The 60,948-nt window shown below is 37.0% G+C and overlaps 2 long non-coding RNA genes across 2 annotated transcripts; one reads left to right on the plus strand and one right to left on the minus strand.

Moving 5' to 3' along the window:
- The first annotated feature begins 35,637 nt into the window (after positions 1–35,637).
- Positions 35,638–41,468, plus strand: LOC123867797. Its single transcript, XR_006796506.1, has 3 exons — positions 35,638–35,649; positions 39,605–39,606; positions 41,397–41,468. It is a non-coding gene; the product is annotated as an uncharacterized LOC123867797 (long non-coding RNA).
- On the minus strand, positions 38,603–49,209 carry LOC123867791. Its single transcript, XR_006796500.1, has 2 exons — positions 49,157–49,209; positions 38,603–38,660 (listed from the first exon to the last, which is right to left on the minus strand). It is a non-coding gene; the product is annotated as an uncharacterized LOC123867791 (long non-coding RNA).
- Between the last annotated feature and the right edge of the window lie 11,739 nt (positions 49,210–60,948).

The raw sequence follows: 60,948 nt of genomic DNA on the forward strand, positions 1-60,948 counted from the left end.
GGTAGTTATAAATTGAAATAAGGTGTTGTGTTTAATCTAGAATTCTTGATACATTTTCTCTATCTATCTAGTTAGACACAAATATATGAATTAGATGTATTTTACAGGTAACTCTACATGTAGAGTCCATGGGTCGGGAAAACACAGCTAACCTTATCACATTCCACAATAATAAATACTTTGTTTTGTAAATGGGCTACCGAATGTGAAATAGTAGACAAAATGGTAGAAAATCAATTTTTTCCGCTTCAATTAATCTTAATATTGACTATAATATCGTATTTGTGGCGATTGATATTGTAGAATGACGATCAATGAAAATCAAAGTTTTCTGTAGTCCTTATTATTATCGCTGTAAGGGCGATAATAACATGAAGTTCTGTCTCCATGTGGCTGTAGTATTGAGTGCCGGCAACAAGGCTGTCCATGATTTGAAAATATGAAATCAGGATAAATAACTACCTGCAGTTACTTCACTTAGTTCTAAAAATTTATTGACCAGGGTGGTCATTGGATGAGATGACGATGACATGAATAGTTGATACCAACTGAGGAGCTAGAGCACAAAATGGTATAATTGTATGAAAAAAAAATAAAGGAGGAGCAAAAACTTATTGAAAACTGTTGAATTGTACCGTTTTGATCAAAATCACGAACTTTTCACTCAATTTAACAAAGAAATGAGTTCAAGTTTGTATTCAGTATTCGAAATTTTATGAACTATGGACTAAATTTTAGTAAAGTTTTCCTTGAAAATGAGTTCAGGTTGATTGTATTCAGTGGGACAGAAACGTCCAAAATAAGATTTTTTTTTTTTATCAAAAGCGTAATGACACCGTTTTGTTCATGAGCCCCTCAATTTAAAAATTAGCCAAATCAATTTAATTCATTTTATGGCGAACTTGGATTGGTTGACAAATTATTTATGACCGTAGTAAATATTGTTAGGGTTCTGCCGACCAACTTCCGAAACCGGGAATATCCGAGTCACTCCGGACGTTTGGTGCGCCAAAGTCTAACACATTCTATCCTCATTTGCATGGAAATGAGATCTGTGAACATTCTCGGAGGCGCAGCCCTCCGTCTTCCGGCGCCTCTTTCGCTTAATTACAATGACGACATATCCGTTCAATACCACGATCAGGTCCTGCACCAAATTTCAAGAGCTTTTTAAGACCCTGAAGAAAGAGGGAGGTGGAGATTTTTATGATTGCCTTGACTTTCATCTACATCTTGCGACATCATGCATCCAGGCATAATAACTTTTTTAACGTCATCTTGTAGATATGACCAGTGTTCTCGTTTAGTAATATTTCTCTATACTTATCATCATCATCATCACCATGTAGGTACCTGCAGCTGGGTATAGTTAGCCGGAAAAAACTTGAGCAATTTTCTTCAATTCCGAGTAGGTAATTTTGTCGGGTCCTATATATCCTACATCATCGAACCACTTCCTTCTTTGACGACCAAGTGTCTTATCTTGCCTTCGAGGATCAAGCGTGGAAACTCGTAGATTGATCCTCGTTTTAGGTGACAAAAAAATGCAACCCTCCTCCGTATTACGGCTGTCATGAGCGTCCGTTAGGCTTAGGAATAATTTTAAAGCAGGTATAGCCTAAGTTTATCAAGAGGCCATTATATAATAATATAATTAATTTAAAAAGATAAACAGACTGATTTATATATGAACGTAGAGTATAGCTTACCGCTGAATCTACAAACCTGCTTTTCTTTGTAACGAAAACTATAAAGAAAGGTTTTTCAGAAATTCCGCCTCATAGAAACTGGGGCGAGCGGGACAGCTAGTTTGCTATATTGTGGTAATATTGTAGTATATAAGATATATAGTCGCTAGGTGTATGTTGTGTGTAACACAATTTGCCTATTACACTAATCGACAAGAATAATTAGGTCAAGATCTCATCAAATAACCTGAATTAATCAAGTTATGGTCAGGGTATTACTGCTGAAATTCGGTCCATCAATATGTGCTATCAAAATGACTACAGTTATTACGGATACGGCGATTTTATTGTTTAAAAGCTTCCAGTTAATTAATTAATCCGGTAACATGTATACAAGTTATATAGGCTGATCGCATACTGAAAGCGAGCAGTAAGAGATGCAAGCCTCGAACGCATTTTGCTATACCAGATACCTACTTATTATGCAGATGTTGCCATTAGGAGTCCCTCACACGTTGAACAAATTTGGCTGCAGCCATGGCGTCATCCGTATTTCTATGGCGGGTCAGATGCGGTCGACGCGTGCTGACGTCAACCGCACTGTCGTTATAAAACACTGAAATTAAACAGTTATACAACGCTGTACATAAAAAAAGGCAGTCAGTGGAAATTGCCGAGGGAGACTTAAAAACCATCTTGACGCCAGTCAGTCATCTGCGATTCGGATAACATTGTCATAGACATCCACTGTTAGACAGAGATCCCTTCCAAGAATCTTCAACATTCATGGTCTGGTCCTGCCTGTTACCAACGGCCCCCAGCGACTTTATTGAGCCTCTCGGCAACTTAGCTCTCTAGACCTACTAGGTCTGTCAACACTGCGCTTTCTGTTTGAAGTCGTCATAAAGACCTCTATGGGAGTCTATGGGTTCTTCGGGCAACGTGTTCCATCCATTGCACTTTGGCTTCGCGAATCTGTCGAGCTGTCAGTTACTCTGGATCTACTTATTGCAGTTGTACTTTGAGCGTGGCTTTTTCTATTGCCTGCTAGTTGTTCGTAGATTTAGTCATATTCAACGTCAGTCGCACAGGTGTAAACTGACCTTTGCCCGCCGGTCACCACGTATTCGCATCAATGTTCCAGGGCACGCAAGCCACCCTACGCCTGCCCCCGCCCAAGCGCCGTGCTAACACCATTACAGTAATTAGAATATGCTTAGGCATAATTGATGCAGTCATAAACTAGTTCCGGCACAGAACAGCGTCACATGAATATTCGATTTTCTTTAATTTTAAAGCACATGTACTAAACCTACAGAGTGCAGCGCTGAGTATATTGATTTTATCCGTCATTGTTCGTCGTCAACGGATAGACGTCAATTGCTGGACACAGATCTCTTGCAGGGACTTTTATATTTACAGGCTGCGGTTTTGTGCCATTTTCTGGTCTAAGGTCGCAATTGGGTTCCCAACTTTTATGGGTTCTTGGAACTATATAATGTGCATCGTCTATTGCCACTTCAGCTTCGCAAGCTGTTTAGTGATGTCGGTTACTGTAGTTTATGAATATCCTCATTTTTGCGGGACTACCCACACTCGGATTATTTTAGAATTCGGGTTGGTATGTAAATAATATACGCATAATTTCAAACTAATTCGTTCGAATTCGGGTATAGCCCATTACTACATTAAAAACGTGTCGGGTGCCCGTATCCGAGTAGATACCCAAATACGAGTTAACGACCAATTTAGTGTGATTCCAATGTTTATGTAAAGAAACTAGCTAACCCATCACGGCTTCTTCTGGGTTGAATCTTTCAAAATTCTTTCAGTGAAAGTTTCTAAATTATAAAAAGTCTACAAAATATAGAATCTCAAGTTTCCATACTCAGCTATGTTAGTTGTAAATAAGTACTCGTACGTTGATTTACGTTAGTTAGTCAGTCTATTCTTTAATTTAATGGACTAGCATAATTTTCGAGCTTTCTTCCCTCTGCATGAGCTTAGATTTTTAGAAAATCTAATCGATTTTTTTTATAAATCCATTTTATTATTCAGCTCTACGCTATTGTATATGATACTATGTTAGTCAGCTAGCTTTGTTTTTTTTTATAATAATAATTAAGTATACTCAACATAAAAGGTAAGGTCATTTTAAAGTCAATGTTAGGTATATTCAGTTGTTAATCTTAGTTAATCTCATATTTCTCAATTAAGCCTAATTGACTTGACATTGTAGTTTATGGTATCTCGAGAGAGCATGTTACTATTGCTAATTACACTAAGTTAAAGGTGTTTCAGTAACAAGCGCTAAATATTATATGAACATTGTAATTAAAGTTTTGTCTTTGTTATTATTTATGTAGGAGAATAATTACATAGTTAGAGTTAGCGCGTCAGTAACTAATAGACGTCCTCTGCTGGACGTCATACATAGAATAGGTCTTTTGTAGCGACTTTCACACGTTACAGTCTGGCGCCGCCGCCTGAATCCAGCGTCTCCCTGCGATTCGCTCAGGGATAATTTTCAATAATTACAAATACATAAAGAAGTTTAAGAAATATCTCCTAACTAGCCGATGCCCGCGACTTCTTTCGCGTGGATACAGGTTTTTTTAAAATCCCGCAAGAACTCTTTAATTTACCGTGATAAAAAGTAGCCTATGTGTTAGTCCAGAGTATAATCTAAGTATCTCCATTCTAAATTACAGCCGAAGCAGTCGTGTAGTTTTTGCGTGAAAGAGTAACAAACATATACACATACACACAAAGTTTCACCTTTTTATAATATAAATGTGATAGTGTGATTCTATGCAGCCAAACTAGTACTAATTGATAAAGTATAGATTAAATCCATATTGTAAGTATACAAGTTACACCGCATTTTCAATTATATCTGTCCGTCCGAGCTGATGCTCAAAACAGCAAAATAGATTTAACAAGTGTAAATTAAAAATTTATAACACCCCCGACGATCCAGGGTATCTGAGTTTTCCAAAACATCATTTTCAAATAAATAATTATGTATTTAGGCAACGTCCATATTGACAGCTTGATAATATTATGAACCTAACGGTTATCTAACCTTCTTTCTACAAGAAAACTAGAAAAGAGCTGATAACTCTTAAACGGCTGAACTAATTTTTTTGGATTATAGCTAAGAACACTCTCGATCAAGCCACCTTTCAAACAAAAAAAAGTAAATTAAAATCGGTTCATTCGTTTAGGCGCTACGATGCCACAGACAGATACACAGATACACAGATACACAGATACACAGATACACAGACACACAGATACACAGATACACACGTCAAACTTATAACACCCCTCTTTTTGGGTCGGGGGTTAAAAACAGGTCCACAGGAGATTTGAAAGGAGTGACCTAGGCTACTTTTTTAACCCCCGACCCAAAAAGGGGTGTTATAAGTTTGACGTGTGTATCTGTGTATCTGTCTCTAGCATCGTAGCTCCTAAATTAATGAACCGATTTTAATTTTGTTTTTTTATTGTTTTAAAGGTGACTTGCTCGAGAATGTATCTATAATCCAAGAAAATTGGTTTAGCCGTTTGAAAGTTATCAGCTCTTTTCTAGTTACTGTAACCTTCACTTGTCGGGCGCGGGTGTTATAAATTTTTAATTTACACTTGTAATACGGAGACATAACTTTAAACGTACGGTAAAACAGAAACACTTTGCGAATAAGCTCGCGAGCAGCAGCTAGTTTAGATAACTTAGGTTATTGATAGTTGCATGAAAACGCGGCGAGGCCGATTTTACTTAGTAAGGGCTTGGGCAGACCCAACGCGATGACAGCGACGTGTGGTTATGATGTGTTCCGCACAGCTATCGAACACCGCAGACTGAGCCATCGATGGTTTCTGCCCGCTACCCACCCCATTCGGTATTTTCTGCGTCTTAGTATAATAATTAATCACACTAATATTATAAAGGGGAAAGTTTGTGTGGATGTGTGTATGTGTGTATGTATATGTGTGTATGTTTGTTACTCCTTCACGCAAAAATAACTGAACGAATTGGGCTGAAATTAAGAATGGAGATAGATTATACCCTGGATTAGCACATAGGCTACTTTTCATCTCGGAAAATTAAAGTGTTTCCACGGGATTTTTTAAAACCTACATCCACGCGAACGAAGTCCAAGGCATCAGCTAGTTTTGTATAAACCATCGCTCACTACAGGTGGACTGAATTGTGCATTGTGCTTCAGCGGAATTTTGCAATGGGACGCTGTAGCAGCCTGGCGCGGCGCGTAGATGTTGATCTACGCGACTGCGACACGGAAACACGAAAACACACGAATTTTACGCATTGCTTTGATTTTTTGTCAGCTAGACATCCCGCTTTGTGTGTGTCTAGGCCTTTAGATATATTGGTAGGGAGAGGTGCAAATAGTGCAGTGCAAGGAACCGGTCGCGGACGATGTCCTGGTATTCCCGGTTTCACGAATGCGCGATTCACTGGCTTCCTATGTTTTGGAATGTATATTGTCGTATACTTGTGTTTACTTTACTTATATCTGTATATTGGATAGTGTTGTTGGATTCTGAAATTAGTACGTGGTAGCTTTAGCACAACTTTAGTTTACTATATCTACAATATTAATTACCTATTGCTATCATGTAATATCATGCATTATCACGAGCTGTAATTCTTGTGGCGTAACGAAGGACTATTGACCTCTATCTTGTCAGTGTTAATTATCTTATCAATTTCTGTAACGTTAAAAGAAAATATCGTGCGGATATTGAGGATATACCATAATGTCCTCAAAGGTACCTATGTGAAGGTGCCAATCCGCACTTGGCTAGTACTGTTGGCCTACGGACTAAATCCTTCTCTTTGTGAGCAGAGACCAGTTCTTAGCGCTGAGCTGGCAATGAGACCACTTATTGGGACCACCTTTACAAAACTTTGTAATTTTGTTAATATAGGTTAGGTAGGTATAACAACAGTCGATTTTCCTTCAAATGATATGAAATAGTACGATGTACAAGGTATAAACTGTAATATGTATAAAACCTAGTATGAAAAGATTCATTTTACCAAGCGCCTACCTGACTTTAAATCAATATCGTCGTGATATAATTTCGACAAGCTAAAACGACCGTACTACAAAGTCTGTAAACCATTTAAAGTGTAAACCACTTCCAGTATCTAGAAAGTAACTAAAGAAAATATTAAATCATGCCGAGAAGTTGCCATACAAATGGAAGAATTATTAAGTTTGCACATTTTCATAAGGTATAGGGTAATAGCTTTACTTGGTCCAGATGACTTTAGATATGCCGGCACAACGGCCACACAAACGGGATAGAGGATTTTAAATGCAACTGGTTCGAAAAAGACAACTTTTTCACTAATTAACTTCAGATGGGCGTACAACACTGCAAAGTTATACTTAATTTTCAACTCTACTACCAAATCCGTAAGGTATATTTTGTCGTTCTTAATGATAAAGTTATTTTCTTTCAGCTGAAACTCTGACCATTTTTATCCATAGAAAGAGTGAGTAGGAAATAACAGGAGCAAAGAGTGTAAAAGGGACATCGATACGTAGCATTTATATTCTGTACGTGTAAGTTTCAGGGAACGGTCGCCGTGAAACTCGTAAATGGGAAAAAAGCAACAACGGAAAACTCAACCACCTCTAGAGAAGGGCAAATCGTAGCGGTATTTTTACGGCTACGAAAATTTCGTTATTACTTTTTTTGAACATACATAAAAGGAAAAGCTGTCTGACTAACTGACTGACTGTCTGATCTATCAATGCACAACTAAAACTAGTGGACAGATCAGGCTAGTGCATCATAATCAAAGGTATCCTTTAAATTGAAAGCTAAGACCCGGAAGACCATTAAAAATCGGAAGACGACCTTTCGAAACTTGCGATTTAGACCTGGAGTAGGTACGCTTGCCAGAATTAGGTGTAAATGGATAATAATGGAGGAAGCTTTTACCGCCACTGGCGGGCCTTATTCACGATTGAATAAGGCCGATTCTCGCCAATTGCGTACACGTGACACGTGCGTAGTGACGCGCGTAAACCCCTAACACACCGGGTTACGCGTGCGTCCACGCTACGCAAGCGGTGTGCCATGTTTCACACAGTTCCATACATTACAACGCAATGGTACGCGCTACGCTTACGCAACGCTTACGCAGCCTGTATAAACGAGCTATAAACAGCAATAAATCAAAATACAATTTACTACAGTAAAAACTAAATAATAGTAGATTGAATTAATTAAGTAAATAGTTTTAATGACGTAGGTACATTAGTAAGTAAGAAATATCAATAAATTTTTATTTAATTTTTTTTTAACATTAGCATCGACTTCGAGTATCTACGACGTTTTAAATACTCAGGTAGATATTGTGAGAATAGCGAAGTAATTAATTAATATCGCATTCCACGTCTGAGCAATGACTGACATTTGCCAACAATGATGTAAATATTATATTTACAAAATGACGACTGCAGCTGGGCCTCTTAGGCCAATGCAATGCATATCATACAAACTCAATTCTAACCATGTATGGCATAAATCTACCTTGCATCCTACTCGGAAATATGTAGTAGGACAAAATATAAAGTGATGATTAATCTACTACTTATATTCCATTATCGCATAAAGATGTGAAGAAAATATGTTAACGAAATATAAAAAAAATGGCAATCCATGGGGACTACTGATATAAGATGATTTCATAGTGTTAGGTATTAACAGTATTTTTATAGCTATTTCAAATTAATTTTAGTATCAAAAATTTTTTTTTTTAATTTTAATTTTATTATTTAACAAGTTGTTACTGTCCAATAGTAGGTATTCGTTCAATGTGGTATTACTATGCATGTCACGAATAAGGTGTATCACAGTATTATGATGTGAAACCATCAAAATCACACTTCACACTATTATTATAAAGACGAAAGTTTGTATGTGTGTGTGTATGTTTGTTACTCCTTCACGCAAAAACTACTAGACGGATTTGGCTGAATTTTGGAATGGAGATAGATAATATCCTGGATTAGCACATAGGCTACTTTTTATCCCGGAAAATCCAAGAGATCCCACGGGGTTTCGAAAACCCTAAATCCACGCGGGCGAAGTCGCGGGCATCGGCTAGTATAATGATATAGTTGTTATTTCACTAGTAAGTAGTTAGTAGGCGTATCAAAGGTGTATAATATGTAGGTATGAAATATGTAGGTGTTTCAAAGATGTAGGTGTACATTATGTAGGTGTGACAACTGACAAGTATGTTGGTACCTACTTTGCAGGATCCTTATTTTACAGTTGAAAATGAAAAGCAAAATGATGTTGTTTATTCAATATTTATAAAACGTTACAAAATAAAAGTAGGAAAAAGGTATGTATTTGATTTACGCATCACGACTTTTCCCACAAAATACTAAATACAATAATTTCACTTCACCGCGGTTAAGTCTCCTCTGATGACATAAGGGCTGGCTCATGTTTTCCGCAAAGGATCAGCCTGGCTGCCCAGCGCGGTAATGCAGCCAGCATTCTTGACTGGTTCCACGCAAGCATGATTTATACAATAATTAGATAAGGCTAACTTTAAGTTTTATTATAACACTAGCCAATGCCCGCGACTTCGCCGGCGTGGATTTAGGTTTTTCGAAATCCCGTGGGGACTCTTTGATTTTCCGGGATAAAAAGTAGCCTATGTGCTAATCCAGGATATTATCTATCTCCATTCCACAGCCAAATCCGTCCAGTAGTTTTTGCGTGAAGGAGTAACTAACATACACACACACACACACATACAAACTTTCGCCTTTATAGTAGTGTGATTTTCAATAAATTTTTTTAATGAAAATATCGATAAGCAATCAAAAGAAAACCCGGCTCGCATCCCTAGCTACTCGTCATCAGAGTACGAGCCACGTTGATATTTCCACGTAGATTTCACTCCGTAAAACCTTTGCCGTTTATTTTTATATACATTTTTGGTTGGCACATCTCTTTTTATTCACGATCACTTCAATATTGCGCGTGAACTTTCTCAGACTGGTGTTATTTTAAGCATTTTATTTGATTCAGAGCGAGTATTTTGTGAAAATAACAAAATATCGAAAGATTTTCAAATGCGATATGACTGTAAAATCTATTTACCTATTTAGATTTTAGTAATTTACATCAAAACTTTAACCCAATCGAAACATTTAACTATGTTCGAATCCTTACTGTTTATACCTTACTATACCCATAAGTACTTATAGGCTACTATTATTATGTGTAAGCAAGTGGGTAGCTATCTGTCTGTTAGATTTGCAACCACTGAACCAATCTTGATTCTTATTTGGCAAGGAACCTTACACTGAACTTTTAAAGCCCGAAATCCCTGCAGTCGAAGATACTTTTTGTTAGGAAAAATTCTAATACAATCTTATTATTTAAATTATTTTATTATTTTCATTAGAGCTGGCAGCTACCTTGCAAAGAATTTGTTTGGCCATCCAAAGGAGTACCTAATGCAGCCAGCACCCTGGGTACAATTCCTCGCTGCCGTGGTCTCGATGAGGTTTAAGATTTAATTTAGTTTTAATTATTATTTAAATTATATAAATCATAAGAATGTTTGGGAGTGTTAAATAGTGTTAATACTTATAAGTGATATTGTGAGATGGTGATAGCTGCTGATAGAAGAAAGCTGATAGTAAGTAAAAAAAAACACCCGACTGGACACAACTATCACGGACAGAATTATCACGGAAGGTAAATCCAATATTGAATCAAAATGTGTACACTGTACAATGTTATCTATTTTGAGTAAAATATTTTGACTATCATCATCATCATCATCAAACAAACAATTTCAGTTACTTTGAAATCAGTTAGGTCACTATTTACCTACAAACGCGTAAGTAAGCAGGCACTTGTTCAAGATTGTCTTAACGCGATGTACCTACTGATTTCGTCAACCAAGAAAATCGTAAATAACTGTTACGCAAAGAGAAAGCGCTTTAAATAGCCGAGCTGCACTATTAACGATTATGTAACTGTACCTGCTTAGCTTTTTTTTACTTCTTTCATAGGTATTTTAGTTGGGTATGGACCCTTTGATTACTATTTTCGATACTTATAATACCCCCTTAGTCTTTAGTCCCCGATCTTTCGGGAGGCTTTTTTTTTAATTTACAAACTAGCGCTTGACTGCAATCAGACCTGCATACCAAGTGATGCAGCCTAAGATGGAGCGCGCTTGCCTAGAACTTGCCTATTCATTCTTGAATTGAAGGTGTATTAAAAGTGGAAAGGAAAAATGATGCCAAAAGTTTGTTCCATATCCTAGCGGTTCGGATTAGAAACGAGGAAGCAAATCGCTTCGTACGTATCCGAGAAATTTCAACTACGTACGGATGCAGATCTTGCCGATGTTCTGTAAGGCATCGTCAAGGGGTCAATGGTGGTGGTGGTCATCCAAAGTGTTACAGTCCCGAGGAGGTCAGCTCGTGAGGTATCATCTCCGATGCAGAGAGAGAGAGAGAGTGCGATCATGGCATGATTCAATGTAGTGAGGCTAAGTATATAAATTATTCGTATAAGTAGTCAATATAACCTGTAACCGTGTAAAGACGTACGCATATTGAGGCAAGGGCGGTCGAAGGAGTGGAGAGTCAACGTTTATCGACGCGGTCGCGGCGTGCCTTGGTATGTTCACCGATTAACTCGTATTGATAAAGAGCTGTTTATACCACCGAACTCGAGTTTGTTATTAAACGAGTCGAACTCACCCCTGCATCACTATCCATTATTATAAATACAAAAGTGTGTTTATTTCAATAACTTCTTTTACAAATCACTGATTCGTTTGTTAATTTGTCTTCGATTACGTCGAAACAAAGTAACGCATCGACGTGATTTTTACACAGATAAAGTTAATGACATAGAGAGTAACACAGGGTATACTTCTTATTCCAATAATCAAAGATTTCCTACGGGATGAAAACCTAAATCCACATAAAATTTTTGACGGCAAAAATAGGATGATGAATTTTAGTTCGAAGACAAAACAGTTTCACCACTCATAACACTAAATCCATTATTTCCATATCTACTACAAAATATTAGATACAAATGCAAAAGTGTGTTTGTGCATCTACCTGTCTGTATGTTATCCTTTTTATGCTCAATTGCTGAACTTATGTATCATGAATAATTTGGTACAGAGATAGCTTGTAACCTGACATATCCTATTTTTATCCCTGAAAATCAATTTAAGAATATCTAAATAAACGCAGATGAAGTCGCAATCATCGGCTATTCTGTGAAAAATGCAGTTGACAAAGGAAAGTGAGTAATGGCTATTAATTAGGGTAACGTGAATGAAAATCTTGTGAAATACGCTAGGACTCTTTTATATTGTTGTCACGCTGATTTTGTATGAAACACACTTGATACCACTCTTAAGAAGTAAAATGAATGTGTGGACAGATCTCAGACCGATAGCCGAAGGCGAGATGTCGAATGCACAGTCGCAGCCTTTCTAACCCCCGCCTGGGTGTCATTGAACGTCTTGAGGACGAGCTTATTTATGATAAAGAGGACAAATGAAAAGCACATTATTGTGCTTATTATCCTTACGAAGAGTAATTTTTTTTATTTATATCGTTATAGTCGTTGACCTCGATGTTATCTGCTCAGAATCTTACCTCTGTCCTATTTACATAGAACATATTTACTTGTTCCGATTTCATTCCCTAAATCAGTAATGCTTATAATAATTCTATGGCAGGCGTAAATCTTCGTCAGGACGTCCTTCAAAGTAGTCCCAAGAACATCCGTTAACGATACCTTTTTCCCGTAAGGAAAATCCATTATGGATACCACCGGCCACGGGGGTGCACGATAGTTATGTCGGACCACCAACTAAGAATCTACCTATTTCTTTGGTACAACTTACATTTATATGTATGTAGATACCCCCTTTATTTGGCAAAAAGATGCTGGCTATTCGGTCGGTGGTAGTCCTAATCAAAATGACCCGTAAATAAATATTTTGTATTTACTCGTAAATATCTGCCTTTAGTTACAGAGCCATATACATGATTCTTGCCAAAGAAATTTTATAAATACAGCTGATGCGACCACACTGCATGATTAGTTTATCACACTAATATTATAAAGAGGACAGTTTGTATGTGTGTGTGTGTGTGTGTGTGTGTGTGTGTGTGTGTGTGTGTGTGTGTGTGTGTGTGTGTATGTTTGTTACTCCTTCACGCAAAAACTACTGGACGGATTTGGCTGAAATTCAGAATGGAGATAGATAATATCCTGGATTAGCACATAGGCTACTTTTTATCCCGGAAAACCAAAGAGTTCCCACGGGATTTCGAAAAACCTAAATCCACGCGGACGAAGTCGCGGGCGTCAGCTAGTTTCCAAATAAACTGTAATCATAATTTCCGTACCTGTGGTAGGATTCGAGCTCATCTCGTTAGAATGGTATCCATTGTGAGTCAGAATGTCGCGTAAGGCAAGATAATTTCACCTGACCTCTGCCAGTTCATTGACTGCCAGTGTGGCCTGCATGGTGGCTGTGGTATACGCATGTCTAGTTCGTGATAGGTCCAAGTAAAAAGCATACAGCGTATTTACTAGTTAATAGATGATGCCCGTAAGTTCGTCCGCGTGGATATAAATTTTTTAAGTCGGTGGGAACTTTTTGATTTTCCGGTATAAAATAGCCCATCTCCAGGATGAAAGCTATCTCTGTACCAAATAGATGATATCTGATTTAATCTACTTTCATTTCGATTTAGTAAAATCCCGTGGAGAGTCCCCACGGGATTTTACTAAACTTAACTTTATACCATTAAAATCGGTTAAACGAATAGGAAAGCTAGCAGACGGACAGCCACTCTTTCGCATTTATTATTAGAATGGATAAGTTAATTTATTTTCTTTGTTTACCGGACTTGATGATTTGAAAATAAAAATTTCAATGAAGTTTTTCATGAGTGTGCATAGCGTCAGTTGAACATTAGGAAATAAAAATTCGTAGATATAATGCAAAATGCAAAAGATGTTTATAACTGAATGTTGACAAACTTTAGTACTGTGCACTTAACTGAAACTTAATAAAAGGTAACATGCCTAATTCTTTTTAATGTAAAGATAATCAAATATTTTGAAACATGTGCAATGGAAATTATAGCTAATACCTACAATAATGAGAAAAACACACAGAGGTCTAAAAATAAAAAAACAGGTATAAAATTTTTATATAAGTGGTGTAAATATTATATTCCATTTTAACAAAACACTTATTCAAAACGTCAGGTTGTACCGTTATTACCACGGCTTGGAATATAGAACTCAACTGAGAATTAAAAGAACGAAGTATTTACCCTACCGACGTTTACATTGGTAAGTTAATTTTGTAAAGGTTTTAGCTTAATACTTGCACCACGCCCTATCTAACCGAGAGCCTACTGTATATAAAGTGTTTCGATGTCTAAAGGAGATGTAGAAACAACGAGGAAATTTATCTCAAGCGTGGGTGTAGCTGTAGATGCTTTACTTGTATGGGTATACGAGTATAACATTATTATTGTTTCCTATATTATCCTAAACTTAATTGCTTGTCAGTTCGAAGAAATACGAAGAACTTCTTTGAATTTCATTAATTATGAATTCTTTTCTTTTTAACCCCCGACCCAAAAAGAGGGGTGTTATAAGTTTGACGTGTGTATCTGTGTATCTGTGTGTCTGTGTATCTGTGTATCTGTGTATCTGTCTGTGGCATCGTAGCGCCTAAACGAATGAACCGATTTTAATTTACTTTTTTTTTTGTTTGAAAGGTGGCTTGATCGAGAGTGTTCTTAGCTATAATCCAAAAAAATTGGTTGAGCCGTTTAAAAGTTATCAGCTATTTTCTAGTTTTCTTGTAGAAAAGAAGGTTAGATAACCCTTAGGTTCATAATATTCAAGTGTCAATTGACAAATGTCAAGCTGTCAAGATGGACGTTGCCTAGATATACATAATTATTTAATTGAAAATGATTTGTCGGGGGTGTTGAAAATTTTTAATTTACACTTGTTAGAATTTAAGCTCTTGGTAGAGTTTACAGGATGTTAAAAGCGCTTGGTAAGTATATGGATGTTTGCATTATCCTCTTTAGGAATCTCTCTGCGTTCTCTTTTCATTAATTACATATAGTAGGGGGTTTTTAGGGTTAATAATGGGTGATTTCCCAAACCCTTTCGTATGATAGATACCACTCAGGTATAAAATACCTATGACACTTTTATGATACTTTTGACGACCTTCCTGCTTCCTGGCGCACTAGTGGTGAGCGCTATGATTTTATATGTGCGAGGTCTCGCGTTCGATTTCTGGTAAGGGTAATTTTGTTACTAATTCTAAATTGGTTCTGGTCATGTCTGGTGGGAGACTTCGGAGTTAGGACTTGACTAGTTGCCGTTGTTACAGCGTATCCGTATACAGTAACATGTAAGGATGCTAATAATTTTATTATGATAGTAGCATCACCACAATATTATTGTAAGAAAGTGGTAAATGTTATCAAACTTTTTATGGATGATAGTAAAAAAATATTTAAATAACAATTTAAGATAAAGCTCGCTAAACGAAGAATGTGTTTTACGTATGGCTTTGTATTCATTTTATTAGCCTATGCACATCGTGCATGCAAACCGGACTGTGCCCACTTACGAGTAACTAAGGTATATGGATTCCCATAGACGAAATAATATAGGTAAGCGACATGGCGTGGTAAATAAAATTGATTTTTTATTATTTGTTTGCCTTGTTGTCTATTAAAATCCATAAATAATCTGTATATATAAAAGGAAAAGCAGACTGGCTGACTGAATGATTGACAGACGACTGACTGACTGAATAACGCACAGCTTTAACCTAAGCTTTAAGCAAACCTCAGAGTAGCCGTGTTTTAGACTATAAAACACCTAAACATATGAAAATAATTACCTGCTTTGTGAATAAAATGATGCGACCACTCTACGAGATTCTAAGGGAAAAATAATTTGTGTCTGTGTCTCTGCACAGTTTACGAGCGATGTTCTATCGGGCACTCCGCGCCTTGCGAAGATTCTAGACTCTAAATATTTCCACCAAGCCAGTGAGCAATCCGCTTTATATTATTCAGGTATATATCCAAGAGAGGAATAGGTACCTATATTTTTAACGCATAAAAAGAATAAATAGTCAAAATAGACCTAGTCTAGGTACCTGCACTTTTTGATTGTCAATTGTTGAATTTCTGAATTAATTAATATACCTGTAATGTTGATAATATTAATAATTGAATGAACTTAAAACTAAAGCTACAAAGATTTCAAACACGCATTTCCCTACATGATCAAAATCATAAATGAGTAGATCCGTAGGAGAACCAGAGTAAGTAGCTAACTGACATAGCACGACGGGTTGTGAAGCTGAAGTGGCAATGGGTAGGGAACATAGTTTGAAAAACGGTTGGCCTTGGGGATTCCTAAGGAGCTAAAATAGTGACCTTGGGAAGTGGTGGCTGACCTCTGACCAGGTGAACGGATGACATCAAACGAGTCACAGGAAGCCGCTGGATTCAGGCGGCGCAAGATGTGGCGTGTGGAAACCCCTACAAGAGACATATGTCCAGCAGTGGACGTCTATCAGTTGTTGATAAAGACGATGATGATTTATAAATAAAACCGGCCAAGTGCGAATCAGTCTCGCGCACTGAGGGTTCCGTACTCGGGTATTTTTCTCAACATTTTGCACGATAAATCAAAAACTATTATGCACAAAAATAAATAAAAATCTGCTTTAGAATGTACAGCTAAAGCACTTTCATTTGATACCCCACTTGGTATAGTTATCTTACTTTGAAAATTGAAACACACTTTAATTTTTTTTAAATGATGTAACCACAAATTCGCGGTTTTCAGATTTATTCCTGTACTTGTACTATAAGACCTACCTACCTGTCTTTCATGATTCTAGGTCAACGGGAAGTACCCTATAGGTTTCTTGACAGACACGACGGACGAACGGACGGACAGACAGACAGACAACAAAGTGATCCCATAAGGGTTCCGTTTTTCCTTTTGAGGTACAAAACCCTATAAACATACAAATCTAAGTCAAAGATGTAAATCCTTTAAAGATTTATTTCTAAACACAATATTCGCACCAACAATAAACTAAACAGTGCAATACTCACAATGATTTGAATAATTTATTTATTGGTTTGATAAAGACATTTATTATAGTTAAACTAATTTATGGTGACTGTTTATTAGCGCAGATTGAATATAATAGGAACATGGATTAGATGAGTCAATTACATCGCGGGTGGTCTCTATAAATTGTCTATAAAGTTGGGGTTTTGAGTAAAAAGGTACAAATTTAGCATATAATGAATACAAATAGCGTTGAAGTGGATTTACAGCATTTTAACTGCTCGCTCTTCTTTGTATTGATCTTTACACGAACTAGACTCACTTTAAGCTTTAAATTAATAAATTATTATCTTTTTCATACCTACTTTTATGTAACAAAAATAAAGTTTTATTTATAAATGTTATTTATTTACGAAATATTATGAATATGAACATTATTTACCTATTGTTTAAATAATAACATATTGTATAGAAATATATAAATATATATAGGTTCTGAAATGAAGACAATGAAAGGCTCTACATAAATGTAACCTCGCGTCTAAAGTTTTCCTCGAAGCAACAAGAGTGCGATTGTGTGGACGGCGCCCTTACATCGCATCAACTTGCCATCATCGTGTCCATGGCAACAAATATTTCTATTTACATTTCTATTTCCATTGTAGTAGGTACTATGAAAATAGAAATAAGTACTTAGTTTTTTTAAATTAAAATAAACTTTTAAAAATGCTGTTTAATAGTCAATGAATTTACCACTGGTTCGGAATGATCCACCTACCGAGAAGAACCAGCAGAAACTCAGCGGTTGATCTTGTATGCTCGTGCAAGCGAGAATGTAGGTACCTACCTAGAACCTGGATAAAATTTAAAATTGACATTACCGGCTCTAACCCTTTGAATTGACCTTTAGCGTTTATTTTATATCAGTCTCTAATATCTTTATGAAATGATCACAGACCAAGTCAGTTAATAAGTTAATTACGAAGGCTATGTTGCAGGAACCTGCTCGGTACCTAGTCGTTAAAATTAACAACGACAGTTTCGATATAAATTCCGACAGCAATTAGTGACCAATTAGTTTCATTACCTTATTGACTTGTTAACCAAAGTACAAGTTGCCAACAACTGAATAACAATAAATCATATGTTGACAACGTAAATAATTCGCGACTCGGCCTATTATCACCGCACTTGCGCATTGTGAACGCCCCGCGCGCGCGTGCCTCTTCACTCGCACCTACCTCGAACAAACATGTCCTGCCACCACCGGTTATTCACACTCATTCCGACTACATCGCTGCTCATATTCCGCACATCCACTCACTCCTCTAACAACCCTGAAAAAAATCACTATAAAGTAAGCATCACGACTCAAGAGCGACGCTCAAAAAGTCGATCAAGATACAGCGTAATTAACTACCACAATTAGGGTTGACGGTAATTTAAACTCCGGTAAAAAGAGAACTGTAAATTTCGTCGCTCCCAAAAAGCGGTAACAATTTAAGATAAAAAAGATAAGAGTCAATGTAAGTTGAACAAGATTCCGCCACGTTGCAGTGTTAGACGCCGGCCGCGACTAATTGCCCGATAAGTCGTCGATTCGCGTCTCGTTTTAATAAGGTGCGCTGTGTGCATGTACGTGTAGAAACGATGGAATGCCACGGTCAGGTGCTTCTGTGCGAGTGAGGCGCGTCTGTGTGCGAATGACGTCTGCCGCACGTTCAACCGACCAAATTAACTCGAACCGTTACTCTTCCTCGAACCCTGCAACGCTTCGCAGATCGCAGCATAGAAAGATGGGCATTCGAAGCTCAGTTTAAAACGGTTTTGTTACTGTAACTACATGATCGTTGTTGCCACGTGAGGCCGTGCGCTTGTGTGTAACCTCGATTCCGACACACCAAGACGGCTACAAGGCATTGTGGATATAAACACGTAGTAATTCGCGAATATCATTATCCTAATGAGCATATATAGGTACCTACCTACAGCAAGTCTTCGTGACATGATTTGAGAATAGTAGAAACTCTCATTTCGTTTCTCAATACAGTTAGGATGATATGAGTAGTTTTATTTCAATCTTAATATTATGCCTTCTAGGTACTTACATAGAAAACGTAAAATAGACTATTAAGTTACTAAGTTGATACTTGACAGACGACATCAAAAGAGTCAGAAAGCCGCTGCGATGGACAGACCTTGGCATAAGAACTACTGAGTGTAGAAATGTCTACAAGAGACATTACATAAAGCAGTTAACGTCCATATAGATTGAAATGACAATATTAAAATGTTACGGCACATACGCTCTATCAAAGAAAAAAAAATCAAATGCTAAAAAGCGTTTTCCATTTACGCGACTATTCAGCGTTCGAACACTTTCCCACGGTTGCATGTGTGCCTCCCTTCCCACATCCCGGCTACCGCGGTGGCGTGTTGTACTTCACTACGGGTTTAGCATTCAAAGCGGTGCGATCCTCTTGCGACATTATACTTTGATATTTATTGCCCAGACACCTCATCCAAACCCACATCCAATGTACGAGTGATTGTCAATGATTGTCTTTGGATTTTAGTTCCATCATTGACTATAAAACGTTTAAATATATATGTTTCATTCTTTTTGGAAAAGATATACTGAACTCATAACTTATTACAAGTTACAAGACGACAATGTAACAAAAAAAGCACGAGTCATGGTTTAAAATTTTGACAAACATAATGCAATAGAAACCCAAAATTGCAAATACAGGTATATAGGTAAGTAGATGTTGGGAATTACTGTTAATAGCTTAATTCTACCATAACAATAACAATATGGACTTTATGGCATCCAAATCATAATAAACGGCGCGAGAAATTAGTCACAAATCGACGTCAAAAACACCTTCATACCAGAACTGTCGAGAAGGTGGCATCACAAATCGACGAAACGAGTAAATTATGGTTACCTATGTCACAGTGACAAAATGCTATAACGGACCGGACGATCTGAAACTACCAATACCGTCAACTGTCGTCGACTTGTACCTACTTAGGATACATTTTGTTTGGCATATTCAGTTCGAGTAAGTAACTATTGATTAATACAATAATACCTAATCTGAATCTTCTTCTTTGTCCTGAGAGTCTTTTCCGCGCTTTGACGTGGTTGTCCGTTGTACGTGAGTCTGCTGGTCCGTCTCCCAGCTGGATCGCTGCAGAATCCAAGCACACCATCCAGGACGTTCACGAAGTAGATCAATGTACTAAGAATCTATGTAAACCTTAAATCTCCGATGGCAAACCATGATAGAGATTTCGTAAAAGAGACGCATTTTCAAAAAATACTACAGTATTACCAGTAGGTACAGTAGGTAAATACAGTTAAGTTTAGTTAAACTAAAACATTGTGATCGTATATCGTAAGAGACTACAGTGGCAGACTAAAGAGTTTAAATCGATGATCGTAGCAAGTTTCTTGGCATTCGGAGTGCACGCTAGCAGAAATATCTGAGGCGAAATTATATGCAATCGTATTAAGTAGCTGCTAGCGAGCTTGCCGTTGTTTGTGATTCCGTTTATCTAACTTACTTACCTTTGCTAACAATATTGTATTTTAGCTGGTATAACTTTTTTACACATTTTTTCAGGAAAAGAATAATATTACAAAATCACACTAATATTATAAAGGCGAAAGTTTGTATGTGTGCGTGTGTGTGTGTGTGTGTGTGTGTGTATGTTTGTTAATCTTTCACGCAATAAGTACTGAATGGATTTGGCTGAAATTTAGAATGGAGATAGATTATATTCTGGATTAGCACATAGGCTACTTTTTATCCCGGAAAATCAAAGAGTTCCTACGGGATTTTAAAAAACCGAAATCCACGCGGGCGAAGCCGCGGGCATCTTCTAGTTAATCTATATGTATGAAAGGAAAAGCTGACTGACTGACTGACTGACTGACTGATCTATCAACGCTCAGCTATAACTACTGGACGTATCGGGCTGTTTGGCATGCAGGCAGCTATTATGAAGTCGCGGGAATAAGCTAGAGTAAGTACAAAAAAAAAGATTCCGACGAATTCAGAACCTCCTCCTTTTTTTGAAACCGGTTAAGAAGATAAACTGACTTACACATTATTATTAAAAGTAGAGCTTAAGTCGCCTAGGCACACTTGAAATTTTCTTCCGTAATTCTTTCATATAACTGGGACCCGAGCGAAACAAGACAGGTTAGCTAAGCTAAGGTTAGTACTATAAGAATATGTAGAAGCGAGAAGATGTTGCTAACCTGATGAATATACAGCACGATAAGCCTAGCAGTACCTATATAAGAATGTATCATCATGTCATGAGGTTGATAAAAAAATTAAGTGCGTTTTCAAACAAGAAAAGACACGAGATTCTAGTTTTCAATAAAAACATCGAATATATGTAATAGGTATGAACCTAATTGGGCAGCGTTCCTGAGAGAAAATTGACAGTCGGCCAGGACTGCCGACAGCAGTGAAAACTTAAAACTATGAAGCAAAAGTAATAGTGTTTTTTTTAATTAATAAAAATTAAAAAAAAATATTGTACTTATCAAAAAATAAAATTTCATAATTTGTAAATTAAAACCACTAAGTACATTAGTTTAGTTTTTACATCTATTGGCATTCCAAGCACACAAGCTTGGTGACGCGTCAAATTTTTTCAACGCTCTCGGCGCGTTTTCACGTCAAAAAGAATCATAGCCGAAAAAAATATTTGAAGATCTGAATAATACACATCCACTGTGTGATGATTTCCAAAAATATAAAACCCATCAATATGAAACAAAATTAATTTGTAGGAGGGGAAACGCTATTTCGGTCGCCATCTTACGCGTCGACAATTATTCGGGAATTTCAAAGATCACCCTGGAGCAGCGGTCGTTGGCTCCTCTGACTCACTCTTTTGTTTGTTGTGTGATCTCTTTTAAGGATAACATGAGTTTAAACAGCGTGGCGAGATTAATCTTAAATATCTATATGATAATCTAAATATAGAAAAGGAAAAGCCGAGTTACTGACAGACTGATTGATCCATCAACGCACAACTCAAACTACTGGCGGGATCGGACTGAAATTAGCTGCAGGTAGCTATTATGACGTAGACATCCAGTAAGCAAGAATTTTTGAAAATTCAATTCCCAAAGGTAAAATAAAAATTAAATTGAAATTTGTGTAATCCACGCTGACGAATTCGCGGGCAGTGGCTAGTCATATTATAATACTAGAATGATGATGATCGGTTAAATGGATGGGCCGTGAAAATGTAGCAGAAAGACAGATACACCTTAGTAATTATAAAATTTAGTACTTATAAAATTACAGTGAGTAAAGATTATGAGAAGACTATGAGCTTAGCAATCACGTTTATCATTGTGACTTGTGTATGACTGTGTGACTTTTTTAATTTTATCAATCTCTTCTCCTTCTTTTTTTTAATCTCTTTCTGCCCAAAACTAGCCCAAAAAATTTATTTAGTGCAAACCCTTTTAAAAAAATCAGTTGGTATTTTAACAGTAATTAAGAGGGCTCTCTCCGTCACTCGTTTCATACAATCGTAGTTCCAATTTCATTTGAATATTAAGCAACCAAAGTCCATGAAATTTTGCAGACGTATTCTAGAAACTAATATCTATGTCTGTGGTTTTCCAGATTTCTGTTAAAATATTCGGTTTCATAGTTACGCGGTCTTAAAAATTTTCATACAAATCTTTGAGCCCCTGTAATTTTAAAACTACATATTTTTAGAAAAATCTAAAACACCACAGACACAGATATTATTTTCTAGAATATGTCTGCAAAATTTCATGGACTTTGGTTGCTTAATATTCAAATGAAATTGGAATTACGATTGTATGAAACGAGTGACGGAGAGAGCCCTGTTAAATATTATTGGTAATGCAAAATTTTATTCAATCAGTCATTATTTTCGTATGCACTTTGATTTATTTATTACTCAATAAATGACGACCATTTCTTTATTAATATACAAGTCAAAAATTACCTGAAAACTAACACAAAAACACGATAGGTATTACATTTGAAATACTTATAGCGATTATCTAAACGTCGATGAACGACGAAATGCTCACAAGTATTGTCACTGGTTAGTACCGAGCTGCAAAAGAATAATTAAATTACCGGCTGTGAATTGATACTGATATCATTCTATCGATCCAAAAATGACGTAATATTTACATCCAGAAGCGTAAAGTGTACACAGTAGATACAATAAACGTACCTAATTAACATAACGAGATCGTCGTGTGTGTAATTAGGTATCGCATTATAACGTGTAGTGTAATCTATACTTATAATCATAAATTATTTATTATAACAATATAGATAGCTTTATTGACTAGTGCTTGCCTGCAAAACTGCCCGCCCAATAGCCTCATCATCATCCTTAGCCCATTCCATACCATCGCCGCGGCCCACTAAGTACGTAGGTCTCCTCTCAGAATGAGAAGGGTGTACACCAATAGTCTTATCAAAGTTATTTGTTATCAGAATTCGTTGTCATTCGTCATAAAGATTTTTTCTTACGTCGAATAGGAATCATTCAATGTACCTAGGACTAAATACAACTATTTATCCTAAAAAAGACATAATACCTCTGTAAACCTTTAAGATTATCCTGCTCGATCGATGTTTACCTATATAAAATTAGCAATAAAATGATTGGCAAATCTCACGAATTAGTTCATGCGAAATCGATTTAAAATGGATTTGATTCGAGTAGCACACGTAACATCGATCTGGCGCAACGTACCTACGCCGCGAGTAATTTGGATGCTGCTAATTATAGGTGCTATTGCGGTTATAATAAGATTCTCCCAACTTCCCAGAAACGAGGCCGCCCGCTTTATTAATATTTATCCAATACACGAACGCGGTCCCAAGCTAACTGACGCAGTCAAAGAAAACACGCTCGCCAGAAATAAAGTCGTAAAGTACCGGAACGATTTGAATCGATGTTCGCGGTGTATATAGGATTATAAACGCGCAGAAAGTGCCGACAAAATGCCACTTGAAACGCTCAAACCTTATCGCCTAGGCACGTGTACGGTTAAATAATTGCATGAGCATTACTTACGTACAATACTTACCTACTAACTTATCTATTGTCCTTGTTGCTTTGTGTGGTATCTGGTATCGATAACGATCACTAATATATAGGCTTCGTAATGGTTTGATAAACTAAATTCCTTATTACTTTAGGTCGTAACTTCTTTTCAGTGGTTGGTCTTTTTGGGACAACAATACGGTGGGCTCCTTGATGTGGGCTGTCGTAACACAGCTAGGCCTGACGTCCCTTAAACCGGGAAATAGAATATTTTAAGGCGAAAAGACCCTTAAAGTATTTTGACCTCTTCTCCTTTAGGATTTTCTTTCCACAGCCAGCTACAAATCAAAGTAGAACCATAATCCGATCTCTCCCCAAAGAGTCCAGATATTTTAAGAAGATCCCTAAAGTCAACAAAAAAAGGGTATACAAATAAGCGATTGCCATCAGAACTACTTGAGACCACGTACAAATTACAGTGCGTAAACGCATAGTAGGACGTCCTTCAGAAAACTGACAAAAATGATATTATATCTGTTGCGGGAAGCGCCTGGATGAGATAAGCTGTGGGTTGGGTGTGTGTATCGTCAATCGATTTAGAATTCTGGGACAATGCCGTATAGTAATCCAATATTTAGATAATTACATAGTTATTTAATTAGATTAATTATACTGCCTTGCCCTCCCAGGTTAGCCAGCTTCCATCTTAGACTGCATCGTCACTTACCACCAGGTGGGGTAGCAGTTAAAAGACGGGTATTAAAAAAATTCAAAGCTATATACGCATACAACTCTGCAAAATTAAAAATCTGTACTCCCCGCACGATATAATATGAATCCAGCTTATTAAATTGTGGACAACGAATGTTGGAAATAATACCTAGGTAGTTAGGTACCCAACAGTCGATGGAAAATGTAATTTTATAAAAGCGACGTTTATTCGAACATTGCCTGTCTGCGTTGAAAATAACAACCCTTTGTCTATTGGCGTGGTATTAAGTAAATGAACCTTCAGTTGGAAAACTCTTTTTTTGAATTAATCTCTACGTACCTAAAATAAAACCTCTATAAGAACAGTAAATTACCTACTCATGAGAGAAAGATGACACTCGCGGATTGGTCCACGTGGGTTTGGGCTTAAAAATCTATTTAATGGAATATTATTATACTTAGATATAACTTTATTGGACGTTATACTTGGTAAATGTTGAATTATTAATTTACATTCCTAACACATTAAAAAAAGGAAGAGTTTTATTTTTGTGTATTTACAAAGCTAAATTAAAGATTATTTAAAAATTTTAAATCAGTGGACATACCTTTGGAATTTAAAAACCCTAACCGAAACCCTAATTTCTTATAAGTGGCGATTTACATTATAAGTACCGACATAAAAAAATCTACATTGGTAATCTCAAATTTTTATAGACACAGTTTTGAACTGTGGTTTTATATGTTAGTCAGTTTCTTCTTTTATACAAATACTAGCTGATGCCCGCAGCTTCGCCCGCGTGGATTGATCAGATCCCCTGCAGCATCAGGATTGAGGAGTTGGAATGTAAATTTTTTATGAAACAATGTCGCAAAGTTTCTCTATCGATTAAAAAAGAAATGACGCAAATCGGTTCAGAAATCTCGGAGATTTCGGTGTACATAGGTAGAAAAACACAACTCCCTCCTTGAAAGTCGGTTAAAAAAGTAGCCTATGTTACATCCTGGTCAATCCTCTACTTGTATGTGAAAATCCCGTTAAAATTGGTTCAGCCGTTCCGAAGATTAGCCTTTTCAAACAGACAGACAGACAGACAGACAGACAGACAGACAAAAAATTTTAAAAACGTGTGATTCAGTTATGGTATCGTTCAAATAACCATATGACCTTAATATGTGGTAGTTATTTCGAAATTACAGACAGACACTCCAATTTTATTTATTAGTATAGATTAATTCTTTTAACTGTTTATTTTTATTACAAACATGTACAGATAGATACAAGGTATTATTATTTCCATAAAGTATAGTAAGTATGATCCTAAATAATAAAGCCCAAGGCAAAAAGCACAGCAATAAATCTCTTTATTTACACATGATTTAAATAATTCAGCAATATATTTTAGCTCCAAAGCCCCATACACTCATAATTAAGTAACAACTAACCAAAGCCACAACAACTTGGTGATTTGTCAAATATTGACGGTTATTGCTGCCATGTTTAAATCTTGTGTGATTTTTTTTTTGTGACTTCTTATTTCAGTTTAGACTGGTCCAATCATAAGACAAATAGTTATTGTTAAATTATGCGATAAAAAACCGGCCAAGTGCGAGTCAGACTCGCGCACTGAAGGTTTTTTCCACTCGGGTATTTTTTCCAACATTTTGCTCGATAAATCAAATACTATTATGCATAAAAATAAATAAATATCTGTTTTAGAATGTACAGGTAAAGCCCTTTCATATGATACCCCACTTGGTATAGTTATCTTACTTTGAAAATTGAAACATATTTTTTTAAATGGTGTGACCACAAATTCGCGGTTTTCAGATTTATTCCTGTACTTGTGCTATAAGACCTACCTACCTACCAAATTTCATGATTCTAGGTCAACGGGAAGTACCCTATAGGTTTCTTGACAGACACGACGGACGGACGGACAGACAGACAGACAATAAAGTGATCCTATAAGGGTTCCGTTTTTCCTTTTTAGGTACGGAACTCTAAAAACTGGTGACTGCGACTTCATCCGTGGGGATAGATGCTGGGGTCCCAAGGTGCTAGAATGGCCACCTCGCACCAGAAAGCGCAGCGTTGAAATATTTCCACTAGGTGGACAGACGACACCAAACGAGTCGCAGGGAGCCGCTGGATTCAGGCGGCGCAGGAACGAGATGTGTGAAAGTCCCTAAAAGAGACCTATGTCCTGCAGTGGAAATCTGTTGGCTGATAATGATGATGAAGATGATGATGATTAAGAATCCCATGGGAACACTTTTATATTTTTCTGGGATAAAACTATCCTATGTCTGTCTCTAGGATGAGATAAGCCAAATTTTGTCAAGATCGGTTAAGCGACTGAGGCGTGAAAATGACTGAAAAGGTAACACACAGAAAGAACTGACACCATAGATAGCCATATAATTAATGCGAAAGTCTGCTTATTTGTTTGTTGGTTTGTCCTTCAATCACGTCGCAACGCAGCCACGGATCGACGTGATTTTTTTGCATGGATATAGTCAAAGACCAAGAGAGTGACATAGGCTACCTTTTATCCCGGAAAATCAAACAGTTCCCACGGGATCTTGAAAGCCCTTACTTACTCCACACGAACAAAGTCTCAAGCATCAGCTAGTTAAAACCATAATGGTTAAAGATATTTTACAATACGTGAGTAATTTTTAAATAAACAATTATGTAAATTCTCGATATTTTGATAGATGCATAAAATTTGCATTGAACGATTGGCAATTTTTAGAATGTTTTCGATCGTTCGCCCACGGCTTCCTCAGAAGTTGTGAGCACGCACGCCCGACGCCGATGCGCGAGCGCACGCAAGCATTGTTGTTCGAGAACGGGCCATTGGAATCGGTTTCATTTTCCCAAATTGCTGAAGTTTGGTAGGAATTCGAAATATTTTGAATATTTTATACAACGTATTTACGAAGTAGCGTAAAATAACCTTAATTTGATAAATTTCGATATTTACGCTGAACCGTTTAACGCAATACAATACTAACATACATATAGACTCTAAAATATACACAATACACATATTAAGTATATGGAGCAATTCTTAATCTACTCCACTAGCTAGATATCCATATCTACTCGTGTGGCTCAACACTACAGCAGGGTCTAAAAACTTAATTTTGATTTCGAACATGATAAGTTACTATGGTTGCATTTGTTGTCTTAATATTGCATGCGCATTGCTAGAAGTGAATTTCCTTTGAGCATTAGTTTTCCCGCCGTCTATATAAAGTTTTTGCTAACTTGCCAACAGTTTTAATGGAATTACCTACTTGCACCAGCACGATCAGTACGACAAAGCTTTCTCGCCGCTTTTTTATCAAGAAAAAGAGAACGACATGTGTCACACTGATTCTGCTTGGGGTGCAGTTTGAACACTATCACCAACTATCACCCTCTATCCACCCATATTATAAATGTGAAAGTGTTTTTCTTTGTTGTTTTGTCCTTGAATCACGTCACAATGGAACAACGGATCGACGTGATTTTCTGCGTGGGTGAGATAGGTCACTTTTATCCCGGAAATCAAAGAGTTCCCAAGGTATTTTCTAAAACCTAAATTCACGTAAGTGAAGCCGCGGGCATCATAAAATAATACTTTTGTGGCTTTGAAAACCAATTCAAAAACAGATGCCCTAGGTTAAGTACGAGTGCACCTACCTATTATGTAAGTATGTATATTAATATTAATATCAACTTAATTGAAAGTTTCATACCTACAGAGACCGCTCGTTTGAGTACTATATACCTAATATAGATTATTGCGTGATTGATTTTCGAGTGTTTATTGTATTATAATATGCAGTGGTGGCTGGACGTTGGCCACTCGCCAACACACTGGCCTCAAATTGATTTTGCCGCTGTACCAAAACTCTTTACTTCGCTGCATGCATTAGTACTGTAATTTAATGTGTAACAAACACAATACAAACCTTTGGTTCCGGTGAAGCACTGATCTTAAGAAAAAAATTTTTTACAAACCCTAAAGCTAATCCTAGCGCAGCGTGATCTATGAAAATGATGGACAATGGTTTCCATTGAATGGAGGCCTCTATGGAATTGCGACTTGAGGAAAATGTACTATTACGATTAATGAGAAGGGGTGGCTACCTTCAGCAATGAGAAAGAGAGTTAGGAGGTTTATCAGCCAGTGAAACATAAGAGATAATGAGAATAAATACTTAAACGTATTTTGACGTGACAACGTCTTATAATTCGATAGAGCCGGCTGCATGCACGCAAAAACATGACTCATGCGGCGTTACCTCGCTCTGAGGCGTTCCATGTAAGGCTTGAAGTGCAAGCGAGAGCGCGGAACGAGCGACAAAGAAGCACAATCGGCCTTTGTTGTCACGTTCAACTATCGTCAGTAAACCGACTTTACAGACAACCAATTTTTTTTTTATAAATGCTATTTTCAATGAAAGAAACCGAAAGCAATGTCTATGACGTCAATAACGCCGCAAATAGTACGCGACAGGTTGTGATGGCGATAGGGGTATGAGGCGAGGGGACGACCCGCACACCCGCACGTCATTCGCGCAGCGGGTTAAGTGCGATTGCTGTGCGGGCGTGCGGGCGTCCCAATCCCGGTTGCCATCTCAAACTGTCGCACACTATAGGCACCCATGTGTTCTTACTTACATTACATCTATAAAAACGTATAAAAATTCGTTAACCATTTGCTAAAATAAAAATAAACATCACTTTTCCGCAGACAATGGGGTAGTAAAGTGAAAATAACAAAGAGTAAACCATTGGAGTAAACACTCGAAACTTATGTGATGATACACTCTAAGCTTTTATCTGCGTAGCCTAACATCGTCATAACCTCCCTATTTGACAACTGGATTAGTGCCAACTCGCTTTAGTTTTAAGTTGTACCTACGAATTCACCAAGTATAAAAATCGGTCAAGTGTGAGTCGGCCTCGCACACGATGGGTTCTGTTATTCCGTACCATCATACAAGAAAAGCATTTTTTAATTTTTTAATTTGATTTTTCATTATTTGTTATTTACAATGGCAATAGAAATACCTACACAGCCTGTGAAAATTTCAGCTGTCTGGCAGTTACGGTTTACCAGATAGAGCCGGACGGATGGATGGATGGACGGACTGCGGAGGTTTAGTAATAGTAGCAGTAATAGAAGCTCTTGGCACTCTTTTCGGGTACGGAACCCTAACATTGCAAGAAAGATTTCCACAAGTGGATGAAACATTTCACGTTTGGCAAATCAACATTAAAACTAGACAAGACAGAATAATTTACTAATGGATACCTACTTTGAATGAAGATGCGACGAAAACGGTTCATATTTTAATCATTCAGTTATTCGAAAACTGAGAGATGCCATAATACTCGAGGTGGAGATATCACGTAAGATGGCGCCAACCTGGATTGTATAAAGAGACCAATGGTTTTTTTTTGTCTTTCAGTATATCGGCGCTGGATACTTTTACTCTGTCTATTAATATTATCGCTCTCCTTCTCCTTATCATATGAGCCAACTCTTTTCGCATTAAAAATAAATTAATAAATATGTACTTTACTTACTGTGTTTCCTTAAAAAGTTATCATTTCAGTTACGGCCGTGTACAATTAGGTGGGAACGCTTTTATAAAGCCTGGTGTATGAGGTCTGAACCTCTATTGTCTAAAACTCAATGCTCGGAGAGTTATTCTTGTTCCAAATATAGAAGATTTCATAAATTAAGTGAATAGAGCGAGCAGGCTGCATGTATTGGAGGCTGGAGCTCCCCGTGTGCGGTAGCAAGCTTATTTCTACTGGCTCTATGCCAAGAGTCTCCGCTTGAAATTGCTTTTACTTTACATTGTAGCAATGATATCGTAGCTCTGCGCTGGATACCCGAGCCTGATATGTGTACAGGCTACCACATACACTAAACTTTACCATCAATAAAGGGGCATGCATGTACTCAGATATTGCGATTTTATCTGCAACTTAGATATTGAACTGAAGATGCTTAGGGTTTCTAGAATAGCGTCTTAAAAGAAACATAACTGCTAGAGAAAGAGCCTTTTTGACGGTGTCAAAAACGTAGGGTCCATTTTCGCCATCAGCTTTTGACACTTTATAGTGCTACTAGCCGATGCCCGCGACTTCGCTCGCGTGGATTAAGGTTTTTCGAAATCCCGTGGGAACTCTTTTATTTTCCGGGACAAAAAGTAGCCTATGTGCTAATCCAGGATATTATCTATCTCCATTCCAAATTTCAGCCAAATCCGTCCAGTAGTTTTTGCGTGAAGGAGTAACAAACACACACACACACACACACACACACACACACATACAAACTTTCGCCTTTATAATATTAGTGTGATGTCACTATTCAACAGCATCCTATAAAACTGAGCTATCCTATGAAAACTTGTATCCCATGAAAAACTTGATTGTATATTTTTTCAGGTATTTATGGCTTGGGTTCCACTTGATCATCATTAAGTTTTGCCGGGTCAAATTGATTTGGTTAAGAATTTCAATGTTCAGTCAGTACTATGGCAATTTAGGCTATACATTATGTTAGCATTTTATCGTAATTTACGCTAACTTTAACATGAAGCACCGTGAAGACCATTTCTATAGGCTTGCGCTTGACGACGATCATGGCTTATGGAAAGTAAGCCTCAATAGCTCAACGGTTATAGGAGCGGACTGAAATCCGAAAGGTCGCCGGTTCAAACACTATTGTCGTACCCACTCCTAGCACAAGCTTAACGCTTAGTTGGAGGGGAAAGGGGAATGTTAGTCATGATTAAAAATGGCTAATATTCTTTTATAAAAAATAAAAAAATGACAAGGTCTAGGTTGGAGCGCGCTTGCCTAAAAGATGCCTTTTCACTCTTGCCTTGAGGGTTCTCAATTTATATTATGTGACAGGAAACACGGACACCAGATGGAAATTTCCATTCGTAAAGTAAAACGGGAAGTTGAGATAATAATGGCTTTAATTACGCATTGTGAGATAAATCATATGGAATCAGTGTAAGCCCCAATGTTAATTAAGGTGTAGAAATGTAAAATCCACTTGAACACTAAAGATTATTTGCCATAATAACATGCCAAGTTATCGCCTTAAAATTTTTCCGTAGTGCTCTCATCCGCTGCGGAGTATAATCCGGTGCCAAGAAGAAGTTATTTTTCTCGTTTTTAACGAAACGGAGACGCGTACTGCGGCAGATACTCGTATATCACGACGCAAACATGTTAATAGTCGTACCTGAACACTTCGAAGGACCTAATATAACAAACAAAAGTTGTGGATGCTCGGCCGATCATTACCGACCCCAATTCTAATGATCCTTTTGATCCACTCCTTTTCTTTTTCGCCTCGAATTTAATCAAATTATAGGTTGAAGCATATAATAATATTTCAATACAGCTAAAGCGATACCGTTTGTGGAATTTTAGCTTTTTATTATTCAACTTGATTCTGGCTTAATTTGGATGGTCTAGACGGGAGAAAAAAGACAGTTAAACGAATCTTCTGGATCCGTTGTAACAATGATTTTAGGGCTTTGTAATGAAATGGTCTGAATGAAATATCACTCCTGAGTAAGTATGTAGTATTTTTTAAATATAAAAGAAAACAATTGTAAATTAAAAATTTATAACACCCCCGACAAGTAAAGGTTACAGTAACTAGAAAAAGATTCCGACGAATCAAGAACCTCCTCCTTTTTTGGAAGTCGGTGAAAAAGAAACGGCTGAACCGATTTTTTTGGATTATAGCTAACAACACTCTACCTTGCAAACAAAAAAAAAAACTAAATTAAAATAGGTTCATTAGTGTAGGACCTGCGATGCCACAGACAGATACACAGATAGACACACGTCAAACTTATAACACCCCTTTTTTTGGTTGGGGGTTAAAGATGACTGACGGATCTATTAACGCACGAAATTAGGCATATATTAGGCATAGGCAATATAGATATGTAGTTATTATGACGTAGACATCCGTAAAGAAAGATTTTTGAAAATTCAATCTCTAAGAGGGTAAAATAAGGGTTTCCAGTTTGTATAGTTCACGCGGACGAAGCCGCGAGTATAAGCTACTAAATAATAATGTTATTATTTTTATCTAAAATTGATTTACTATCAAAGTACCTCCTTTAACATTAAACAGCAATCTTATAATAAGTGGGCACTTAAACGAAAATGTAACAGAGCGGAAACTGTAAATATGTTCATTTTGCTTTTAACTCTTTAACATTTCCCCGTCTAACTTCTTAGCTCGGAAAGTTGTATGAGCTCGCAAAAAAAGCGTAAAAGTGAAACCTTCGGCCGTGACTTAATGTAATGACAAACCTTCTCTGTTCAATATTATGAGCGAAACAAGGACAAACTTTTCATGGCGTTTTCATCTCTCGGTATAGACGTGATGGAACAAATACATGAATATCATACTGAAAATCCAGAAAAAAATATCCGCAAATTACAACTCAGTAGACAATACAATAAAGCTCAGATTTTATAAGCGCCGAGAAACTTTTGAAAATTCCTGAGGTAAAAAAATACCTTATAGTTAAAAATGGTTCTAATACCTCTATTCATTCAGTCAATTTTAAGTCCTGAATTTTTTTCACTTACAACGTTTTTCTTTCGAGCTTAGAACTCTGTCCTTTACAGTTTCAGTGGTACTAGAAAGAGACAATAAACGGGGTGAACCTCAACCCCCGAGCGATACGGGAGGTAAAAGATTAACCCAGTTTTGTTATTTGTCCACTGTCAGTTGAGTACCTATTCACAATGTGGCTGGAGTCTACCCCGCTGGAACCTTCGACCGTTTAACGTAATTGTAAATGATTAATGCGTTTGTACCTCGGCGTAACAGCGACAAGAGAGGGAACTGATGCTCTTGTTTTGATTTGCGACGTATCGAGACTCGATGTTTGAAACAATGCTGTTATAATATTATGTCATAGGCTCATGGACCTTTGGTAACTTAATTATTTTACTAATTTTACAAGGCATTTATCGTGCATTTTTCACGATAAATCAATAACTATTATGCATAAAAATGAATAAAAATCTGTTTTAGAATATACAGGTAGCCCTTTCCTCACTTGGCATAGTTATCTTACTTTGAAAATTTAAATACATTTTTTTTTAATGATGTAACCACAAATTCACGGTTTTCGGATTTATTCCTTTACTTGTGCTGTAAGACCGTACCTGCCTTTCATGATTCCAGGTCAACGTGAAGTACCCTATAGGTTTACTTGACAGACACGACGGATGAACGGACAGATAGACAGACCGACAACAAAGTGATCCTATAAGTGTTCCGTTTTTCCTTTTGAGGTACGAAACCCTAAAAAACCTAATTATTTAAAGGTAGCATTTTTGTCATTTGTCCGCTACAAGTTTTTTCGTTTTTATTTCTCGTGGGTAGTTATTTTTCAGCCTAAAAGTATTTTTCCATCATAATAAGAACATAATGAAAGCATAAATTTAGCATCTGCTTTAGTATTAATTTAAAAAAGTCACTAAAATTAATTTAACGACGTTATTCAGAACATGCAAAGGGGCTTTTACTAGGCATTTAGTTTTCAGTCGACAGATGAAAGTCTCGCGAGATGTCTAGTTATAATTTCACAGGGATGAGTAAGAGGCTTCCCCTTTTGCGAAATATCTATACCTACATAAATATTGGTACAAATGTAAATTAAACGAGCAAAGCGAAGGGCTGTGATAGCAGTAAGTATTTGTCTCTCCAGAATCCAGGGGGTGACAGTGTGGTGTAGAGAGTTGTCATTTTTTAGAGTAGCAATCAAAATAAATTAAATCTGACCGGATGCCACAGAATATATGATAAATACACCAGTAAACCCAAACCGTACCAACCGTACGACCCAAAAAGAGGGGTGTTATAAGTTTGACGTGTGTAGCTGTGTATCTGCGTATCTGTGTATCTGTCTGTGGCATCGTAGCTCCTAAACAAATGAACCGATTTTAATTTAGTTTTTTGTTTGAAAGGTGGCTTGATCGAGAGTGTTCTTACCTATAATCGAAGAAAATCGGTTCAGCCGTTTGAAAGTTATCAGCTCTTTTCTAGTTTTCTTATAGAGGTTTTGTGTCGGGGGTTTTTTAAATTTTGAGTTATACTGTTATTAAACGATAATGTAGAGTTATAAAATTAGAAATAATATTCCGTTTACTCCAAAACAGTATTAGCTACGTCTTTGTGATCATTAGGGACGCATTTTAGGCTTCCGTATTTAAAGTTAGAGTTTGGTCCTCCAGTAGGTATGCCATCTCTCTCGTAACATGTATTTGTCTCTAAAATCCAGGGGTGACAGTGTGGTGATATTATTTGAGTAATTTAATTCGAGCTCGAGATTAAAGGATGATGCTATAATATTACTCGGATATCATGTCATAAATAATTGTTTACACAATTAATTTAATTTTGTAATTATTGATCGTTATACTTACCTGCTTTATGTGTGCGGCTACACACGTTTAAGGTTTCGCTTTAATTAAAAAGCTACTTTTATAAAGATATCGTCATTCCTCATGGAGGCATTTTTATCACTTAATTAAGATTAGTTTTAAGGCACTTTTAAGAGGTTTAAAAAGTGCAAATTTCAGCTTTCCAAAGGACGCTTTGATGTCAGAAGTTCAAAGTTGGTAAAATATTAGTAGCGCTATGGTAAATCACTTTTTATATTATGATGAGTTATCGCGTCCAGACATCCTTATTTCTTTTTCCAACATTTGAGTGATTGCTACTGGTTAATTCGCAAGTTCCTACAAGAATACACTTAAATAAAAAGAGATAGCATTATCGTTTAATTCAGGGAGAAAATCTTTCTACTCCGCCAGCAACTTAACCGTCTGCGATTTTAAAAATCAGAAGGTGAGGGCGGACCACGCAGAAGGGTTGCGACCGAGGGGATGAAGAAAACCGTTATTAAAACGCTAGAAATTACAGCCGAGCCTTTTTGTTTTTACGATACCCATTTTACCTAGTACTTAAAATTTAAATGTCTGAAGCTGAGAATTACCTACTTTTTTTGTCTTAAGTTGTATTACCTAAACGTGTTTTGTTTTCAGAACTTCTGACAAAATAACCTGTTAAGTACAAGTCGGACTTGCATACGAAGGGTTCCATACATTCATGTAAGATATTATAACACTTTTACGTGCAACACTGCAAGTTAATTTAGGACAGCGCGGATTGCGATCGTCACACTGTAGCCACAGTTCACGACAGCTAGGAAACTTGTAACAAAACGTCGGGGCTTTGGCGTCACTGGCAGGCGTCAAATGTCATTTGACGCTAGGTAGCCTATGAATAGCCTATTTCCTAGCCTAATATTTGACATATCGTTGAGTCAGAGTTCCGAAACCGAGAGTTTCCTCACTCTAGTTCACTCTGCTGTAAGTAGCTGTCAAACTACCGCGGTAGATACCTAGTTCCTTAAGAGGGCTCTCTCCGTCACTCGTTTCATACAATCGTAGTTCCAATTTCATTTGAATATTAAGCAACCAAAGTCCATGAAATTTTGCAGACATATTCTACAAACTAATATCTATGTCTGTGGTTTTCCAGATTTCTGTTAAAATATTCGGTTTCAAAGTTACGCGGTCTTAAAAGTTTACATACAAATCTTTGAGCCCCTGTAATTTTAAAACTACATATTTTTCGAAAAATCTAAAACACCACAGACACAGATATTAGTTTCTATCTAGAATATGTCTGCAAAATTTCATGAACTTTGGTTGCTTAATATTCAAATGAAATTGGAACTACGATTGTATGAAACGAGTGACGGAGAGAGCCCTGTTAATCTATGTGCGGTAGGGCCCCAGGGTTGCAATCGTGCTCGTAAGCTGGAACACACCAAACGCGTATGCAGCACGTAAGCGTAGACGTAGCGCGTACCATGAAGTTGTAATGTATGGAATTGTATGAGATACATGCATACCGCTTGTGTGACGTGAACGTTCGCGTAGACGTAATGCGTGCTGTCATGTCTATGGATTCACGCGCATCACTACGCGCGTGGTTACGTGTACGTGCATGGTGTGAATCGGCTCTTAGTTGCGTTCGACGCGCGACGAGTAATGTGTAAAGGTTTTTAGTTTCTCTCGGATAACTTAAATCTGGTTAGATTCCGTTGCAGGTAGGTACTTAATTACGCGTATTAAGGACAGGCCGAAATAACTTGGAGTAATTATCGACGTCGATAAGGTTTCTTAACATTTTAATGAGTTCTAAAGAAATCTGAATTGCAAGTGAAGTGAAGTGGCGAAACAAATGGTAGCGCTAATATTCCACCCGGCCAATACGCCGGGCGTAATTTAATCCCGGCACGGCGGGGCATCGGGGAAAATCTATAAATCTGCCGCCATTACAGCCGAGGACTCCCCGGGACTCTTATTTACTTCGGGCACAAATTCAGATGACAATGTTTTAGGGGAAGGAGCTGTGTAACTGCCCTACAATGTGAGGTTAGGGCTGACACAAAAATAATAGCTGTTAATGTTGTTAGTGGATGAAAGGTTTGCACTTGACTGTAGACTAAGATAAACTTAACTACGTAATGAGAGCCTAAGCTGACTGACTGAGAGCATAATCCACTGGGACTAGAAATTTGAGATTTTGCATGTATAGGTTTTTTCTATAACGCAAACGATTTTCAGAAATTCAATTAATGCAAAGCTGGGGCGGGCCAGCTAAATCCTCGATTGACCTAAGGAACCTTTTAGAACACCTTGCAAGAATCTGAGCCAGCATAGGTAGTATTTTCGGCGGTGCCAGATTGCATTTTGGCTCCAGACTACAAATATTTATTGTTAAACGTCGCTTATTATAGTATTACCTATATACAATTCTCTGCTTGATAAATATTCTTAAAAAAATAGATATTTATAGAATGTACTTTCATTAGACCAAAATACAGAAATTTTATCAGCCTAACCAAATAAGTGCGAGCGAACTGAGCGCGATTTTTTAATATGTACATAAAAATTCTCAGCAAATAATGTTAGGGTTATACTCACAGATAAGGGAATTCCCTGATCTGCGATTATACCAGTATACAATAGAATAGGAATCTAACACGATTTGGCTGTGTCTATATTGATTAGGTGAATAAATGATTTTCGTTTCTTTGTTCATTAGTTTTTTCACATTAAATACGACTAACTAAACATATTAATATCTCCATTCTTAAGTTTAAGGGCCAACCCTACTGCATGTATCCGCACCCCTGTCAATTACCAACCCTGACCGATCCGAGGCGAGACTTATTGACGGTGCTCGTCGCGTTCATCGCCGTCTCTGTCTACGCTTTTTCAGCCATCACCGAGTAATAACTCTACCAGTTCCAGCCAAATTCAAAAGTATATCTGACGCAATTTAATAACATTAATCGCCTGACCGAAAATCAGTCTCAACAGCCAATTTCAGCGGAGAGCCAAGTAAGCAGGTGTTATTATTATTCATCAAAAAGACGGGTGTATATAAGTTTGACGTGTGTATCTGTGTATCTATCTGTGGCATCGTAGCTCCTAAACTAATGAACCGATTTTAATTTAGTTTTTTTTTGTTTGAAAGGTGGCTTGATCGAGAGTGTTCTTAGCTATAATCCAAGAAAATCGGTTCAGCCGTTTGAAAGTTATCAGCTCTTTTTTTGTTACTGTAACCTTCACTTGTCGGGGGTGTTATGAATTTTTAATTTACACTTGTTTGATATAAGCTTGGCGGTCATCATACGAAAAGCTTCTCTATCTAAAGCATCTTTTAACTTCGGGTAACTAAGCCCTGTCCAGTGTCCCTCCAGTTTTATTGTCTTTGGTTTGTTTGTTTTGAGATTTGCGTCTTTGGTGACCTGGAACCCTTTTGTCCATATCCGTCCGACTGTCCGTCTGTCGTATCGGTCACGAAAACCTAGAGGGTACTTCCGGTTAACCTAGTATCATGTATTTTGGCAGATAAGTAGTTATAAGTAAAAGAAAAATCCGAAAACCATGAATTTGTAGTTTCATCACAAAAAAAAATTAAAATGTGTTCATGAACAAATAAATAATTAGTATTTTGAATCATCTCATGTGAAAGGGCTTTATCTATATTCTCTAAAACATATTTTTTTATTATCATCCATAATAATTTTGATTTTTGTGTAAAATGTCGGAATAAAATACCCGAGTACGGAACCCTCGGAACGCGAGTCTGACTCGCACTTGGCCGGTCTATTTTTATGTCTGATAGATTTATGAAAATTGTATAAAATGTATTCAAAAAAACAAAACATTCTAAAAATATTGAGAAAATATTCACGTAAATATTGTAGAGACAGAAAAAAATGTTTTTTACGTTATCAAAATAGTTACAATTCCATAAATACCATGCTGTTAACATTGTTATAGAGCGTATATCGGGGAGCATCAATATTTCATACGCGGGGTAATATCGGTTTAAACTGGCCGAGTCGTTATTGCACTGAACTTTATGGGGAGTCACCCCTGATACATAAATTGGGAGAAGTGCAGTGCTTTTATGGAAAGGTAAAATGTGTTCCGCAACAAGGTATTGATTTTGCAGATTGGATGAGGATTAACGGGTGCAACCGCTTCACATTTTATGCAGTGATCTTTAAGTATTTTCGCCGCTGAGAGGAATTTTATCTCTTTTTTATGCACGTTTCAAGCTGAAATAAAGCTCAGGGCACATTGGCGCAGAGTTGAAACTGAGCGTCGACTCTTCTATTTTTAAATGTTTAAAAGTGCACTTTATTTTCACTGCGTAATAAATAAGCAACAAGAAACGCGAGCGCGCCCAAGGATTCGCGCATACAAGGGGAAAATTTTTCGACACACATTTCGCAAACAGGTAGGTAAGTATTACATACCGTAGTGGTATTAGAATTTAGTTTAATTTGAAACACATTAATTTTATTATTGTCTAATTGGTTCACTTTTCAGAAAAGTCACCTTACGCGTCGTTGCGCTTCGACTTCGCCAGTATGCCTTGAGCCTTAATCTCTTGGTGTTTTCGCTCAGCCAAATAAAAATGCGGTGAATTTGGAGTGGGTGCGTTTTTGTGTTTTTTATTTTAAGCATTTTCTTGGGTTCACATTGCATTCCCGTCATTAAAAGTAAAATGCACAAGTAACCAAAATGCTAAGTGCAACCTAGAAAATGGCTTATGCTTAGGCCAAATTAAAGCGAAATACACGCGGGATGTGAAAAGCGATACAGATTGCATATATTCAAATTTTCACGGGTATTAGCATACCTACATATAAAAAAATGTTCACGATTTGCGCAAATCGTGTCCCAGCTCAACCTTTAGATTTATTAAGATATTTTTTGCCTTCTAAGTCCATAAATTAAGTTATTTTGAGCTTTCTTGTAGTAGACATAGTTATATTTAAACCTAAGAAAGGTATGCAAAAGACATTTCCTATTGGCTAGATACCCGCAACAAATATATTTCAGCCATACACCATCTTGATGTGTAGAGTTTACAATCATCTCTCGGTCCAGAGTCCCCTTTCAATCTTCGCTGTAATAAATAAAAGGGGCAATAAATGGGGACCATTGACGGGTTGCGCCCTTCGCGCCGCATCTAGTGTCTAGGATGCTTTGCTGTGTGTTTTTGTTTTTTAGGGTTCTGTAGCAAACAAGGACTCCGTAGAGTTTCACCCACGTCTGTCAATCTGTCCGTCCGTCTATTTCTAGGTGCCGTTGGTCAAAGGTTTTACGCGTTGGCAAAAACCATTTTTCGATTCAGAGATCCATTTGCAAAACTATCACAACAGTTAACGAGTAGCTAATAGTGGACTGACTTATAAAATGTACTTGAAGTCGTATAAAGATTGAAAGTTACTTAGATGAAGTTGTTAGTGGAGTGAAATAGCTGGTATATTGTGACGGACCACTACGGAACCCTACGTTGCATGTGTCCCGACATGCACTTGACCAGTTTTTCCAATGATCTTATTGAAGTAAAATTTCTTTACCAGCACCAGGATGTAACTACTAACTATGAAAAGTATAGACAAACAAATGCAGCAAGAGAGTGAATACGAAAATGGTTATTAGAAGAAACGCATTACGAAACAGAAATCAGGTAATTGAAACGGATGTCTAAATATATAAAAGGAAAAGCTGACTGACTGACTGACTGATCTATCAGATAGCTATAAAGATCCGCCAAGAAACGATTTTTGAAAATTCAACCTCTAATCACCTCTGCATCGTAAATAAAATAAACTCTAAGTATAAGTATAAATCTTTAAAAATAATATAATAAAAATAAAATAAATATTTCACAACACGCAAAAGTTACCAAAAATAAGAAGAATACTAAATGACTTAATTTTGTTAAAAGGTTGTAATAAAACTGAATAATAAAGATTAGAGATTAGAGTTTAGACCCTCAATTTGATTTAATTTTAATAATCTAATGCATAAAAGCGAAATACCACTCACTGACTGACTGACTAATGACGAATGCTCAGGAACTATAAAGCTTACAAACTTGAAATTTGTAAGGTAGGTTCTTTTAAGGACGTAAGTGTCATAAATGGCTTTTAGAAAATCCCCCATTAAGGGGGTGAAATGGGCGGTGGAAAGTTGTATGAAAGTCCTATGTTTTTGAAGTTAGAGACGTGAAAATCGACATTTAGGTTATAAAAATTAAGTATAAGTCATTTTGGAAAATCCTCCCTTCAAAGTGGTAAAATAGGGGATGAAAGTTTGTATGGGAAAATTTTAATTATAGTAGGTTCTTTCTAAAGGTAAGGTGTGGGAATTGATAAGAAAAAAGCCTACGAAAATCCCCCCCAAAGGGGGTGAAATGGTGGTTGGGAGGTTATATGTAAGGCCTATGTTTTTAAAGTTAGAGGTATGAAAATCGGCATTTAGGTGACTATAACTTTAAATAATAAAAATCTGCATTAAGTAATTTTGGAAATTCTCCCCTTAAGGGTGGTTAAATAGGGGATGAAAGTTTGTAAGAGAATGTTTTAATTATTGTTGTTAACTTGAGAAGGTATATTTTAAGGGTGTAAGTATCAGCTAAGAATCCACTCTTAAGGGGGGAAAAGGAAGTTGGAAAGTTATATGAAAATCCTGTTTTTGAAATTAGAGATAGTAAAATGAAAATCTGCATTAAGGTATTCTGGGTTCCGTACCTTAGGTGATACTGAGTGAGTCGATAGGTTAGCCCCTTTTGAAGCGGGAAAATTTCTTATCTCACGAGAAACTAGAAATTTTATGCAGACGAAGTCGCGGGCAACTGATAGTCAATACATAATATAGAAACCATATGACTGTATAGCCTAAACACGTGAACCTAGATACACATTAGGGAAGAAAATAGTGCACTAAGAAGGATTTGAGAAATTTCAAGAAATTTCAAGAACGAGAAGAAATTGAGAAACCACGCGGTCTCAGTCATGAGGTAGTGCATTAATAAAATCTATACTTCTATACTAATATTATGAAGAGGTAATGTTTGTTTGTAGAAAGTAATCTCTGGAACTACTAAATCGATTTTGAAATTATTTTCATCAGTAGAAAGCTATACTATTATTTCTGAATGACATAATACTTTATTTTTCGAAAAAATTAGAGTTTCCTACGAAAATTGCAATAAGATTAAACGAATCACTAGTATATTTTCATAAAAAACCATACCACTCGGTAACACTCGATATTTAAATTTAGCTAAAAATATATATTTTAAGAAGACGGCTTATCGTGGAATTTTAACATTTAATTAATTTAGGTGTAATAATTCCCATGACAACGTTTAGGATATGTAAAACATCCAGTATTTAAATTGCGTTAAAAATAAAACGAGTAGCGCCAATGCTTACACAATTTAATCTTTGTTGAACGAAATATCTTAATTAAATTAAATAAAATTTAAATATTCAGTTTTTAAATATTAAGTTGAGGGAATTTGTTTCCCTTTTGGTTTTTTCATTAAGAGGGCTCTCTCCGTCACTCGTTTCATACAATCGTAGTTCCAATTTCATTTGAATATTAAGCAACCAAAGTCCATGAAATTTTGCAGACATATTCTAGAAACTAATCTATATCTATGTCTGTGGTTATAATATTCGGTTTCAAAGTTACGCGGTCTTAAAAATTTACATACAAATCTTTGAGCCCCCGTAATTTTAAAACTACATAGTTTTAGAAAAATCTAAAACACCACAGACACAGATATTAGTTTCTAGAATATGTCTGCAAAATTTCATGGACTTTGGTTGCTTAATATTCAAATGATATTGGAACTACGATTGTATGAAACGAGTGACGGAAAGAGCCCTGTTAAGTATACCTACCTAATAAAGTGTTACGACTGGTAGATAATGATGTAAACAGTACCCTTCTGAAAATCACAACAGTTCTGGGGAATGGTAATGAAGAAATCTTAATACTTAATGTTATCTTAATTTCTGATAATGTTACAATTTTTCTCGACAACTAATGGACCGATTTTAATCATTGAATTTATAATGTAGGTGCATGTGTTTTTAAAAGGAGTCGTTTGACACGAGTCGATTTCTTGCCATATGCTGCAGATAGACAGATGGATGGATGGGCGAACAGACAGACAAACAGTCTAAAGGCAAGGCAGATCAAGTACAAGGCAGATCAAGACAGAAAAATTAAAATAATTACTGTTTTGCGCTCTTTATCTACATAATAATGAAATTTATCGAAGTATGAGTTTAATGTACCTAGAGTTTTTTATGAAAATAAATTAAAATATTAACATTAATACTATGGTGTAATCGGAGACGTGGGGTAAATGCGCTCGGGTTAATACTAAACGCCAGGTGAGAGACAGATTGCTAGTGCGCGGCGCACGAAGCATGGTGTGCGACTGGCGGCGCAGCCTTGATAGCATTCCACTTGACTAGCCATGTCATCGGCACAAGTGGGTTAAATGCTTAGTGCAATTTAATTGCACGCAAAATGCTCAAAGGACGATGGATATGATTTTATGTTTAAAGGATCCTTGTTTGTTTAATGCGATTACGTTTTAGAGGTAGGTGAGTAATGTTGTGCGGTTATTATTTTGTTTGAAGGAAGAATAACAGCCTTATTTAACGTCAGCCGCGCAAGTTCGTAATTTAGATCTCGTGCACACGAGAGTTTTTTTACGCGCAGACCAATTCGTTTCGAAAGAAACAGAAGCCAAGTTTGATTCAACTCCGACTAAACGCTGAAATATAATAAAATTAAGTTTAGTGTCGTTTGGACTATATTTAAATATTTACATTTATGAACTCAAATTTTTTCTCCGCTTTAATTTGACTTCCTATCTGAGAACCTCTTCTTGTAGGTAAAAGGTATGTTACTTAAAAATAGGTTCAAGTACATTAGATATTTATATTATGATTATCCCACAGTGATTCGCAGAAAAACCGTAAAGTGTGCATAAAAGGACACATACGCACGCCATTTAAAACTTCATAAACATAACATGAGACGAAACGCACTATAAATGTATCTACTCTTACGCTCACAAGAACCACCCTCGCCAAAAGACACATATTATGTAAAAACGTTACGCGGGAGTCACTTCAATCAATACACGCACTAGATGATTTAAACACTTTCTTCATCACTTTCTTGCAATTTTAAACCCTATATCTAGTGTAATAAGGTTTAAATTGTTTAGATATAGAGATTTTTTTCTCCAGACGAAGTGAACAACAAATATCCTGTCGGACCATATTCGCTCTTATGACAAAGTAAATTCGTACCGTACAATAGCGCGTCCCGGAGGGACGGAGGAAGAGTTAGGTTTTTTGTGAATATAAAAATATGAGCCCCCTTTTACAATTCCATTGTGTCGGATATTGATCCCCATAATAGTTTGAGCCGACTGGTTTTCGCATCTTAATAAAAGGGAAAGTGTGATTAATGTATGTAAGTATCGGTACCCATCTAATTTGATTTATTGAACGCCGTCGATTCGATAAAATATGTATTTAGACAACATGCTAACTCATCCTAGTTTCGTTTGGGAAAGCTTCTACTTTAGTTTCCTTAGTTTACTGAAAAGATGAACAAGTACCTACTTAGCTTAGCTCGCTGAAATGCGTAAGATGCGCACTTTACGAGACGACTATTATAATAATACGTTGTAGAGAGTAGAGTTGATACAAATACTTTTAAAGTGTTTATTTTTCAACATTTTTTTTTTCGGAAATAATATCCCAATAAAATTGTAGGTACTTAAACACAAATTAGGGACAGTAGTTATATTTTTTAACAAATTCAAATTCAAATTCAAATTCAATGATTTATTCAATAAAATGTAGGTACAATATGTTGGAATAATGTCTGATGAGCCTTATACATTTTACCACTATAACTGGTGTTTGAATATTATCTTAAATTCAATTAAATTAAATACAAATAAAGTCAAGACTAAAATATTAAGTAAAGAAAGACATACATAGACTTTACACAAGCAAAGTATAAAATAATAGTTAAATAAAGATCAAAAAATGTCAACATTATAAAAACCATAAAAAACATATCAATTATTATTAACAACTCAAAATATGCTTGTCACAAGTTAATCTATTCTGATCCAATTACCTAAACAAAACAAAGCCCTTCTTTGAAACAATTTTTTTCCACAATAAACTATAATGGCTTTATTATACAATATGTAAGAATTAAAAATAAAAAGAACATTAAAACATTTAGCGAAACACAAGATTAGATTGTATCAAGTGTGAAAACAATTCGGTGGTAATTATGTTATTAGTTTAATTAGTTTAAAGTACCAACCGACGGTACTGTGAACAGTAAGTTGAGCAATAAGAACTTACGGTTGTTTTTAGCATCTGATAATTTGCTCACGCGTCAACAAGTTAATAAACTTCATATTATTAGGGTTCCGTACCTGAAAAATGAAAAAAGGAATTTTTATAGGATCACTTTGGACTTCGTCTGTAGTGGCGTTTGCTGGCGCGCGTGTTGTGCCTTTTCGGAGTGTTTTTTTGTTAGAAGTGGCCGGTTTTTGTGTTCTGCTGGTGTTTATTGGTTGTGGAACTGACTGGGAAGCGCTCTAAAGGGGCGCCGCGAGTATGTCGGCGGGTGCCGGCACAGACAAAGTGCATACTTATACATATAGTTTCCCTAACTTGTAAAAAGCTACAAACTTGACATTGGCTAATCAGTGCAAAGCCAGACGAGAGAAAAGAAAAATGATCACTTCGTCTGTATATTGTGTCTGTTTAGACCCTTCAAGGGAATTAAAACCTATACGGTACTTCCCGTTGACCTAGAATTATGTTTGGCAGGTGTCAATGTCTTATAGCACAAGTAAAGGGTAAAATCCGAAAACCGCTTTGTGGTTAGATCACCAAAAGAGTGTTATTTGTTGTACGATGGTACGGAACCCTTTGTGTGCGAGTTAAACTTGACCGGTTTTTAGGGTTCCGTATTTATTATTATTGTTTTCTAAGCTCAACGCGTTTTAACATGATATTACAGTCGAAATAATTAACCGAATTATTATAATGTATTCAACTCAATACGATTACGATAAAAACAACTTCATATTATAGAACTGACTTTATTTCATATTATAAAACTATACAATACTTATTAAAATTCAGCTTTAATTCTAACTATTAACTTCTTAAAAACATAAGCCCCATTTTTCCTATCGAAAGCATGCAAGCAAATGGGTCACGACCCTGAGCAATAATCTTAAAAACCTTACGTGATTTTAGTATGAACATTAAATTGCATAAGATCCAACAGTCTCTAATAACATTTATTTGCAATTGACATCGACATAAAAACAAATAAAAATAATTATATTAAATTAAATTAAAAACTAAAATAAAAACTAAAAACTAAAATTAAATCTAAAACCTCATTGAGACCACCACAGCGAGGCATTGTCAAAAACTTTTTTTGCTATCGGTACGTTACGCTACGGGGTTGCACCGGCAAGCTACGGCGCGACCCGCAAGCTACGTGATTACGTAAAGCGCGTAACGGGCCCGGCCATTGACCCCGGCGACCTGCGCGAGCGCCTGTCGTCGCCCTATTTGAGCTAGCTAAGCTAACTCGCAGATGCGGCGTTAGGCATTCACTAATTGAATACCTTTACCTTGGTCAGCATATTAGTCTGGCCATTCAACGAGGTAACGCAGCCAGCGTTCTGGGCACCCTGCCTCGTTACAGTAATTTGGATGATATTTTTGTTTTATAATTTTTATATTTAAGTATTTTTAATATTTGTTAAAATCTGTATTATTACTTTCTGAATTAAATTTGTATCATAATTAAAATTTACTAGTGTTGTAGATTAATGTTTCTTACTTTTTTAGAAGACTGAGATTTTATCTTTTAGTGTATTGTAAATGTAAATATATTGTGATCTTACTTGGTAATTATATTTTTACGACTTAGGGGCATCTCGACGAAAGAAACTCGTCCGAATGACCGAGTTGCCCCTTTGCAATTTCGTCAATTTTTTGGATGGTCAACTCGACCGACAGTAAAATACTGAGGCGTTTATGTACAGACAAATACAAAATGTGTTTCGCGAATCTAATATTTTGGTTAGTGATTGAGAATAAGTAAATATTACAATAGTAGTAATAAAATAATAATAATACTATACTCGTAGCACAGGTGCTTGTTCTTCGGATAAAATAACTCTAAAGTCAAAAATGAAGTTTTATTGGTAGTGAATCAAACTTGTAAATATGTTCCAATAAATAACACATTTAGGTAATGTTTGATAAAATAAATAGTCTCTACAAAATATTTGTAATGTTTTGAACTAGAGCTCTTAAACTTTTGCTTCCGTAGTCAAAATTGTAATACTTAACAGTTGCCATGTTTACTGCGTTGCTTAGTCTTTGCCGGAAGCTCTAGGACGTGTTTCGTTCTCGTTAACAGATCTTCCCTGCCGCCATGGGACACCAAACATCGTGACGTTTATGGCTTTTATTATAGCCATTGTTAGGATTTAGGGCTTGGAAAGACACAACGTGCCACTGAAACGATGCGACGATGCAGCGGTGTGATGAACGCTATGGTCTTATAAGTGGGAGGTTCTAGGTTCGATTCCTCTCAGGCCAATTTGAGAATTAATGGTCTGGTGAGAGGGTACGGCCGTGGCTAGGTTACCACCCTACCGGCAAATCTGTGCCGCTAAGCAATTAAGCGTTCCGGCACGATACCGTGTAGAAACCTATAAGGGATAGGTATAGGTTTAACAAAACTGCCACACCCCTTCCAAGTTAAGTCGCTTCAATCTTAGACTGCATCCATTTATTATTAGCATTTTCATTGCAGTCAAAGGCTAACTAGTAAAGTAATAAAAAAAAATCGCGCATCGGTGCCGCTGAGCTTTGTATCTGACCAGGCCTTTAGAAGGTACGTACAGCTAAATGTACAGTTTTAAAGCTTATGCCTATTACTTAGACGCAAGGGCTCAAGGACTAAGATACAACTTGCGTGTAACAAAGTAGGTACCAGTCGTATACACTATTAATTAATTAAGTTTAGCTATAAACTTATCCCACCCAGGTCGTAAAATCTCTAAAGATTTTGTGTATAAAGAACATAAATTATGTATTCTTACTACCTACACATACACACTAAACATTCACTTACCAGCGTTTTCTAGTATTTTAAAACTTAATCATTTCTATTATTTAATTGGAATTTGTAAAATATATTTCTTTTATACGTTTAATAACGCTTTATAAAATATTAGGCCAACCCGAGAAGCAACTGTGAACAACGGACCGCCCCGTGTCCATTATCCACAGGTCCTCCCGAGGGCTAGGCTTCACGGGGAAGGCAATTCTTCGCGTTCCCCATCCTCAACATCTCCCTCGCCTGTCACCAAACTGGACAGGCGAGAAACCAATGGGGCAGCCAATGATTGGATGGGTGATTAAACACTCAGCACCATAACCATCCAACACAGCCACACCCTCCGCTCCTGGGGCTATGCCCCATGGGTGCGTCTCACACAGAGGGATGCACGGATAACAAAACCTCTCTGCCAGGTCAATTAGTCAAGTCCAACAGTATCCCATGAAGAGAAATTGTTAACAATGTTACCAGCCCAAGCGCTGCTGTTACGCGCAACTCTCAAGCACACGGAGAGCTTACCCTCGGTTACCTAGTACATGCGACTCGCTTGATGTCATCTTTCCACCTAGTGTTCCAATGCTGCGCTTTTCGGTGAGAGTTCGTCATTCTGTTAGCACCTTGGGATCTCAACTATCTACTTTTTTCTATATAAAATCAATAGGTCTATCAATTTTTAGGGTTCCGTACCTCAAAAGGAAAAACGGAACCCTTATAGGATCACTTTGTTGTCTGTCTATCTGTCTGTCTTTCTGTCCGTCGTGTCTGTCAAGAAACCTATAGGGTACTTCCCCTTGACCTAGAATCATGAAATTTGGTAGGTAGGTAGGTCTTATAGCACAAGTACAGGAATAAATCTGAAAACCGCGATTTTGTGGTGACGTCATTAAAAAAAACTTAAAATGTGTTTCAATTTTCAAAATAAGATAACTATACCAAGTGGGGTATCATATGAAAGAGCTTTACCTGTACAACCTAAAACAGATTTTTATTTGTTTTTATGTATAATAGTTTTTGATTTATCGTGTAAAATGTTGGAAAAAATACCCGAGTACGGAACCCTCAGTGCGCGAGTCTGACTCGCACTTGGTCGGTTTTTTTCGAATCTGCAACCCGTTTAGCTTCTCACCCTGTTGAGCTATATCGGTTACTCTGATAAAATATGATTAGTCTAAAGTAAAACATGGTAAAACAATGCAGCGATTAGGCTTCTTAGCTCCATTTACATTGTTTACTGCGAAGTGAGAGAAGCGTGACGCCCGAGGGCAGGTGATTGAGAGATACAAGCGAGTGCCAATTGATTTCCGTGTTTCCGTGTCATAGATTGTACTAACTTACGACCGTTCTTAACTCCCTTTCCAACTGTAAAGTGTAAAGGTAGATTAGTACTACTTAGGTAGGTAAAGCCTATTAATTCGAATATTTTCAAGTCAAAAGTGAACATGCGCGCTCCATCTTAAGCTGCATCCTCAGGTCTGATTCAAGTGACAAAACCGTTTAGGAGTAGGTAAGTATGGGTTGAATAAAACTGACATGTTCCTTTCAGATAAGTTCGAATCCATCTCGGAGCAGGTAGCCTTTTGCTATAAATTATAATCTGAATAACAAAAAGTTTAATAGCGATTGCCAGAAAACCCAAGTGGTAGAGGAAAAAGGTCAACCATACCTACAGGTCAACACAAGGTCTAAGCTCCAAATATACCTACCTGCTTTATTTTGTTCTCCATACTTTTCAGCATTTGGGCTTTGAGGTTTTTAGAGCACCAAAGAGACTTCAGTTTGTGTTTCATATCGACTCTGCGGAGAATGTTCCAAGGAGTAGCTTGAACTAACCACCTTCCCCGGTAGCACCTTGAGTCAGAGAAAAGAATATCCTCATCATCTGGATGCCTGGTACTCTTGCATCTCATGCTAAGTAATTTCTGCCTCGTAAGCCGGACCAGCATCCATATGATCGTGACTTGACGACTGTTCTGGCGCAGTAGTAAGCACTGTAGTTCTATAAGGAAGGGAGATCCCGGGTTCGATTCCTGACAGGGGCAATCTGGGATATAAAAACTGTCTCACTGATATACCAACGTACAGTTCAAACTGCTGGGTTTGTCTATAACGTAGTCCCTCTACCAAGAGATAGTCAGACAAAATACTTGAATTTGCTTTAAGTATTTAATCGTGAGTTTTTACCAATCAAATAGCGGTACTTATGGTCATACGTACATATTGTATTTTTATAATTATCTAACTATCCATCACCATAAGACCAACAGTCCGTTTTGCAGACACAAAAAATAGATAAGTTACATTTCTACAAATGTACGAACTAAATAACAATCTGAGATATTGATCTCTTTTTTCTTAACGGTATGGAATAATTGATCAACTGAAAAAAAATGTATAATGGTATTGTAACCGCAGTTACAAAATTTGATTAGCAGAATGGTCACGTCGGAATTCGTCTATGAACCCGACACGAGAAAATAATGCACTACAAAAATATTTGGATGCGTCATTTTTTGTATTTTTAAAAAAATATTTAACTGGATTATGCCTCCAACTTCATCGGCGTGGATTTAAGTGTTTTAAAATCTCGCGGGAACTCTGATTTTATGGTATTTCTGTACTTGTTTTACTATGGGGATAAGTATCAATTTCCAAAAAAATCATGGAATCATTTGATTTTTGTTCCCGTAGCGGCTAGCATTATTTTATTACCATCTCTTTCTTGGTACACTACAGTAAAAATTTATTTTTCTCATATTTTTTTGATTCTGGTTTCTGAAACTATCGACGCAACGTTTTAGTTGTGTTTTAATCGGATTTAATTTTAAGTTTTAATCGGAAACGGTTATAAAATTTACTGTAATTCTGTAGTTTCGACAATTACAATTCCTTTTCTGGCTAACTGTTTATTGACATCGTTTATTTGTAAAACGCTACAATTTGATTTTTCGATCTCGTGGCGGCGAACTCTTTTATTGCCATCTCTTTCTCGGCATACCTACTTGAATAAATTTATCCTTCCCATATTTTTGATTGGTTCTGGTTTCTGTTGTGATGCAACGTTTAAGTTGTGGCGTACGTTATTACCGAGAGTACCGCATCCAAACACAATCCATTCGTAGGTGCGAGCTCGGGTTTCGTTGTTCAGGGGCAAGTGGAACGGTACCGCGGGCGACGACCCGAGATGAGCGTCGATAACTCATCGCCGTATTTATTCACTATTATCGAGTCGTGGCCAATGAGTCGACATTGTGACTAATTTGGCCACTGCTCCGAAATATTATCTGCGTTCTGGAAGTTCCAAGCTTTTTGCGAAAGCTCAGCTTACGATTGCGCTTGGACTTCGGCCTCCTATTCTGGAGGGGATAGGGAGAGGATAAAATTCGGATAGTCCGAATCTTATCCTCTAGAATCTAGATGTTCTTCTCCGGGACGCACGCTATCTCTGTAGTCTGTACACGTTAAAATCGGTTAAACGGATGGGCCGTGCAAAATTAGCAAGTAGAATATTATACTTACCCTTTTCATTTATATTTAGTATGGATGGATAGTATGGCAGTATGAATATTATTACCCACCAAAGAGTATCTTGGTCTGCTGCTTCATAAGTAGGTACAAAAAACCTACGGCATCTAATACAGTCATTTCTTGTAGGACGACCTTTGGGCATACTTGTATTGTATACTTTCTAACTCTACCATCTCTCTCATCGTCTTTGAATACAATATCCCACTGTCAAAAAATTATACACCATTCGAAAATGAGGACCCAAAACATAATCTATGCTGACTGTTACTGTTAAGCAGTGAGGGGTGATATACGAGGGACGCGGACGTAAATAAACGGGTTGCGTGGTTACATCGACGTATCGGTGTGGTACTGAGAGATTCAACAAAATGTTAGAGCAGCTATTATGTAAGTTGATTTAAAACTGACTTTTGAGTCGAGCGTCTGTCGCGTCAGAGCGGCAGATTAATAACCCTGCAAATATAGCGAACGCCATCGTGTCAGTGACGCTGCGGTCGAATGATGTTACCTATATTTGCCGCTCTGTGTCGGCGTCATGGACGCGACGTCACTGACGCGACAGACGGTCGATGCTAAAGCCAAATAGATTAAACATACGCCGCTCTTACTTTGATCGTAGGCTTAATTATTAAAGTCAGTAAGACATGTATTGCTGACTTTAATAACTTGACTTCAATAATGACCTAGGCACACATCACTTAGGTACTCAGGGACACTGTCAGTTACAAGAAGATCTAGGATCTATGTTATTCTAAAGTCAGACTTCGGTCTGGTCTTCGGTAGCCAAACGAACTTTTTTGGCCTATGAACTTTAGTTTTCCTAGCTTTTTCCTATCTGCCAATTATTATATGATTCAAATATCTTTGGTGTGATATTGAAATGTTGAAACTGGTTCCCTCCGGCTCGGGAACGCGGCGACCCGCTTCGGACTGCAGAGGAATATTGAAGCGCGAGTTAAGGCTTGGGCATACACAACGTGCGGCGGCAAAGCTCCCTGCTCTAAGTTGACTAGGAACTGTGTAAAGGCGTTCACACTGCGGGCTGCACTGCTGTTGCGTCGTCGCGTCGCGTTACTTGCGTGCATAAAGTTTCTTACAATCATACAGAATTCAGTATGACAACTGCCGTGCTGCTGCCATCGTGCGTTGTTACCATCGCGCTGTGAGTCTGTTACATTCTTCAGCTATGTATACTTACTAAAAGTCCTGACTAACTCAGTGACTGATTCATCAACGCCCAGCCCAAACCCTTGAACCCAAAAAGCAACGAAACGAAATCACCGAGATGTGCACAGAGATGCACTTTGTACTGTTCACGAGGCATAAAGCTGAAATCTTCGAAATTCCCATGGAAGCAAGACCGCGGGCGATCGCTAGTAAAATTTTGAATACAAATAATATCAAAGACCAATAACTGTTATTGACATTTATTAAAGTAATCCATTTTGAATATATTTCGTAGTTAGGTAAAGCTCATCACTATAATAATATTATTAGAAGTTGTGTTACTTCCGCCTTCTTCTAAACAAGATGCGCATGATCGTCATACCTACTGACGCAGATGCAGACAGCAGAAAACTACATAATTAATATCTAAGTACCTAGTAAAATCACACTAATATTATAAAGGCGAAAGTTTGTATGTGTGTGTGTGTGTGTGTGTGTGTGTGTGTGTGTGTGTGTGTGTGTGTGTGTGTGTATGTTTGTTACTCCTTCACGCAAAAACTACTGGACGGATTTGGCTGAAATTCGGAATGGAGATAGATAATATCCTGGATTAGCACATAGACTACTTTTATCCCGGAAAACCAAAGAGTTCCCACGGGATTTCGAAAACCTAAATCCACGCGGACGAAGTCGCGGGCGTCAGCTAGTATATTATAAATTATAAATATATAAATATATAATATAAATATAAATATATAAATAATATTATAAAGGCGAAAGTTTGTATGTGTGTGTGTGTGTGTGTGTGTGTGTGTGTGTGTGTGGGATTTCTAAAAACCTAAATCCACGCCGATGAAGTCGCGGGCGTCAGCTAGTATATTACAAATGTGAAAGTGTCTGTCAGTCTGTCTGCTAGCTTTTCACGGTCCATCCGTTTAACCAATTTTAACGTTTGATACAGGTCACACCACGCATATCCCGGGAAAGGACATAGGTTACTTTTGGTCCCGGAAAATGAAAGGGTTTTTATAAAACCCCAATCTTTATGGACGAAGTTACAGCCATCTTCTACTTATACAGAGATAGCTTGCGTCCTAGAGATGGACATAGGCTACTTTACATACCGGAAAAGCTAAGTTAAGTGCGGAAACCAGCCCGCAGATAAGAAAGAAAAAAAAGAAGATACCGGAAAAGCAAAGAAATCCCCCGGGCTTTTTAAAAACCCAAAATCCGCGCGGTTGAAGTCGTGGGCATGATCCAGTATTATTATAATTATTTGCACTAGATATTTATCGCACATCGGCGTATAGGTGTACTACAGAAATGTTGAAACTGGTTCCCTCCGGAACGCGGTGACCTGTCGGACTGGCGAGGAATATTGAATCGCAAGTTAGGATCTCTTTGCTCGGCATAACGAATTAGAATTGGCGCCGACTGAGGTATTTATTGTATTCGTACTGCATTATATTGTACCTATATGCAAAGCGAATAAGTTTGCGTTAAGCCTGGTACCCCGAAGCAACAATCAGGACGACTAGGTTTTTTTTACTGCTTTCTCATCGACAAATTGTGTGAGGTAAAATTTTGCGTACCTACCTAAAACTTATCACTGGATTTGGCAAGAAATTCCTTTGCTTCTTTTCGTCGCTGTCGTCGATTCAAGCGATAGACGTGTATCGCTGAACATACATTGAGGACCATGGATTTGGTACGTATATGTAGGTCTAGTGGCATCAGAGAACTTATTTTGGTTTTCACCGTATTCGTAACGACAAGATTAAGTTTCTAGTTGCAGCAACCCTCTCGTAATTTTCGATGCTCTATAATCTGCTGAAAGATTAGGGGTAATCTTACTAATGCGAAAGTATGCCTGTCTGTGTTTCACGGCTCATCCGTTTAACTGATTTTGACGAAATTTGGTACAGAGATAGCTTCTTACAACCCGGGGAATGACCTACTTAGGCTACTTTTTATACCCGACGCTCAAAGAGCTCCCACGGAATTTTTAAAAAGCTAAATCCACGCGGACGAATTCGCGAGCATCTTCTAGTAAGTAATAGGCGCGTATGCGCAACGTACAGCAAACTTAGAAGTCGAATTTAAATTGAAGTGTAGTGTGGCTCTTTGGCGGTTTCTACTTTCTATGGCACATGTGCCTATCGCGCCACATGGTCAATAAAAGAGAGCCATGGCACTCTATTTCTCTATTATTATAAAATACCGAGATGAAAATTAAACATACATAAGTATAAAAAAATATTGCGTGGTAAAAGGACAGTGCGTACAAGCAGTAATTAATTAAAACACATTTCAATACCAATTAAATATTATTTATCATCCACTTATATTTTAATAATGTAATTTTGATATACATACTTCAATGATATACATATGTATAATATAACATGGAAGCATATTGATTGCTGTTGATATCCACTGCCAAAACAGTTGCATATTATATTACCATAACGCCGTGTGAGTGGAACTTAGGGTTGACACTTGGTGGTGATTATAGTGAATATTTTTATTACATTTACGTTAAATGGCTTTCTCTTATTTCTATGATTCTGTGTGTTCCACCGTACTTAGCGCCTAAACTACTGGGCCGATTTTGATGAATAGGTGTCAATCGATTCGTCGTAAAGGTCCGGGTGACATAGGCTACATTTTATACGAAAAAATTGACCTAACGGATGTAACATGAAAAAAAGTGGGGGTCTCCAAAATTTTTTTGCTATTGTATCGAGTAGGGTGTCAAATGAATAGAGGAGAAAATTCTGAGTTCATAAATATAAATGTAATACAACATTAAAATATACCAAGTGACAGAAAAACAATTTTACTATAGTATTTCAGCGTTTATTAAGACGATCGCAGTCGGGTTTTAGTTTTCAACTTTATCTTGTTTATTCTAAGGTGGCAGGCGGCAGCCCTATGCGGAGGTTCTCGTAACATATGCGGCGGTGGCGGGAACTGCACTGGTGTGCGTGGGTCTCGCCGTGATGTGTTGGTATTTATCCCACATTAGCATGCATCCGTTTCATTGATCCGACCTCTTTGTTAACGTAAACCCATTATTTGGACAACTTCTAAACATTATCTACACTTTAATAAAGCTGTTGTAGCCCGTAGCTCTATCTATGGCCGCGATTACACCTGTAAGTTTTACTCACGTAAGTAACTTACTTAATTGACAATCAATTTACCAAGGTAACTGACACTTATAAGAGTGTTAACATTAGTAAAGTTGTAAGTTAATTATGTAAGCTACTTACGTTAGTAAAACTTACAGATGTAATTGTGGCCTATCTATTACTCGATCCTTTAGTAAATAGGTTGCAATCTCACTTCTGTAGGTACCTAGATCTACATCTATCTATGCAAATTATTAAAATTGAGATGTCTGTCGGTGATGCTGAAATAATTAACTGCATTTTATTAGGCTCATAAGTTTATGGCTTTTTACACGTTAACAACACCCAATGTTTTATATTTTTATCTTTTTGCCTTCGAAGCGGCTGAATTTTAGGTCTCATCCATTTATTATGTGGTCTAATATGCAAGGAGTAATGGACTACGTTTATCCCGATATAAACGGATTTCCTATGAGTTTAAAAAATGCGGATTGACAACGAATCAAAACTGTTTTAGTACCTAACGAAAATATATAAACATCCATACTAATACTATAAATGCGAAAGTGTGTCTGTCTGTCTGTTTGTCCGTCTGTCCGCCTATCCGCCTGTCTATCTGTCCGTCTGTCCGTATGTCCGTATGTCCGTCTGTCCGTCTGTCCGTCTGTCGGTCTGTCCGTCTGTCCGTCTGTCCTTTTGAGGTACGGAACCCTAAATATTATTAAAATGGGTGAATGGGTGCAGTAGTTTCAGAGTTTATTGACTACAAACAAACAAATCTTTCTTCTTTATAATATGCGTATATAGACTAATAAACTTTAAACGATAATATATTTCCGTGGTAGGTAAATATTATGATTCTTCGAATAATAATCTAATGAAAATGATGAATAACTGGTTCGTTCTTAACCGGCCGCAGAGGTCAGGTAATTAGGTAGGTGTACAAAAACTGGTGTGTCAATTTTATAATCATGGTTAGTAGGTATACGTAACATATGGCATTTATCTTGGGATTATATGATTAAAATCAACAGCTCTTTACAATAAAAACGTTATTTATTACATTATGTAGGTAATCGGATTTAAAAACAAGTAACTTTTTGTTATACGAGTATTACGTATGTACATTGTACAGGTAACACGTTACGTACCTACTAGGTATGTAAAGTTGAATTTTTTTTCTTCTCTTTGTTCGATTTCACAAACTGACCTTACATTTATGAAAACGATGACGGCTGAAAAGTAATCAACAGCGTTACAGTCGCCACGCCTTCGATCACAGAAAAACGAAGCGCCACGCTCTCCCCCGAAACTTATATTTTCCATTGTTCTAACGTTGAAAGTCGTACCTCCTGTTTACTAAACTCCCACATAGATCGTAGGTGGTTAAAGTTCCGCTCTCCATCTCCAAGTATCAAGAGGAATTAATATTATAAATGAAAAAAAAACCGGCCAAGTGCGAGTCAGACTCGCGCATTGAGGGTTCCGTACTAGGGTTTTTATGCGACATTTTGCACGATAAATCAAAAAATATTATGCATAAAAATAAATAAAAATCTGTTTTAGAATGTACACTACAGGTTAAGCCCTTTCATATGATACCTCACTTGGTATAGTTTTCTTACTTTGAAAAAACACTTTTTCGGATTTTTTCCTTTAACCTTCCTGCCAAAAATCATGATTCTATTTTTATTTCTATTTGATGAGGTCAACGGGAAGCATCCTATAGGTTTTCTTGACAGATACGACGGACGGAAAGACAGACAGACAGACAACAAAGTGGTCCTATAAGGGTTCCGTTTTTCCTTTTGAGGTACGAAACCCTAAAAAATGTGTCCGTCTGTCTGTTACCTTTTCCCGACCTATCTGTTTAACCGATTTTGACGAGGTACAGAGATAACTTCCGATATTTTGACGGAGCACCAAAGTAAAAATTGAAATCGTCAAATCGATTCGCTAAAATAAAAATCGACTCATCGAATTGAGATCCTTCTAGGCAATCCTACCTTCTTTTTGAGAAAGATCTATGCGTATTTTTGGGTATTTAACTTCGTTACTCGCAGTATTTAACCTATACATTATTTCATATTAAAAGAAGTTACATTCGAGGTGCGTACGAACTACGAACATAATATTTATTAGTTATGGCTTCTCTCCCATACCTACACACAGAAACTTACCTATCTAAGTAAGTGAACCGGACCAACTTTCAGCCAATTTAGTAGCGTTTTAGTGTAGATTCTTCGAAATTGTGTTTGGTCGGTTAATACGGATTCTTCAAGTGTGGGTTTGTTTATACGAGAGTTGTAACCTGTGCGGAATCGACGACATCTAAAGCCCTTAACAGACACACTGCGCGATGACAAAGACGCGTGATGATAAACGTGATGACGGTTGAAATTTGTAATATGAGCAACTATAAATAATAAGATAATAATATTAATAATACGTCTACTTATCATATAAAATTCATACCAATTCATAATATAATCCAGTGTACCTGCCCTTCTAGCTTTTTGTCTGTCCCTAAATAATTAAGGGCCTTAATTATCATTAATTAAGGTCCCTGAAGTATTAATATACCTAATAGAAGTCACGTTAAACACGCTACGATTGCGCGGTAAATCTATCGATGACTTTAGTAACTTTTGTTTGTAAGCGTAGCGCTTAAAACTATAGAGTAAGTAAATTTCAGATGCTACGGCAATCGAAAAACAACTTAAACATTAGAATTTTATTAGAAAGTCTTTAGAGTTTAGAGTTTTACTTTACTCGTGGAATATTCTATCATTACGGCTGTTATAGCAGTGTTTAATTTGGAAATACGGAAATACTACTAAAAATGACCATCAATATGTTTAATTGACTTCAGTTAAGTAAGGTGTGCAATTTTATCAGACATCGAAATGTATACCTAATGTGAAGACTACTATAGTAATTTCTGTGAGTGGTTTGTTAGATACAGTACCTACCACTAATTCACTAGGGCTTAGACTTTAGAGTTTAGTATGTGATTTGAAATAATTGTATAATAAGGCTCGATTCCTCAATTGTCAAATAACTTTCACCTGATTAATAAATTTGACATTTTGAGAGATTTTCTATGTAAAAACTGTTAAACCTCAGATAAAAGTTATTTGACGATTGGAAAATCGGCTCTAAACCGTTTTTAAAGCATTTAAATTTATTAGGTGCAAAATAATATAATGAAAGTGAAGCATCGCGAAGTTTTCCCTATTCTATGAAACGAAGCGCGTACCGATTAAATGAGGTGCTCGCATTTCTCCAGATAACCAAGCAGGATTTTCCTTTTCCCTCGCACATATCGAACCCACAATTTGCTATCCCTCTTTAGCAAGCCTGCGCAGCCTCATCTCGCCGGCACCTCACCGTCGCCTTCTAGTCACATATTTTATTTGTGGAGCCTTCCTGCATCCAGAACGGACTAAAGCTTTCCATACACAAAACGACTCTTAAGATTGCATTCTGCCTTACTCGCTTTACATTTAAGATTCTGCGACTTCGTGAACGTTTCTTAGGAAAATATTTTGTATCAATGTTAGTCGTGTAATGAATGGGAGATCTAAATCTGTTTCTCGTGTCGGAGACCTGCCAATAATATTCACCCGCACGAGTACCTGAATGCAATAATAGTAGTCAATTTTATGAATTGTTCCTATCCGTCCCCCTAATCTGTCCCCCCGGGGGGACGGTTAGGAATAAAAAGTTCGATCTGTCCCCCTACACGCGACGAGGGGACGGATCGAACTAATTCTTTCCGAACTGTCCCCCCGCTGATTTCTTAGGGGGACAGATTGGAAGTTCGATTTGTTGTCCCACTGCCACGGACGAGGGGACAGATCGAACTAATTCTTTCCAAACTGTCCCTCTGTTGCCAACGAACTAATCGAAAGAATCAGACAGATGAACAAATTATTCCTATTATCTGTACGCCAAAATAAAAATAATTAAGCATCTTTACTATTACGCTATCAGTTACCGCTATTTTAAAACAAACAGTGGATTGTGTAAGATTTTATTTACACTGGATCAATACTGTAAAGTTAATAAATGGGGTCTCAACGTTTCTAAATACTTTGCCGTATCTTTTACACGTAATATTATGTATGATCTATTTGTGAAAACTTATTATTAGCTTTAATTTTCTTCTGCTCTTATCTATTTACTCTGTAAATCTCCCTTGTAAAAAAAAATTTGAAGGAAAAAAATTGTACAAAACACAATACAATAATTTTTATTTACTATCATCATTTTTATCCAGGCCTGAATAATAGTACATACTGATTCTCTTTTCATTAACCCCCGACCCAAAAAGAGAGGTGTCATAAGTTTGACATGTGTATCTGTGTATCTGTGTATCTGTGTATCAGTCTATGGCATCGTAGCTCCTAAACTAATGAACCGATTTTAGTTTAGTTTTTTTTTTGCTTGAAAGGTGGCTTGACCGAGAGTGTTCATAGCTATAGTCTAAATGAGTTCAGCCGTTTGAAAGTTATCAGCTCTTCTAGTTACTGTAACCTTTACTTGTCGGGGGTGTTATTACATTCAATTCTTAATTATTTTTATTTTGGCGTACAGATAATAGGAATAATTTGTTCATCTGTCTGATTCTTTCGATTAGTTCGTTGGCAACAGAGGGACAGTTTGGAAAGAATTAGTTCGATCTGTCCCCTCGTCCGTGGCAGTGGGACAACAAATCGAACTTCCAATCTGTCCCCCTAAGAAATCAGCGGGGGGACAG

Source organism: Maniola jurtina, chromosome 8, assembly GCF_905333055.1.
Source record: "Maniola jurtina chromosome 8, ilManJurt1.1, whole genome shotgun sequence".
Classification (NCBI taxonomy): Eukaryota; Metazoa; Arthropoda; class Insecta; order Lepidoptera; family Nymphalidae; genus Maniola; species Maniola jurtina.